At 34.7% G+C, this 72089-nt stretch overlaps 4 protein-coding genes across 5 annotated transcripts; 2 read left to right on the top strand and 2 right to left on the bottom strand.

The window, feature by feature from the left end:
* Positions 1-22069: 22069 nt before the first annotated feature.
* On the bottom strand, positions 22070-24627 carry LOC108325291 (uncharacterized). Its single transcript, XM_017558339.2, has 4 exons — positions 24455-24627; positions 23025-23552; positions 22719-22784; positions 22070-22580 (listed from the first exon to the last, which is right to left on the bottom strand). The coding sequence occupies exons 1-4, from the start codon at positions 24593-24595 to the stop codon at positions 22521-22523; spliced, it is 795 nt and encodes a 264-aa protein (XP_017413828.1). The 5' UTR covers positions 24596-24627; the 3' UTR covers positions 22070-22520.
* Positions 24628-27781: 3154 nt separating this feature from the next.
* LOC108325655 (protein STRUBBELIG-RECEPTOR FAMILY 2) lies at positions 27782-35188 on the top strand. The gene is made up of 15 exons (XM_017558750.2): positions 27782-27875; positions 28632-28758; positions 28850-28921; positions 29012-29077; positions 29417-29488; positions 29995-30066; positions 30222-30287; positions 32081-32146; positions 32245-32573; positions 32890-33161; positions 33243-33508; positions 33606-33753; positions 34300-34439; positions 34522-34678; positions 34916-35188. The coding sequence occupies exons 1-15, from the start codon at positions 27782-27784 to the stop codon at positions 35096-35098; spliced, it is 2130 nt and encodes a 709-aa protein (XP_017414239.1). The 3' UTR covers positions 35099-35188.
* A 1828-nt stretch (positions 35189-37016) lies between these two features.
* On the bottom strand, positions 37017-42058 carry LOC108326559 (CDK5RAP3-like protein). The gene is made up of 10 exons (XM_017560122.2): positions 41875-42058; positions 41650-41784; positions 41434-41528; positions 41087-41181; positions 40874-41009; positions 40508-40657; positions 39883-40401; positions 39447-39655; positions 38686-38818; positions 37017-37624 (listed from the first exon to the last, which is right to left on the bottom strand). The coding sequence occupies exons 1-10, from the start codon at positions 41933-41935 to the stop codon at positions 37493-37495; spliced, it is 1665 nt and encodes a 554-aa protein (XP_017415611.1). The 5' UTR covers positions 41936-42058; the 3' UTR covers positions 37017-37492.
* Positions 42059-49474: 7416 nt separating this feature from the next.
* On the top strand, positions 49475-53207 carry LOC108326449 (FT-interacting protein 3). Of its 2 annotated transcripts, none has more exons than XM_017559962.2 (3): positions 49475-49863; positions 50167-50258; positions 50455-53207. In XM_017559962.2, the coding sequence occupies exon 3, from the start codon at positions 50556-50558 to the stop codon at positions 52878-52880; it is 2325 nt and encodes a 774-aa protein (XP_017415451.1). In that variant the 5' UTR covers positions 49475-49863; positions 50167-50258; positions 50455-50555; the 3' UTR covers positions 52881-53207. The 2 variants fall into 2 exon arrangements, with proteins under 2 accessions (XP_017415451.1, XP_052731167.1); XM_052875207.1 differs by having other exon boundaries at positions 50394-53207.
* Positions 53208-72089: the final 18882 nt, after the last annotated feature.

Below are 72089 nucleotides of genomic sequence, written 5' to 3'. Positions count from 1 at the left end.
GTAAATCCTGAGGACCAAGAAAAGACTGCTTTCACTTGTCCCTTTGGTGTGTTTGCATACCGAAGGATGCCATTTGGTCTATGTAATGCTCCTGCCACATTCCAACGTTGCATGTTAGCCATTTTTGCTGATCTTGTTGAGAATTGCATAGAAGTTTTCATGGATGATTTCTCAGTCTTTGGCAAATCATATGATTTATGCTTGCAGAACCTGGATGCAGTCTTGAAAAGATGCATTGCCATGAACCTTGTGTTGAATTGGGAAAAATGTCATTTTATGGTTCGTGAGGGGATTGTCTTAGGACATAAGATCTCATCCAGGGGGATAGGTGTAGATCAAGCTAAGGTTGATGTGATTGAAAAGCTACCACCTCCTACAAATGTCAAAGGGGTAAGAAGCTTTCTTGGACATGTTGGATTCTACAGAAGATTCATAAAAGATTTTTCCAAGATTGCTAAACCCCTTTGCAATTTGCTTGTGAAAGACACTCAGTTTGAGTTTGATGATGAGTGTCTGAAAGCTTTTGAGATATTGAAAGAGAAGCTAGTCACATCCCCTATTGTAGTTGCACCAAATTGGACTCAAGATTTTGAGTTAATGTGCGATGCTAGTGACTATGCCATTGGGGCTGTATTGGGACAGAGACGTGGCAAAGTTTTTCACGTTATTCATTATGGCAGTAAAGTTCTGAATGGTGCACAATTGAATTATGCCACAACTGAAAAAGAATTTTTGGCAATTGTGTATGCTCTTGAAAAGTTTAGACCTTATTTGATAGGATCTAAAGTTATCATTTACACTGACCATTCAGCCATAAAATACTTACTGGAAAAGTCTGATTCAAAGCCACGTCTCATAAGATGGGTTTTACTGTTACAGGAATTTGATCTTGAGATAAAAGACAAAAAGGGGAGCGAGAATGTCATTGCTGATCATTTGTCTCGCCTCCTTAACACTGAGGTGACTGAGAAAGAAGGAGAAATTAAGGGAGAATTTATTGATGAGCGTCTGATGCTCATACAACAGAGGCCATGGTTTGCAGATATGGCTAATTTTAAGGCTGCAGGAATTCTCCCTGATGACTTGACTTGGCAGCAAAAGAAGAAGTTTCTACATGATTCCAAAGAATATCTTTGGGATGATCCTTATCTCTTCAAGTTGGGTGCTGACCACTTACTGAGGCGGTGTGTCACAGTAGAGGAAGCTGCTGGTATCCTATGGTATTGTCATAATTCGCCATATGGAGGACACTATAATGGAGAAAGGACAACCGCTAAAGTGCTTCAATCTGGGTTCTTTTGGCCAACCTTATTCAAAGACGCACATGTTCATGCAAAAGGTTGTGACAAATGCCAAAGAACTGGAAGCATTTCAAAAAGACATGAGATGCCACTACAGGCTATTTTAGAAGTTGAAGTGTTTGATTGTTGGGGAATGGATTTTATGGGACCATTACCTTCTTCCTACAACAATGAATACATCTTAGTAGCAGTGGATTATGTCAGTAAGTGGGTGGAAGCAGCAGCATGCCAAAAGAATGATGCCAAGACTGTGGTCAAATTTCTCAAAAGACAAATCTTCTCAAGATTTGGAGTGCCTAGGATCCTCATAAGTGATGGAGGATCACATTTATGTAACGCTCAATTGGCTAAGGTCTTGACACACTATGATGTGAGGCACAAGATTGCCTCACCTTATCATCCTCAGACCAATGGCCAAGCTGAAGTTTCTAACAGGGAAATTAAAAGAATCCTTGAAAAGACTGTTTCATCATCAAGAAAGGATTGGGCTGCAAAATTAGATGATGTCCTTTGGGCATATAGGACTGCCTTAAAGACTCCTGTGGGGCTAACACCCTTCCAGTTAGTCTATGGCAAATCATGTCATCTTCCAGTTGAGATGGAACATAAAGCATATTGGGCACTAAAATTCCTTAACTTTGATTCTTCTCTTTGTGCAGGTAAAAGAAAGCTTCAGTTGCAAGAGTTGGAGGAAATGAGGATGACTGCTTATGATTCTTCAAGAAAATATAAAGAAAGGGTCAAGATGTACCATGATAAGAAGCTGATAAAGAGAGACTTCCAACCTGGACAACAGGTATTGTTGTTCAATTCCAGATTCAAACTGTTTCCAGGTAAGTTGAAATCTAAATGGCCTGGTCCTTTTGTGATAAAGGCAGTCAAGCCTTGTGGTGTTATTGAATTGATGGATCCAAATTCTGAGGATTCAAATAGAAGATGGATTGTAAATGGTCAAAGATTGAAACATTATTTGGGTGGAGAGGTTGAACGCCTCACCACAATTATTCATTTATCTGAACCATGAAATGTTTGGGTCAAGCTAGTGACGTTAAAGAAGCGCTTGCTAGGAGGCACCCTAGCACATGTTTGTATATATCTATGTTTTTTGATTTTGTTTGTGTAATTGTTATGTTTGAGAGTGGAGAGGAAGTGTTAAGGAAGCTTGAGGAATAATTTCTGACGCTCTAGTCGCACAGCGCACAGCTGAGGTGCGCTATGCGACTAGATGATTTTATGAAGCAGTGATTTATTCGCATAGCGAATTTCACGCACTATGCGAGAGAGAAAAAGAAATTGTTTTGAGATTATAATTCGCATAGCGCATTACATGCGCTTTGCGATTAAAAAAATTGAATTTTCTCTCTGCAAAAGGATTCGCATAGCGCATTGGATAAGCAAGGCGAATAAAATCACTAGAGCAATTTAGGAGAAAGTGAGCATTAATTCACATAGTGCACACTTTGCGCTATGCTACCAAAAGTTTGAGGGAGAGCTCTGTCAAAATATTCGCAAGGCTAAATTTTGCGCAGAGCGAATTAGATGTGAGAGGGAATTTTTATTTTAATTCGCATAGCGCATAGCTGAAGTGCGCTCTGCGAATGTTGTTCTAACAAAAAAAAATTAAAAAAATTAAAAAAATTTAGTCGCACAGCACACAGCTGCGGTGCGCTATGCGACTGAACACCAAAATTCAAAAAAATAATAAATTATTCAAATGTGCAGAAAACGAGAGAGATTCGCACAGCGTACATCTGAGGTGCGCTATGCGATTAAACTCTCAGTGAATGACATTTATTACGAGCTTATTCGCACAACGCACAGATGTGATGCGCTATGCGAATTTACTCGTTCAGTTTTTTTTTAAATCTTACTCCATTCCCTACTCATTTTCCCACTCTTCATTTTACCCTAGCCACCATTCTTCCTTCCTCTCCGCACAGCGAACGCACCCTCCTTCTCTGCTGAATTCTCCACTTTCTCTCCATTGCCACCATTTCACATTCTTGACTCTGCTTCTGCTTTGCTTCAAGTGCATCTTCACTCTCTGATCTTGGTCACTCTCCACAGGTTTCACTCCTACTCCATTTGCTTCTTTGATTCTTAGTGTTCATGGGACTATAATAGGGTTTCTTGTCTATTTGGCTTGATTTGTTTGAACCAAATCGTGCATATAAATTTTCAAGCCAAAACTGTTGTTGATATATGATAAACATGCATTTGCACTGTCAATTGATCTCTGCTGGATGTCCTCTGCAATGTCTCTCGTTAGGCGACACATTCGCATAGCGAATTATAGGTCTGGTTTTCGGATATGAAATTCGCTTAGCGAGAAATTCGCACAGCGAATTACATGTTTGCTTTCTGATAAGAAATTCGCACAGCGTCTCTTGTCGCATAGCGAATGGTTCCTGAGCGAAGACACCTATTTCTCATTTTCGCACAGCGACTCGTGTCGCATAGCGAATTGATCTTGACAGCAGGCACTGAAAGTGCAAATTCGCATAGCGCACGCTGGCGCATAGCGAATTCCATCTGCCAGCATCTGTGTTTTGAGTCATTCACTTGCTCTGACTCATCTTCCACAATTGTTTGCCCTGTCTATTATTTCTTGCAGATGGCACCTCCCAAGAGCACACAAGAAAAGAAGAGGAAGACCACCCAAGGATCTTCTTCTAGATCCCAACCTGCAGAAGCCCAAGAGGAGAACCTTGTCCTGAACTATGATCAGGACCGTTTTATTTCAGAGGCCAATTCTGATAGGTTCCATCAGAATATTATGAGCATGGCATTATTACCTGAGAGGAGGATTGAATTGAAACCTGGAGAATATGACCATATCCAAGAAGAACTGGAGAAGCGGAAATGGAATTTTGTATTGGCCAATCTCCCTGATGAGATTGATGAAGTATTGGTCAAGGAATTTTATGCAAATGCCTGGGAACCTGACCACTCTCAGCCTCACTCCAGAGTTTCCAAAGTGCGAGGCAAGCTAGTACGCTATGACCGCAGATCATTGAACAGAATTCTGAATACACTGATGTTTCAGCCGTGCCCTCTAGGCGTTTTCATGTCCAGCTATCCTGACCATGACCTTATTGCCTCCACTTTATGCCTCCCAGGATATGGCTATCAGCTTGGAACTAGTGGGACACCAGTGAGAATATTAAGGAAACATTTGAATTCACTGGCCACTATCTAGAGTCTCTTCACGTTCACCAACATCTATCCCAATTCTCATACTTCTGACATCAATCTGGAAAGGTCGTATATGGTATATGGTATTATGATAGGGATTGATATGGATGTGGGAGCTTATATCTCTCAAGAGATGGCATTGATTGCTGATAATGAGACATGTAAGCTTGGATTTCCTGCTCTAGTAACAGCCTTGTGCAAGGCAAGTGGAGTCGCTGGAGTTTCTGATATCACTTTGAAACTTCAACCCCCTCTCAACAAGAAATTCTTTGATAGGAATTGCACCAACAGGGGAGAGTTTTCTGCTATGAATGCCCCTCCTCCCGTTCCCCCTCCACGCAGGAATGTTAGAGCTGCCAGACCACCCATAGCGCCGTCCGTTCCTTCCCCTGATCTTTTCACTCGCTACATGCAGCAGAGTCTGGCTCGCCAGGACGACATCCGTGACTGGTGCACTAGTATGCGGCAGGGTCAGGTGTCCTTACAGGATAGCATGTATAACTTGCCCCTGGGCATCCCTGATTTTCCTCCCGATTCACTGATGACTGGAGCCCAGTTTGCAGCGCAGATTCCATGGCCTGAGGGCAGGCCTGAGTCCAGGTGGGGGAGTGCCTATCCAGGAGCACCAAAGCTAGAGTTAGATGAGCAGGAGGACATGATGGCAGGTGATGGTGATGAGGAGGAAGAGGAGCCAGATCCCAGATGGACACAGCAGAGTTATCATTCACAGGAGAGCCAGTGGAGATCGAGATCTGATGGGTCGTGGTAGAGTGACTCCTGTTGTTTATGTTGATTGTCATTTTGTATTTGAGTTCAGTTGTTCGTATGTGGAACCTTGTTTAGTTGATTTATATTTGTGGTTGTAAAGACAATTGTGTTTTGATTTAATGATTTGGCATTGTCTGATTAAGTTATGTGATTCTTGAGGATGATGACATGTATGTTTGTGGTGGCTGTGCTTAACAAAATTTTTATCTGTGTGTATGAATATGACCAGATCTGTGAGTGTTGAGATATATATATATATATATTGATTGAGAGATATTGAGTTGTCTAGATATGGAATTGGCTTTTGCATGATTTTATTCTACGTATATACACACACTTTTTGGTTAAGGATGAAAAAGGCCCTGTTTATTATTGATTATATAGCTACTTGGCCAGATAGCCTACCTTTAGACACTGTGATACATTTGTAAACCCTTTTGAGCCTTGAAAATTTTGTTTTTCCTTCCACCGTGAGCCTATTAGATGATATCCTACCTTACACCTTAGAAGAGAACATGCATTATGCTTTAAAAGAGGTTAAGGTTGAATTCAAGTTTGTGGGAATCAAAGATAAATAAATAATTTAATAAAAAAAAAAGCTCAAAATGAAAAAGAAGGTTGAGCTGTGAAAGAAAATGGTATGTGATGAATGATATATTTTGGGATTTGAGTACTGGATTGGGAATTGAAGTTGTTCTCTTCTTCATAGGTGTCTTTGAATCCAAGAAAAACCATGATTCTTTTTCTAGCCAAGCCAAGCCTTAACCTGAAAAGACCTTTGGACTTAACCAGTAGTGTCTGAAGTGTGTGAATCAAATGAAATGCAAAAGCTGATGAAGTTCTATGTCAATTCTAGTGTCATGTGAGGACAAACACTTGAGTGTGGAGTAATGATAAATGCTGATCTGGTTGTTCATATTTTATGCACAGATGATTTTGTGAGTGATGCACCATGTCATACTTGTTCAGTTTCTTTCTGTGATTTCCTGAGGGCATGAAATAGTTCAAGTTTGGGGGAGTTGATAAGTGTGAAAAAGAGTTGTTTTTACACTTATAAATGATCTCAATCTTCTAATTATTCATGTTATTACTCAGTGAAATGTTGTAATAGGAAGTAGAATGTTTTTGTAAATTATTGTACAGGAAAGGATGTATAATTGGGAGTCTGTCAGCCAATTCTCGCATAGCGCAAGCCAAAACTCGCACTGCCAGGAAACGGAAATTCGCATAGCGCACCATTACTTGTGCGCTGTGCGAATAACATCAGTTGAGAGGCAGCAGTTACACGAAATTCGCATAGCGCACACACACCTGTGCGCTGAGCGAATTAATGACGTTATGTGGTTTTAAAAGACGTGACAGAAAGGCAGAAACCATCTTCTGACACACGAAAATAGCCAAAAAAATACTGGAGAATTCAGGAGATGATCAGGAGACCTTTCAAGACATCAAGACTTCACTTTCTGCAAGGGATTGCTGTAAAGAGTACGTTTGAGATGTCTAGGATAGGCTAAATTTTCTGTTCATTGGAATTGGTTGTATGACGAAACATTAATGTAAATTTTCTGTGCAATATATGTTTCTGTTCATGTTCTTTTCTTGACTTGCTTTTGATTATACGGAAGTATTATTCTTTATAAAAGTTCTTTTGTACTGGGAAGTATTTTTAGAACCAGAAACGTAAGAAAAGAAACTAAAAGTAACTACGCTAGGAATAGTTATGTGCTTCTGGTCATTCTTAACATCTGAACTTAATGCAAAATTATCTGCTGAATTAATTAAGGAATTAATAATTCAATAGATAATTTTAGAACTTGTTTTAAGGAATATTAAACCAAGATACTCTCGTGTGAATGCTTAAACAGATAATATATGTTGTCCAGGATCTTACTGTAATGTTAGTCAAAGACCAATTCTAGTGATCTTTTATTGCATTTTTCAATCTTAATTGTTTACGTTGTAAATTTCATGCTTAAATCCAAATTGAAATCACAAATATCATCAGTAATTGATCTTGATAAATAATTTTAATTGATTAATGTAACTCAAATTCCCTTGGGAGAACGATACTCTTTTACTTATTCACTGTATTACTTGAAACGATTTGGTATACTTGCCAAAAAGTTATCATATATATCTAAGAAAATGAACCATTAGGAAAAATACATTACTACCCCTACTTAATTTTCTTATACCTGTCCACAAAATTTATTTTGCAGCCATTCAACTATTCTCTATCCAAATTTATTATATTGTCCTTTCCTCTCATTCACATCTCTCACCTTCTTCACTAGCTTTGTGGCCTTTTTTCCATTCCCGCTCAGTTTTTCTTCTATGCTTCTCTGTGGCACCAATATTGTAGATGATAAAGGTTGTGATAGTGTTGATTGGATTTCTCTATAGTGAATATTAATATGTTAAGATTGGTTTTCTTTGTTGGTATAGTTTAGGGTTTTTGTGAGGTTACCATTAAAAGGTTTACAAAATCACGAACTAAGAAAATAAGGTCAGACATTTGTTAACCTTATTTCTTCACCCACTATGAAGGTCTTTTTTCTCCTATTGTGGTTTTTATATTAGCGTTAGTGGTTTATATGTTTTGGTTTGTAGTATTTTTGTAACTGAAGTTTGAATTAATTGTGTTATTTTTTTGTATTTTGGTTCTAATGTTGAATGCTAATGTAAGTGATCACATGAGACAAATGTGTACTTTATTTATAGAACATCATGGAAACCCTTCATCTTCCACATCTTCGATCCCAACCATTAGATCTCTTCAAATCCAATAGTCAAAGGTTACACATTTTTGTCCTACCAATGTCACATTGATTCCTTCATGACAGACAGTCATCTAGTCAAACCTCTTCATCACTACACTTCTCGAGGTTGGGTCTACTATACCATAGGGTCAAATAACTAAAGAAATACATTTTTTTCACACGACGGTTAGGTCGAAGACTGACATCATAGCAACATCACATAAGGCTTCAACATGTAACATGTTAAACCTGTGGAGCTAGTGTATTATACGCGTCTAAGCACACCTCGACCATCCGAGTATAAGCACTATATTTGCTCGAGTACATCTCAGTCTCCTATACTGACATTTACTTGGTCCAAGTGTATTTGGCCAAGAAGGAACTACACCGACCAGACTGCTCATATTGATAAATTATGATTACATTGAGTAAACCGTTAAAGCAAGATAACAGATAATTAAATCATGTGGCTCAGACCCATCCAGATAAAAGTCATAAGCAATACTATAAATAGCACATTCTACCAGATACATTAATTACGTTCATGATTATAACATTTATTCACTTGACACTTGAGTATTAGAGTGTCTTCTACTAACACAACCCCTGTTACAACTTGGAGAGGACGATATCTCAAGAGTTATCAACTTAAGGATTGAAGATTAGAACACAAAAAAAAATGACCAATGAACATCTCATAATTTATTTAACATTATATTCTAAAATACGTATTTTAAAACACTAATGAATTATACACTTTAAAAATATTTGGAATATGTTATGAATTACATAATGTAAAATAATTATATTTGTTGAAAATAAATTTCAAATTATATAGTTTATAATTACAAAATTGTGTTTTAAATTTTCATCTAGAATATGGTTTGGATTATCTAATCTATATATAATTTGAAATAGGTTTATGAATCATGTAACTTAAAATATATTTTGGATGTACTATATAAAGACATATTATATTTATTATACATATTATGGTGTTGAGAGTACAAAGTAAAGTGTGGAGATACAGGAAAAAAAAACTCCATGGACGTATTGTAATGCAATAGATGTAGTAATTTATGTATTATTTTTTAGGAGTGGCAAGGAATGAAAAGGAACATAATAAGGAAAGTGCAGAATAAAACATTGATGGAATCTACAATGTGAAAACTGAAATTCTTTTTATGCAATTCTCAACCATTGATCCTCCTTCAATTCTCTCCCTAAATACTAATCTCTTTCTACATTATTATTGATCAGAATAACTGTATTTCAAAAATATTATAAAACTAAAACATTTATTCGTTTTACATTAATTTTGAAAAAATAATACTTTTTTTAATGGTGTCTTAAGATTTATTTTTTAAACAAAATAGTTTACTTTAATACCTGGTACTAATCTTCTAACCTTTCGTTCTGCAACGTTTTTAGTTTCTTTTTTTTTATCATTTATCTTGTTTGTATTTATTCTTATTTTTCAATTGGGGCAATAACAAACTGTGGCAATTGACTTGGTATTTTATAATTAGAAACCACTGATATTATTATCATTACATTGAAACAAACAAATAAAAAGAAGACCAAAATAAAACGAAAAAAAGGTAGAGTAATGTACCAGCAGGGACCGGACGCCGTACGGAAGGACATCCACGTCATTGGACTGCCAAACTGACCGGCCGCCCACACTACCGTATGAGACCCAGGAAACTACCCTTCTACTTACTATTGGGAAGGATTAGGTATTGAAGGGCGGACGCCCGTGTCCCAGGAAACTACCCTTCTACTTACTATTGGGAAGGGTTAGGTATTGAAGGGCGGACGCCCATACGCCCCGTGATCACTCACTATTGTGAGAGGTTATGTATGGCAGGGCGGACACCCGTGCGCCCATACTCAAGACTCACCCGAAGCCGGCCGCCCAGGCCGTGGACCCGTCAGGACCGGCCGGTCTCGAGGATAATACCCGCGAGGGCGGTCGGCCGTGTTACTAATCATCTTAGTTTAAGGTAAGTAGGGTTTAAAAGCTATTTGGGCTGAATTGGGCTGTGATTAACTTTTCACTAATCCCAAGCCCATAGCGAAAACTATAAATACAGATCCAGGGTGAGTGGTAGATAGGTTGCATTTACTGCACATTCATTACTGTCTGAGAAAAACGCCTTAGCTCTCAACTGACTTTGGCATCGGAGAATCTTTTGCAGGTCTCCCACCGGCGAACTAAGGAGTGAATACGGAGAATCCGACGTACGGAATACGAGAAGAGAGTGACGTGGAGACGTGGGACCAGCACAGCCCCTCACATCCGAAATATTTGGCGCCCACCGTGGGGCCGTGTGATTTTAAATACCCAATGGTGACCACGAGAAATATGAGCACAGACGACCCTATCGAGATGATCAGAGTTCTACAACAGAAGATGGACGAGATGCAACAGCGTCATGAAGATGAGCTGGCGGCGGTAAAGGCCGACTGTGAAGCCCGGATAAGCCGGGAGATTGCCAGGAAGGACGGGGACGAGCGGGCGAAGGAGAAGGGGAAGGCTGCCGCGGACGAACGTTCGGAACAGAATACCGAACGTGATGAGACCTGGAGGCCGACTGACACCGAGGCCGAGGGTAGTAAGGCCAAGTCGGTACACGCGGAGAGCGCGGCCGAGGATAGGCGGATGGTGGTCAAATCAGAGCCCTCCTCCACGCTGTTACTCCCCTTCGCCCAAAACATAATGGACGTTCAAATTTCTGAACAGTTCATTGCACCCCAATTCAAAATGTATGATGGAACCACCGATCCTGAGGGCCACATCAAAACTTTCTCGAACGCGATGGCATTCAGAACGGGCAATGACGCCATCTTGTGCCGGGCGTTCTCGTTGTCTTTGGAAGACGAGGCCCTTGAATGGTTCAACAACCTGCCTCCCAATTCCATAGAAAATTTCGCCGGACTGAAGCAACTATTTATCCGGCAATTCGCGGCTAACAGCACACAGGACTTGACCGTGTTTGAGTTGGTCACCCTGAAGCAGGGAAAGGAAGAAACGTTGAGAGCGTTCATGGACCGGTACCAGAAAACCGTCCGGCGGGTGAAGGCGTTAAGTCCGGAGCTCACCCTCCATTACATCCTACCCGCCCTCAAGCCCGGACCATTCAAAGACAGCGTCTGTCGGCGAGCCCCTAAGACTATGGAGTAGCTGAGGGAACGCGCGGCAGACGAGATAAGGGTTGAGGAGATGAAGTTATCTTACAAGAAGGAAAGTCAGGAGCTGCGGAGCGAGAAGGCGGACGGGGGGAAACCCGGTAATTCGGTAGGAAAATCGGGCGGCAGCAGGCAGAAGGAACCGCGTCGAGGGCCCCGTTTCCAGCAATACACCCCTCTGAACGCCCCCCGAGAAAAAATCCTCCGGGAGGCGCTCAGTGCGGATCTGCTCCCAGAACCTATGAAGCGACCCACACCATCCGGTGCGGATGGAAGTAAACACTGCGCCTACCACAAGAACATGGGTCATACCACCGAGCAGTGTGTGACCCTGAAGGACAAAATTGAAGAGTTGATCCAGGCGGGAAAGCTGAAGAAGTATATAAGGGACGACCGTCCTCAGGCGCCCGCCGAGAGGACTGTTAGACGACCAGCATACAGGTCTGACAGACCGAGGAACGACCAGACCGAACGTCCTCGCTCCGAGCGAAGACGAAGCCGAAGCCGTAGCAGAAGTCGCGAACGTCCGCTACGGGGGCACATCAACACGATATCAAGAGGGTTTGCCGGGGGAGGATCATCATCGTCCGCCCGAAAGCGCCACATACGAGCACTACATTCTGTGCACTCGGTCGATAGGCCCCGGCGCACTATGCCCCACATCACGTTCTCGGATGAGGACTTCCACGCACCCGACCCTGACCAGGACGACCCGATGGTGATAACGGCCGAGATCGCCCGCTACGGTGTCAGCAAGATCTTGGTAGATCAGGAGAGCTCAGTAAATATCCTCTACTGGAAAACTTTCCAGCAGATGGATATCTCGGAGGATCTCATTGTCCCTTACAACGGCCAGATCGTAGGTTTTGCGGGAGAAAGGGTGGACACCCGCGGTTATGTGGAGCTAAGGACGAGGCTAGGAACCGGACGATCCAGCGAAGAAAAGAGAGTCCGATATCTGTTGGTCGAAGCCAACACCTTGTACAATGTGTTGATCGGCCGGCCATGTCTGAACGCTTTCGGGGCGATCGTGTCCACACCCCACCTCACGATGAAGTACCCCTCCGAAAAGGGGACCATATGCACTGTCCGGGCGGATCAGAAGACGGCCCGGGAATGCTATGCAGCCGGTCTGAAGCTGCACACCCACCAAGGGAAGAGGAGGGCGACCGGCTCCGAAGTCGCCATGGCCGACCTCGACCCGAGGACGAACACTGAAGACCGGCTGGAACCTATGGGAGAAACCCAGCCGGTCCTAATAGGGAAGGAGCCCACCCAGACGACCACCATGGCGAGAGGATTGGAACCTGAGATGGAAAAAGAGCTTAGATCGCTCTTATGGAAGAACAGGGACCTGTTCGCATGGACGGCGGCCGACATGCCAAGGATTCACCCATCGGTCATGTCTCACAAGCTTGCACTGTTTAAGGAGGCCCGTTCGGTGTCACAAAAGAAGCGAAGGTTGGGAGACGAGAAAAGAAAAGCTGTCGAAGAGGAGGTAGGGAAACTAAAGGCGGTCGGCTTTATCAGAGAGGTCACCTATACCACTTGGCTAGCCAACGTGGTAATGGTAAAAAAGGCCAGTGGGAAGTGGCGGATGTGCACGAACTACACTGATCTAAACAAAGCCTGCCCGAAAGACTCTCACCCCCTGCCTAGCATTGACGCATTGGTAGACGGCGCGTCCAGACACCAGATACTAAGCTTCCTGGACGCGTATTCTGGGTATAACCAGATACCAATGTATGGGCCGGACCGAGAAAAGACGGCCTTCATGACGGAGCGGGCGAACTTTTGCTACGAGGTGATGCCCTTTGGCCTGAAGAACGCCGGGGCCACTTACCAGCGATTAATGGACCGGATCTTCCAAGAGCAAATTGGCAGATGCATGGACGTCTATGTTGACGACATGGTCGTCCGATCGGCGGACGGTAGTGGCCACATAAAGGACTTGGAGGAAGTTTTTCACCAAGTCAGAAAATTCGGGATGCGCTTGAACCCGGCCAAATGTACGTTTGGGGTAGCCGCCGGGAAATTCTTAGGCTTCATGCTTACGTCTAGGGGAATTGAAGCTAATCCCGACAAGTGCGAAGCGGTATTGCAGATGCAGAGCCCGGCCACACTTAAAGAAGTACAAAGACTCGTTGGGCGGCTCACAACATTGTCCCGATTCATCCCAAAGTTAGCCGAACGAGTCAGACCCGTCCTGCGAAGAATGAAGAAGGGCGCCGGCTCGGTATGGGACGTCGAATGCGAACGAGCGTTCCAGGATGTCAAAACCATCCTGCTCAACCCACCCGTCATGAACCGTCCGGCGCCAGGGGAGGACTTACATATCTTCCTGGGCGTGTCCGAATCGCACATCAGCGCCGTGTTAATGCAGGAACAGCCCCAACCAAAGTTGGTGTACTTCGTCAGCCGCACGCTCCTGGACCGAGAGACTCGCTACCAACAAGTGGAAAAGGTGGCGCTCGCTTTATTAAACGCGTCAAGACGCCTCCGGCCATATTTCCAAAGCCACCAAATCGTCGTCAAAACTGATTTCCCCATTTCAAAAATCCTAAGGAAGCCGGACCTGGCGGGACGCATGGTGGCATGGGCGGTAGAATTGTCCGAGTTCGGCTTGCACTACGAACCGAGAGGACCGGTCAGGGGCCAGCACCTCGCCGACTTCGCAGCCGAGCTACCTCCAACCCGCTAGGACGAGTGGAATTTGTACGTGGATGGGGCGTCCGGCAGATCAGTCTGTGGGGTCGGCATCGTGTTGGAGGGCCCTAAGGGATTCCTGTTGGAGCACTCCCTGATATTTAAGTTCAAGGCCTCCAATAATCAAGCAGAGTACGAAGCCCTGGTGGCCGGCCTAGGGTTGGCAAGGGACATGGGGGCAAAAAGGATCACCTGCCGGACGGACTCCCAACTGGTCGTCAGCCAGATGAATGGTGACTTTCAAGTGAAGGAGGAACACTTGATGTGATACTTCCACTGCGCGTCAGAGCTGGCAAGGGCGTTCGACCAGATCGTCATCCAACATATCCCAAGGGAGGAAAATACTCGGGCGGATATGTTTTCCAAACTCAGCTCAGGAAAAGAAAGGGGACAGCTAACGACTATCGTGCGGCAAGTGTTGTTCCAACCCTCGATTGACTGTTTGGCGGTGTCTACCGAGGAGGAGGATTGGCGATCCGAAATCAGAGAGATTATGTCTCGACAGGACGACGGACGCCCTGTCCAGCCCAGCGAAGCAAAAAGGATCGCACGCTACCTGTTAGTGGGGGATAGTTTGTACAGGAGGGGGTTCTCCACCCCCCTTCTTAAGTGCCTGGGGGAGCAAGAGGCGCGCTATGTGATGGACGAACTCCACAATGGCATATGTGGTTTTCACACGGGTTGGCGGACGCTAAAAGCCCGAGTTACAAGAGCCGGCTACTATTGGCCGACCATGGAAGCTGATACAAAGACGTTCGTCCAAAAATGCATCAGTTGCCAAGCGCACGCCAACAACACTCATCTTCACCCTCACACTCTGCACACGATCGTATCGCCCTGGCCGTTCGCCCAATGGGGGATGGATATTGTAGGACCGTTCCCCATAGGCCGGGCCCAGAAGAAATTCTTGTTGGTAGCCGTGGACTACTTCACTAAGTGGGTAGAGGCCGAACCCCTAGCGACCATAACGGCCGCCCAGGTCCAGAAATTCTGCTGGAAGTTGATATGTCGTTTCGGCCTCCCGCGCACTGTCATCACAGATAACGGTCGGCAGTTCATCGATAGAAAGCTGGCCGAGTTCTTTGAGGGATTGGGGATTAGACATGTCACCAGCTCGGTAGAACACCCTCAGACGAACGGTCAGGTAGAAGCGATGAACAAGACTGTAGTCGCTGAGCTGAAACGGCGGGTAGGAGAACGAAAGGGAGCGTGGGTCGACGAACTACCCGAAGTCCTGTGGGCCTATCGATGCACGCCTCACGGAACAACCGGGGAGACCCCCTTCAACTTGACATACGGCACTGATGCCATGTTGCCGGTTGAGCTGGGAGAGCCATCATTGCGGTGGCAGGTCGAGGACCTGCAGCTGAATAGCCAGGAACTAAGGATCGAGCTGGACTCCTTAGACGAACGTCGAGACCGGGCGGCCTTAAGAGCCGAAGCATGCAAACGCATGGTGGAAAGGAAGTACAACTCCAAGGTGCGGCCTAGAAGCTTCCAGGAAGGCGACTTAGTATGGAGAAAAGCTGGAGAAGCTCGCCGAGTAGCTGCGCATGGCAAGTTGGCAGCAAAATGGGAGGGACCTTTCCGGGTAGTCGAAGCACTCGGAAATGGAGCATACAGACTTCAAAACTCAGACGGACGGCCTATCCCAAACACTTGGAACGCTACACATTTGAAATTTTGTTTCAGTTGAATTATGACTTGTATTTTCATTGTTCAATTATTAATTCAATGACAAGACGCCCGTTTTCTCTCAAGATTAAGTCTCAGATTAAAGCAAAAGTCCAAGTTGATGAACGGAGAGTTCCCCAGGAACCACTGTCAACTCGGCCAGACGGTGAACGGAGAGTTCTTTCCGAAGAACCACTGTCGTCCGCGCCCTAAAAGTCCAAGTTGATGAACGGAGAGTTCCCCAGGAACCACTGTCAACTTGGTCGGACGGTGAACGGAGAGTTCTTTCCGAAGAACCACTATCGTCCGTGCCCTAAAAGTCCAAGTTGATGAACGGAGAGTTCCCTAGGAACCACTGTCAACTTGGCCGGACGGTGAACGGAGAGTTCTTTCCGAAGAACCACTGCCGTTTGTGCCCTAAAAAGTCCAAGTTGATGAACGGAGAGTTCCCCAGGAACCACTATCAACTTGGCCGGACGGTCAGCAAAGATTTCTTTTTTGAAGAGCCACTGACCATCCGCGCCTCAAAAGCCCAAGTCAAATTGGGCGGGCAGTTAACGAAAGGATAACGCGCAGTTTGGTTTAGTTTACCTCAAACAAGAAATATAAACAGCCATCGAAAAAACTTAAAAGAAGCAAAGAAAATAAAGTTGTGTATTGATCGGCAAGGCACCAAAACGTGCCAGCATTTACAAAAGGACCGCCCGGCCAACACCTCGACAACCCAAGATGTTGGGTGGGCGGCCACAAGAATACACGTTACAAAAAGTTAAGAATGAAAGAGAAAATCTAAGTATCCCTAACGACCTCCTCTTCAGCCCGCCCGGCCTCGACGGCTTCCACAGCTCCGGAAGGCCCCTCGACCGCTGGATCTTCGTCGTCCACGGTGTTGAGATCCACGAGGACGCCATCAAAAACGTCCTTCTCAATGTCGAAACCCAGGGCGTACGGTTCCTGAATACCGGCCAGAAGGGACGCTTGCCGGAGGGCTTTGTTGAAACCCTCCTCGTGCTCGAAGACAATGGTCGCCTCGAGCTCGGCGATCTTCTCGTTGGCTTTCGCCAGATCGGCGGACAGAGCCCGGTTCGCCTTCTGGAGTCCAGCCTCAGAGTTCTGCTGGCGAGAAACCTTAGCCTTCAATTGGCTGCACTCCTCCAAGAGCCGTTCGCGATCGCCCCGGGCGACGGCCAGACGATCGTTGGCTTCAGCGGCCTCCCTCTTTGATTTCTCAAGATCGGCCTCCAGCTGCTCGATCCTCTTATCATACTCGTCTTGATTCAGGATCAGCTGCTCCATTGCTGATTGGAGGGAGGACGAGTTCTTCTTCTCCGCCCGCAGCTTGGCACGCACTTCCTCCACCCCCGGGCGGTCGGCGAACTCCTTTAAGTACCACGCAAGGGAGGCCGCCCGGGTTGACATCTCCAGCATGGCGTTGGTGAGTTCCACCTTAGAGAGAGGTTCAATGAGCGCCCGCTGAGAGGAACTCATATGGAATTTTGTCCGGTCGCTCATGCTGAACGCCGGACTAAATATGCCGCCCGGTAGTGGAACCGCGGGGGTCCTCTCCTTATCCTTCTCTTTCTCTTTGCCCTTGCGGGCTCTCTTCGACGCCGACAGCGACGAAGAGCCTTCCTTGTCCTTACAGCCTTCGACCGCAGGATCCTTCCTCTTGCGCACCAAAGGAGCGACAGAAGTAGTGGCCGCCTCGGAAGACGGATCCACATGAACGGCTGCAAGATCAGAAGTTGGGGGTAGGCGGCCGCCCGATTCAACTTGGGGGGCTTGTTGTGCCTGTGTGGAGCGCACTGGGGGTAGGCGGCCGCCCGACGATCTCAAAGGCGGAGGACGGGGTGCGCTCGGCGCGACCTTCGGCCGGGCTGAAGATGAGCTGGCTCCACCTCGCTTTCGGGAAGCCATGTAGTTGGATTGACGGGGAGCAGGAGTCGTCATAAGTTCTGAAAGAAACAAACCAATTCAGAAACGTTAAGATCAGTGTACTAGATACAAACAAACTCAACATAATAATACCATACCGAACGCCTTTTGTCCACAATCCTCAAGACTAAGGCATTCGACCAAGTGACGGGCGGAAATCCGGCGGGGGAGGACATTGATGGTGCGCACGGCCTCCAAGTCGGATGGACTCAACGCTCCCACAGGGAACGCCTTTATTTTCCGGGGCTCCCTCGTCCAGTAAAAAGGGAACAACGGGTTCCCCTCGCCATCGTGGAATTCATGGCGGCCGGCGGCGTCGATGATTATTTTAAAGTAGTGGTGCTTGAAATTCTTGAATGAATCCGAGAAGGGGCGGAAGAGTGTCCTCTCCCGAACGGAAGTGAAGGACACCCAACCGCCAGTGGGAGGCGGACGGACTTCAAAATAGTGAAAGAAGACAGGAATCGTGGGAGTGATGCCCACGGCCAAGCACATAGCCAAGAAAGCTTGCACGGCCGCCCAAGAATTAGGATGCAGTTGTGCGGGAGCCACGTTAACCTCCCGGAGGACGGCCATTTGGAACTTGGTAAAAGGCACCCGGATGAAAAGATGAGTAAAGAAATTCACATACACGTAGAAGAAATCGTCCGGGCTCGACCTCTTCTCATAGAAAACCCTTTCGTTTCTCATACTGACTCCCGCCCGGATCAATCTTGAGTCCTCTATATCCCGGACGATATGTGTACGATTGACCCTCCACTCCAGATCCTTGCGGGAGCCATACGCGGAAGCATACAGGCTGGGGACGTAAGGAGCCCAGTCAGATACCACTATCCCGTAACCGTCCGGCTCGAAAGGAGAACCCTCTACACAGACGCCGCCTTGAAGCAAGAAGAGAGGCACGCCATGGAATATCCAATCGCCCGCCGTGTTCGACGCCTCCGGATCCGGCCCCGAGAACTCGACAGCCTCATCCAGGAAGCGAGAAGAAACCGAACTTGGAGAATCGCCGCCGCTCCTTGCCGACCCCCCCCCCCCCCCCCCCCCGGACTCCGCCCGACGACTGAGAACCAGAAGACTCAGTATGGACAACGGCCATTTATTACCTAAGGGAAAAAGAATTTCAAATCTCAAATGAAACGGAGAGAAGTGAAAATGACACCGTTCCCATCCGCTATTTATAGAAAAATTTAGGTGACCGTTGAGGGCATCCGTGCCGTCCAGATCCAACGCAACCAACGCCCCAGATTTGAAGACGTTTCCCCTTCCGCCAGTGTGGATGCACCACGTGTTTTCCCGCCAAAAGTCCAAACTCAGAAGCCCACCAAATCCGGCCCAACTACGGATCGATAGCCCACGCCGCGCAACACTCGAAGTCCTACGTGCACTAGGGCTTGGGGGGCTTGTGTACCAGCAGGGACCGGACGCCGTACGGAAGGACATCCACGTCATTGGACTGCCAAACTGACCAGCCGCCCACACTACCGTATGAGACCCAGGAAACTACCCTTCTACTTACTATTGGGAAGGATTAGGTATTGAAGGACGGACGCCCGTGTCCCAGGAAACTACCCTTCTACTTACTATTGGGAAGGGTTAGGTATTGAAGGGCGGACGCCCATGCGCCCCGTGATCACTCACTATTGTGAGAGGTTATGTATGGCAGGACGGACACCCGTGCGCCCATACTCAAGACTCACCCGAAGCCGGCCGCCCAGGCCGTGGACCCGTCAGGACCGGCCGGTCTCGAGGATAATACCCGCGAGGGCGGCCGGCCGTGTTACTAATCATCTTAGTTTAAGGTAAGTAGGGTTTAAAAGCTATTTGGGCTGAATTGGGCCGTGATTAACTTTTCACTAATCCCAAGCCCATAGTGAAAACTATAAATACAGATCCAGGGTGAGTGGTAGATAGGTTGCATTTACTGCACATTCATTACTGTCTGAGAAAAACGCCTTAGCTCTCAACTGACTTTGGCATCGGAGAATCTTTTGCAGGTCTCCCACCGGCGAACTAAGGAGTGAATACGGAGAATCCGACGTACGAAATACGAGAAGAGAGTGACGTAGAGACGTGGGACCAGCACAGCCCCTCACATCCGAAACAAGTAACAAATAAAAAATTTATAAATTTATTCATAAAACTTAGTGCAAACCTACTTTCATCATCGGAATTGTTCCAATATGTCCGGAATAGACAATATTCAAATTAATTGGCCATAAATATAATATGGACATTTATTAAACCTTTCAAATAGAAAACATGAATAATATATATATACATACATATATATATATATATATATATATTCAGTCTCCATATTTTTATATTTATTCCCGTTTCATTGGTTTATTTAGTATGTTATTTTAAAATTTATATAATTAACACATGCAATACTTCGTCAGCGAAACGTTCCTCATATTCCCCCACAACTATATTGCAATGGATGATTAAAAAATTGGAAGATTTCTGGCATTAGGGTCGGTCAACAATAGCATGCTAATGCTTTTGCAAACCTATCTTTCCTTTTTATTGTCTTGCAAATCTCACGCACTATAAAACCAAGTTTCTGCACCTCATGCAAATTGCAAACTGCTCCTCTCTAAATATCTCATAACTAGTCATCCCCTCGAAGTTTTTGAACTCATCAACTTTTACGATTTCAATGGGGAATAGAAACTCAGCAACTTCAAAGGCACGTAGTGGCCAGAAAGCAAAGCTTTCTTCAATAGAACCACAACCTCACAACGTTGTTTCATGGCAAAGGAAGCTCTCAACAAAGTCAGAGGTGGTGAATGTTAGAGCGTACCCAACAGAAAAACAAGGTGAGAAACCACTATGTGATGATCACACTTTCTCCAATTACATTCAATGTACTAAGTATAAAATCAGGAGCAACTCAAACACTGGTTGCCGTGAGGACCAGAGAGACCCTGCAGGTGCAGATCATCTGACTAATGGTACCAACAATAACAATGAAAATGAACGAGACCCTTTTTCAGATTATATTCAGAATGCTAGGAAGAAGTTGAGAATGAGAACTTTATCTAGAAATACTAGCTGAAAGAGGGTAGGACCATGAGCATTCAATTTGAACTAAAGCTATGTGGATTATAGCGATGTAACGTTGGTTACCTTTTTTTTTTATCTCATGTATGTTGTGCCCTCAGTCTTTGCTGAGTGGAGTGAGTTAGAATAAAGAGAAACATTCTCTTGTTCTGAATTTATTACTAAAACTGTACAATGGTGTGAGTTATTTAGCAATGAAAGTTTACTTATATTTTAAATAATATATTCTCCGTCAACATGAAATATCAAATAAATCTTTTTATTTGGATAAAATTTATTAACTTAACCTACTTTATGAAGCATACCCATCCAAGCATAAATGTGAGAACTACTAATGAGAAAATGAGTAAGAGAATGTACATCATGCAAATTGGATAAGACACTCCTCTTACGTAGACAAATTATTAGGAAAAACTCTCAAGAAATATCCACAAGTAAACTAACACCTTCACGGGAACATGGCACTTCCAAAACTTATTGACGCTCACATCACAGGCATTCTTCAAGGGAACATTTCTCTTCCTATGTCATCTCCATATCCAGCAACATTCCTTGTCACTCCATTCTCACATACCTGTTAAAGATGCATGTTTATCCTCTGCAATTTAATATAATCTGCAGAAAGTGTATATTAGAGTAGAAACACCAATAAATAATCATTCCAGAACTTAGTTTGCCCCTCCCCAGACTACTCCCATAGAGAACACAAAGGAGCAACACAACTTACAGATTTCATATTACAGAAATCTCTCCTGCACACAAACTCACATTCATCTATCATTTGGAATCACTCTATCCAACAAACCAAATCTATATACCACGAGATTATACCATGCACTGTTTTTCATAGTTAAACATTGTCATATCCACCTGTTCAAAAGGTTTAGATTAAAGATGTCAAAACTTTCAATACTCAGCCGCTGAGGCTTGCTCACACACCTGATACCAACAAACAGAGATACGCAACATAGTGGCCTAGAGAAATACTTAATTCAGCATATAAAACCTCCAAATACTTACCCTTCAAAGGGGCAAGTCTACTCTTAAATGTAGATTTGCTTCCATGTAGCCACTTCTCTTCGATTTATATCAGGCTAAACCAAGAGTTTAGAAGGAATCCCGATAATATTTCAATGAAGAAAAGAAGCTGCCAGCAAAAACTGATCATCCACATAAATACCCATCACATAACGAATGAAATTTTACCTTCAAATTTAAACAAGCTCAAAAATTGAGAACAGCGTTTAACAATCACGAATAATTTATAAAAACATTTCCAATAAGTAAAAAATCACTGGCATAATGTGAGAGATATCTCACCCATTCCTCCAACCTTAAACCAAAAATTTCCATCCCAGATCGTGGCTCATACATTTCTCTGAATTTAAATTTTCTAGCTTTATTTTGTAAGTAATACTAGGTAACCAAAATTAAAAAAAAAAAAAAAGTTCACTATAATAAAGTCCGATTGAATGAATTCATATAATTAATTCTTCAAGAGATGGCTAATTTCTACAGTTAATAACAACCATACATCTGGTTGATACTATGTAACATCCATGTCATGTTCAAGTCAGGTCACAATCTTTATATATGGATTCTAAAATTTAAACTTTTCTGCTTAAACAACTGAAATTTGTTTACATGAACTGAAAAGTTTCACAAATTGTATATCAACCAATCCATTTCCTGAAATATGGCAGGCACTATGTCCTTTGGTGTAGATGAAGATGAGGCAGACTCCTATCTGAGTTCATATGAACATTGACACCAAAAGCATTACAAGTCCATTTATCTACCACCGCCACACCAGATGGAAGCTAATCCAGCTCCATTGAAGTAAGCATTGAAAGCTTGCAGTACTTGCTTGACAACACAACAAATCTGATAATGTCCACTGTTCACATCAGAAATCTTCAATTTAGTGGTCATCTTCATTGGTTCCAGGGCAGTTGTCCAAAAGGGCTTCACTTGATTCGTACTGAACAAATAGGAAGGAAGACATAAAATGCAATCAAAGTTAGCGGCTTTTTATTTCTCAATCATACTGGATATGCTATTTCATCTGATAAAAATATCTTTTACTGATTACTAAGAAATAAATCAAGCGCTTACTTACTTTGCATCCACAGAAGAGGCAATAATTAAATTCATCCCTCAGTTTCATCAAAACATCGTTTAATTCCTGCATCCATTACATCCCGTCACCAACACCATCAAAATTGCAAAAGAAAAAACACATAGACTAAGTTCAACAATAATGAGCTCAAAAAATTAACAAATGAATCACAATAATTTCTGAATGCTGTAAAAAAGAGAGAATGTGTATTCAGTTTCCATACTATTTTGGGCAATAAACATAAATGAAAACCAAAAACTGGGTCAAAAGAAATATAAGTGAAAAAGTTATGGTTAAGTTACGTGCCTCTTCTGTTATTTCTTCCTCTTCTTCTTCAACCTCTGAATCATCATCATTCTTTTCTGGCTCCAAAATTTCCCTATTTTCCAATTGGTCAAGGGCAGCCTTTGCCTTATTATAATTAATTATAATTCTCTTACTCTGCCACTGTGACTTCTGCCTGGACCCAAATTCTTTCATTAGGTCCTCTTCTTTCCTCCTTTTCCTGTTCAACATGATTTCCTCCTTTTTCCTCTTCTCTTTGTGGGGATCTTCTAATCCTACACCAGCTCGTGACCGCCGAATTTCAATCCCCACTGGTTCGGCCCTGCCTGAGCCCTGCTTGCCAAGGGCAGAACCTGGAGTGTAACCCATCTGTTTGAGAAGCTTAAACCCAATGCTGGATTGTGGTATTGGAGCTTCCACTTTTGCTAATGTTTGCTCGTCCTCGTCTTGTTGCTTCCTTTCTCTATCAAGTTTTCGTCGCTCTTGCCAGCTTAGAGTTTTCAACCGGTTCCTTGAAGGGTTGACCGAAGGATCTTTCTTGATGGAAATCTGCATGAAATAAAGTGATTTAGCATCACTTTGTATGGTAACTGTAAAATGAAAGGCTAAGGAAACTTAATCATCTAGCAATAACTCTTTGGAAAGGCAAACAAAATAGCTTCCAGTATTCATGCTTCATTCTTTTAACTGACTACTCAAATTTGGTCCGCCTAAGATACACGCGACAGAAGCAATGACAGTCAAAGCTTAAACTAGACATACGATTATCCCATTGATGAATCTATGAACACCAATTTGATCACTACAGATGTGCATTTACATTAACTTTTAATTCAAATTCTTCAAAAAAACTAACTTAAAAAGTTGAGTGAACCTTTCAAGGTTTAATTTCAAATATTTACTCTAATTTTTGTGAAAACAGAACTTCTGTACACTGCCTAGTGCGGGTATATATGAAGTGGCAGAAAAAACAGAACATGCACACACGCACACATAAACCCAAAGTTTAAAATACCGTCCGCAACCACAATGGTTACTTCATATCAAGGTTTTCTCAATTCTCAAAACCGCAATTGCAGCTACTCTCCAAAATCGAGGATTGAGATAAAATTGCAACCTTGCTACTACAGGTAAGCAAAACTTCTTAATAACCATCTAACACAAATTTATAGAAATTAAGAAAAAAAATCAAATTTTCACCCACGGAAACGAATGTCCAACAAAATAGCTGTGAACGGAAACCAAACTGATAATGTTATGAAACTGTTTGTTAGCAATAAAGCACCAACTTTTCAGAGCTTAAACTTAAATTCCAAGACCAAATTGTAAAACCATGTGAAGTTACTGCAGGGGAATGGGAAAGGGAAATTTAAAGACCTAATTTCATTCATACGCCATGGCAGAATCAAAACGACAACGAAGAAGGGTAAACCGGTGAAGTAACTAGTAACCTTTTTGGATGAAGAAATCTTGGGAGTGTCCAAAGCATCGGAAGGAAGAAACTGAGAAAGGTCACCCATGTAGTCATCTTCTTGCACCTCGTTTCCTTGTGCACCGTTTTCTCTCTCCCTCGTCGCCGGTGATGAATCCATGGCCAACAAAAACTACAATGGGCTTACGAAGACGCGAGCTGATCATGAATGCGCTTCTGAGCCCATCAAGCCCATTAATAATAGTTCAATGGGCGCTTCTTTCTGCACTCACATAGTTTCTTACTGCACCTCTAGATATTTGAAAATTTTAATTTAACCCTTTCTTTTATTTTGAGTTTATAAACACTTTGAGAAAAATACAAAATTTCTATTTTGAATTGTATAATTAAAAATCTAAAATAAAACCTATATATTAAATTCTACAATTCAAAATATAAAATTTGTAATTTATATTGAAAAATCTACAATTTATTTTCTATTTCAAATTATATAATATAAAAATTTACAAAATTTTATTTAGGATTAAGATGATAAATATTCAAAATTTTAATATATTTTAGTTTTTAAATTTAAAAAATAAATTAATATAGTTCTCTCAATCTAATTATTTTCAATTTTATTAATGAGTCAAACATATTTTTAAGATTGGATTAAGAAAATTATATCTATTTAATTTTTAAGTTAAACATTAAAATATATTAAAATTTTGATTAAATACAAATTATAATTTTTTATGAAAGTTTAAAAACTACAAATATACTTAACCTTTTTATTTATTTTTATCATAGAAAATATATTTCAAATGGTATAATCTAAAATAAAAAATAAAAAATCACATTCAAAATTATGCAATTAAAAAAATGTATATTTAATAAGAGAAATGATAAAAAAGTGAAGGAAAAAGAATGTGTGTGAGAAGAGAGAGGAGAGGAGTGTGCCAGGGCTATGCGATAGTGGGAGAGAGGGGTCATGGAGAAGGTTTAAGTGTATGTCTACAATGCACGGGGCCGGCATCAGAGTTGGCATCTACGGTGCATGGAATCGGTAACGGCGGTGTAGTGGTGGAGGAAGAAGAAAGGAGATAGAAACAAAATAATGACATGCAGGAAGAAACTATGGCGGGCACGAAGAAGCGTTCTATTCAACAGATTTTCACGAAATAATAGCCCAATTCAATTGTAATGAAAAATCTTAGAAGTAATCCGGGTAATAATTTTTTACATCTATCGTGTATAGTAATTGATTTTTTTATTTGTAAATTATAACTTAAGATTTGTGAATATTTTAATTTTACATTTTGAATACTGTCTATGAAAGAGGATTTTCTAAAATATAACGTAGTGATAAGCAAGAATAAACTATTAAATATTTCTTTTACTATGTTACATATTAGGGAGACAGTATTTGAAATTGTCTAAATTATCTCTATTATTAATAAATTATTCTCTGGGTCACACTTGCCACAAATAAAATATTGTTTTTTTTATCTAAGTTAATTTTACTTTTGAATTCATGCATGGGAGTTATGTTTTAAATTAATTACTAGAAGGATTAAGTGGTATATTATGGTGAACATTTCATTATGAGAAAGTTGTTAAATGCATGATTGGGTTTGGCGACTTCAGCCATATTAAACTTAAGTAATTATTATTAAGTAAAATCATGTATATGATTGACAATTTCAATCTTGAACATATGATTAATGATTTTAATCTAAGTTTAATTTTATTAAAAATCATGAATGTTAGACTACTTTTCTTAACTAAGATCGTATTTAGAATTAATAACTTTAGAAAATAAATTACACTGAATGATTTGATGACTTCTTCACTTATATTAAATAAAATAAATAATTTAAAATATGAAAAATATATGTGAAAAAGTCATTCAGTCATTACATGATTTTGATGTAATTCTCATACATTATACATGACTTGAGTAAAATTGATTTTAAGTTAAAATTATAAATCATGTTTATACTTTACTTAATAGTGATAATTAATTAAATTTACTGAAGTCGTCAAACTTAAAAATAATTTCAATATTATTGAATAAATCGTACATGTATTTTACAACTTCGTGACGAAATTGTCAGCGCGATGTACAATTAACTCTTCAAGTAATTTATTTAAAATGTAATCAAATGCGTAAATTCGAAAATAATTAACTAGTTATGTAAAAAAAACCAATAAAATTTACCCTAATGCAAATAAAACAACAATACTGAATCAAAATCAATAAATTCCCTAATGTTTTACTCAACACAGATTCTATCTGACACATACTTGTAATAAATTGAATATGAATAATTCTTCTTATTAAACGAGAAACTATTAAAATTAATTAAAAATTTATAAAGTAAATTCTTATTTGAGTGGAAAAAAAATTACACAAAAATCTCTTAAAATTAATCAATTTCTCTTTAGTTATTCGTAGGAAAGTGATAAATATAAATATAAGTATTTCAAAACTTAAAATCTGCAAAAGAATCAATTTTTATTTTACATACATATACATATATATATATATATATATATATATATCACTTTTTTTAAACTAAATTGACATTGGTAAACCAATAAAGTACTTGATACTAATTAAGAAATTACAAAATATCACACAAAAAACATGATAGTGTTATTATGGATTATTTATATTATCGGAGATACTTGTTTGTTCTTTTTTTTTTAAATAATTAATTTTAATAAAATAAATAAAATTTTGTTTTATTTGTATTTTGTTGAATTTTTTTGCGTTTATTTTTTTTAAAAATAAATGTCTATTTAATACAATAGCTATATGTTTATTTGTTTTAATTTTAGTTTTGTTAAATAAATAATATTTAACTTATTCAATTTTATCTATGTTAATAAGGTAACCATTTTTATATAAATTAATAGTAAATTGGTTTACAAATGAATATTAAACATTTTAACTTATGATAGATAAATTATTTTATTATTTTGAAATTTTCATGGTAACATTAGTATCAAAATTAAACTATAATTATTTTGATTTCTTTATTTATTTTTAAATAAAAATGCGAAGGACACGTATACTTACTTGGGCATTGCGCGCCAAAACAAACTAACCACAACGAACTCTTATTCGTGGACCCCACCGGAAACTCTCCCTCTCTCGCAACTGCAACCATCGCAGTGTCACTGCACTGTGCAAACGATTACTGAATCGCTCGAAAGTGAAAACGAAGTATAAGAATTAGGTAATAAACTCGTTCGTTCGTTAATCCATCGATTGTTCAACCTTATGCTGTTTCTTTTTCTCTTCACTTCGTTTAACTCAATTCGATTTCGTGTCTGGGAAGGGAGAAGAAAATAGAAAGACATGGTTTGCAACTACGTCTGCGTGAATCTCGCATTCGTTGTCTTCTCGGCAGCTTTGATTTCTCGCTGTTTCGGATTTACGGATCCCGCTGATGGTGATTTAAATATCTGTTCATATTGTTCTTGATTATTCTTGTACAGTTCTAGACCAATCTTTGACTCACAATTATTAAAATTGATTAAATAGATTTTTTTATGTGCATTTGAGTTGCCTTGGAATCTCATCAGTTTCATGTTCATATTGAAGAAAATTACGTGGTTGGGATTCTAGAGATTATGTAGTTTACTTTTTGCGTTTGTGCAGTATAACAGAGATTATAGAAAGTTAGTGATGTTAGAATGTTAGTTCGGAGTTGTTGATCTGCTTTATAGAGTGTTCGTTGTATGATTTTCATCTTATCAGTTCAATATGAATCCTTTTGAGTTTTACTCTCATTGCTCAAGCTATGGCTCCCGACGTTGTCTCTGCGTTCTGAATGTATATTTTGTGGTTGTATGTTACTCTTCATTGAGATTTCCTGTTGTTTATTGGTTTCGCTCTTTAGTTTTTGTTAAATGATTTTTGTTAGTGTTTACAAAACTGAAGTCTATTTAACCAATTTTGACAGAATAACCAAAACAGTAGAAGAATACTCGTTTTTGTTGAATTCGTATAGAGTTAATTTGAAGGAGACATGACATATTTAGATACAGATAGAAAAATTGAAAATCCATGTACATACTACTTGTGACGGTTGTTATTTACTTGATTATAATCCTCAGTGAAATTGAACTCGTTCTTGTACAGCTCGCACTCTCCATGGGATTCTGCTACTAAACTATATATTTTCCGTAATTCTTTTTATAAACAGTCACAGCTCTCCAGGATCTATACAGGGCCTTAAACAACCCTCTAGCGCTGAAAGGATGGAACGGTAATGATCCTTGTGAGGAATCTTGGACGGGAATAGCATGTTCCGGGTCATCAGTTATACACATGTAATATCCTGACTCTGCTGATTACACTCGTATTCATATTATAATGCCTCTAATAAATAAACCTATTATACCTGCTCTCTTCTTCACGCAGCCAAATTCAACGACTAAACCTTACCGGGCATCTTGGAAGCTTGCTCAATAATCTACAAAACTTAAAGCAACTGTAAGTAATTGTATAGCTTTAAGTTCTTACGGGGATGGTTTTTGTTAAGATCAGCGATTAATTACGTCCAAATTATTCTGGCCTGTGTAGTGATGTCAGTTTTAACAACATACTTGGGGAAATCCCTCAGGGTTTACCTCCAAATGCAACACATATGTAAGAATACTATTCGTTTAGTTTTACCACTTCGTGACAGTTCTTTGCTTTCTGGTTATGTATACACATGTATCTTCGCAGTGAGTTTTACGGACAATTTTTCTCTATTTCAGAAATATGGCTTGCAACTATTTCAGCGAAAATATCCCCCATTCGTTGTCAACAATGACAAAATTAGCACACCTGTGAGTTACATTAGTATTGATTTTAGTCCAGGCTTGATAGAGGACATAATAGAAATACGGAATGCTCTTAACCAGTATATCCCTCGTATCTGTTGATTATGGTAGTGTTGAGTTTTACAAATGACTGTGAATAATCACACTATTTGTCTTGCAGGAATTTAAGCCACAATTTCTTGTATGGACCCATTGGGAACGTGTTTACTGGCTTAGATAATCTCAAAGAAATGTATGTTTTCTTCCCGTCTTTTGCTATCGTAGTTTAATTAAATGAAAGGAATCGATAATCCAATCAGTCTGCTTAAAACCTAAAGCATTTATGTCCATAGATTATTTTTTTCTGTATATATATTACTAATTTTGAATATTATGGATCTAAAGAATAGACGATGAAGCCAACTTAAGCCTCAAATTTTAATGACTTATTTAAACCTCAATTTTAATAACAAATTTAAATCTCAATTTATAATAACTTACAAGGGAAAGAGAAGAGTGTGTAACATATATAGACTAAAATAAAAATAAAGATGTGCCATGCCTTTTAATCGTTCCCCTTTTGTTGAAATGGATAATAAAGAATAAGGTGCTGTTGTTTTTCGCGTTTTAAGGTTAGCTGAAGTAAAGCTTAATGAAATTAGATTAGTCTTAAGAAAGTGAGGCCACAAAATGTAGATGTTTTGACTATTTTGGTTAGACATGAATCTTCAAGTAACAAAGAATAATTTTTACCCCCAGGGACCTTTCATACAATAATTTCACCGGTGATCTGCCAAGTTCATTTGGTTCCTTGACAACCCTGGATAGATTGTAAGTTTCAGCTTTCGTACACCTGTACCATGTTTCCTAAACTTGATTAGTATTATATACTTAGACAGGGCTTTTGTTATAAAGGGTAATTTATTTTCTTTATACATTAGGGTCATGTTGGTTTGATCTGTCACCTAACTGGTGCTTATTTGCAGATTCCTGCAGAACAACAGATTCACCGGATCAGTCACCTACCTGGCTGAGCTTCCACTCATTGATTTGTAGGTTACCTCTAAACATTTTTCACATAGTATGATTATGAAAAGAAAAATGAGAATTATGTATAGAACTTGCAAGGTACAAGAGTTTATAGATATAACCGCTGGCACTGTGAGGGTCCAGCAACCTCTCAATCATTTTATACTTTTCGCCACAACCACAGCTTCCAGTTTCTTTGGGTTAGCTGCAACACCTGCAGAGATGATGTGTCCCAAATATTTCAGACATGGCTGCCTAAAACTACATTTCTTCTGATTTACGCTCAGGTTATGTTGGGCTAAAACATCCAGAACTGCCCTTAAGTGTTGCATATGTTCTTCTTAGTTGATGATAAAAATAAGAATGTCATTAAAGAAAACCAATACAAATTTTCTAAGAAAAGGTTTTAATACCTCGTTCATTAGAGACTGGAATGTGGAATGAGCATTTGATAATCCAAATTACATCACCAAGAATTCATGATGTCTCTGTATGTGTCATCAAAACTATTTTTTCAATATCTTCCTCACATTTTTATTTGATGGTACCCCAATTGAAGAACCAATTTGGAAAAAAGGTGGTTCCTCCAATTTCATCTAACAACTCCTCTATGGATAGAAGAAGGAACTTATTGGTTACTGTAACTTTGTTCAAAACTCTACAATCAACATAGATCATCTCCATCTTTATTTTTAACCAAAATATTAGGACGAGCATATACTCGGACGAATGAGGCCCGCTTCTAACATCTCTTTCATCAATTTTTCGATCTCCGTTTTCTGAGAGTGGGGATATTTGCTATTTGAGAACCCGCCTTTAGAATAATAGCATGATCTTGTGTCCTAGGTGGAGGAAGAGTATCAAAAACCTGTGAATATATCAATCGCTAGGTGTACCCACTCAACCATTCTGGTCTCTTCTAATATTAAAATTTGTTTCCATTTCAAACTGTACACCTCTCCCACCTCCTGAAGTATTCCATTGATGGCTTTCAGAGAAACCGAAGATTTGATTAATTCCGGTTCAGCCTTGAAACATTTATTTTCCCCCGTTGATTTCAAACTGAAGAGTTAAGTGGCAAAGTTTGCTTTGATTTGATCCAGACTAGCCAACCATCCCAAACCCAACACTGCATCCACCGCTCCCAAGCCAAACAAGAAAAAATCTTACCGAACTGTCAAGTCATTCATCTTCAGCACTAATCTCTCACACATACCTTTACTCAATCTTGTGGCCATTAACGACTTCCCCCGAATAAGGTTTTGTGTCAACAACATAGAATTTGCAAAGTAAGAGTTTACAGATACAACCACTGCCACTTTGAGGGTCCAGGGACTTCCCACTAACAATACTATTTTCTTTGTCCCCCAAGACCCGAAAATGTACACACACAATATATATATATATACATATATATATATATATATATACATATATATATATATATATATACATATATATATATATACATATATATATATACATATATATATATATACATATATATATATGTACATATATATATATATACATATATATATATATATATACATATATATATATATGTACATACATATATATATGTACATATATATATATATGTATATATATATATATATATATATATATATGTATATATGTATGTATATATGTATGTATGTATATAACCACTAATGGATTTCTCGGCTGCTAGAACTAAATCAATTAGCTGTATTTCTTTCTTCTTTGTTTCTTCTTTCATAGACCTTCCAAATAGGACGTAGTATCCTAACATATGACTACAGCTCTGTTGTTTTCTAATTTATCTGTTTTGCAGGAACATTCAAGACAATCTGTTTAGCGGCCTTCTTCCACAGCATTTTCAGTCCATACCAAACTTATGGTTTGTAAAACTAAATATCACTAGTTTTAATCACCTTCATTTTTCTTACTGGATAATGGACACATAAATCGGAAAGTAACATTCCACATCTTAATCAGGATTGGAGGGAATAAGTTCCAAACCGTGGACAACTCTCCTCCCTGGGCATTTCCCTTGGACAACGTACCCCTTGAGCACAATACTAGTCGCCCACCCATAACTCAGGCAAATGCCATCGAGAACTACGCTCCTATTAGGGTAAGGAAACAAAAGAAGAAACATATCAGTCCCGGAGGAATAGCTTTTATGGTCGGTACAGGAACTTTATTGGCAACCGGTTTCGCTCTCTTCATTGCGATCCGTTTGAATAAGCTTTATACAAAGAGACTGGAGAACTATGAAAGCGACCACAGTGCATTGCCTTCTTGTCCAATCAGTGCGACCAAAGGTATCTTATACAGAGCATGAGCATATAGATGGTGAGGCACACCCAGTCATAGCTGAATAACGTCAACATGATCTCAAAGTAACATTGCTCATTCGAGACAGATTTAACACTAAAATAATTGAATATACAATAAGATTGGCGGAAAGTGAGTGAGTGTAAAGTTAGAGATACTAAACATGTATTGCCAAATTTCACTCAATTTCTTTCACTTTCAGGAGTCTTTCCCTTTCATATGTCAGGGTGTCATTCCATTATTAGTTCTGTAAATCCGTTTCCATCTTTGATCGTGCTTTTCTTTTTCTCTCCACTTTTACAGAAGATTCTACTACGGCAATAGACGAGAGCCTTCAAATCCCACCTTATAATGCTGCATCCATTTTGGGTCCAAGGCGATTAACTTCCCAACCCCATAAAAGAACTGGGGAAATATCAAGAAAAAGCTTTTCCGGAAGAGACAGATTCAATGGAAGGATAAAGGTTTATACAGTAGCGGAGGTTCAGTTGGTTACAAACAGTTTCCATGAAGACAACCTTCTGGGAGAAGGATCGCTTGGTCCTGTTTATAGAGCTGAATTTCCAAATAACAAGGTACCTTGTAAACATTAAATAATGTTTATTTCAAAACCGTTATCTCAATTTCTTATGTAATTTCTTTCTTCTTTTTAAAAGGTTTTAGCTGTGAAGAATATCAACATGGCGGGCATGTCTTTCAGTGAAGAGGAAAAGTTCTTAGATGTTGTGAGCACGGCTTCCCGTTTGAAGCACCCTAACATTGTTTCACTTAAAGGCTACTGTTTGGAGCATGGACAACATCTTCTTGTCTTTGAGTATGTCAGAAATTTAACTCTAGATGATGCTCTTCATAGTACAGCATACAAACCTTTATCGTGGGGCACACGTCTCCGGATCGCTCTAGGTGTTGGTCAGGCCCTGGAGTAAGTTCCATGTTGCTATACTCAGGATTGTTTCTCGTTAAATATGAAGTGCAATCATGTCTCAACTCTCAACCGTGACACACACTTATGTTTACAGCTATTTGCACTCGACGTTCTCCCCTCCTGTCGCCCATGGCAAATTAAAGGCTACCAATGTTCTACTGGACGAAAACCTCATGCCTTGTCTAACTGACTGTGGCTTGGCTATTCTGAGACCACTGACAAGCAATAAAGCCAAAAACCGGGTATGTTTCTGCAACAATCAGCATCATATTTAAATAGGCTACTTATTGCTGTCAAGGTTCTAGTGGCTGAAGTTATATTATACACCCTCGATAAGGCAATTGTAGTCACATCCACCGTATTGTCTGCAAAATAAAGGAACCTTAATTTTGCACCTGAAGTATCTAAAAGATAGCTCGTGATGGCTACAGTTGCATTTACTCAAACCTCATAGTTGGTTGTAGCTTTTGAATGATTTCTCATGAAAATAAATTACCCAACTTAAAAACTGGTTTGCCGAAATAGAAAAATTAAATAAATATTTTTCCAGAAGTTAAATAAAAAATTTTAAAGTCTATGCATGTGACTTTTCATAGATAACTTACAAATCAACTAAAATTTTATTTTTGTTGTTGTTCAAAGAGGTAAAATATTGATTTTGCAATTTCTAGGTATGGCTTAAATATGCTTGAATTTATAAAGTAACAATTGCAAGATGAACTAGAAACTTGATATTAATTTTAGCATGCCATAGATTCACTGATTAGTTTATTGACTGAAGAAAACAGGCTTCCGAGATTGATATTAGAGATACAGGATACAGTTCACCTGACCATGGCCAACCAGGAGTTGGCAGCACGAAGAGCGACATCTTTGCCTTTGGCGTGTTGCTTCTTGAACTATTAACAGGAAGAAAACCTTTCGATGGGTATACGCTTCGCTATAACCTTATTCCATTTCATTTATTTAAGGTTTGTTGAATAATAACCTTTGTTTTCCATGCAACACAGTTCCAGGCCAAGGGAAGAGCACTATCTGGCAAAGTGGGCTTCATCAAGGCTTCATGATAGTGACAGTTTGGAACAGATGGTGGATCCAGCAATCAAACGGACATTTTCATCCAAGGCTCTTTCTCGTTATGCTGATATCATCTCCCTCTGCCTTCAGGTATTACCGTATTAGCATTTATATATGCAAAAATTTTGACAATCATTAATTTCTATACAACTAACATGATAACTGTCTTCAGTGGTTGGAGGTGGTTGTAGAGGATAATGGATTGTCAATTAATCATGACTCTATAGATATAGTAGATATAGAGTTTTAGCCAAAAGTATAAGTTAAACTTGAATTTACTCATGATCGTGTGTTGTATGCAATAAAACTTACGCCCCTCTCATGCAGCCCGTGAAGCAATTTCGACCTCCAATGTCTGAAATCGTGGACAATCTTGTATCATTTTCTCAAAAGCTTGTTTCAGAGAGTGGTGAAGCAGATGAAACTGAACTTGATCCACTTGACATGTCTTTTCACACAACTATCTCCCGGTTTAACGGTTCACCTGCTCTGAGCTATGTATCCGCCTGATGTGCTAACTGGTTCACATTTTAAACGTTCTAGAAATTTAACTCGTTTTCTGCTCTCTTCTTTTTATCGCCTTTGGCTTATAAGGCGCAAAGTTTTAATACCTTCTACGTGACAAAAAAACTCAATGGATGAATTAGCTGGAATTCCGCCAATGAAAAGGATTAGCTTGAATTTCCCCTCTGAAAAGGTTTAAGAGTTGTTTTAGTCTGTTTGAACCATTTTCTTAATTAGTGTAACTAGCTGGTCGAACAGGCTATTTTTTTTTATCAATTATCTATTATTAGGTTATTTTTTATGTAAAATTTTAGAAGATAACAAAATATCACTAAAATATAAAAAACAAGGACTGCTACTTCTGATTGTAATTAAAATAATAGCAGTTTCAGACTCTATGCTCAAACTTGAAGCAGATTTTCAATTGTTCTTTTGAAGAATAAATTAGCAAGTCAAGATGGATTATATTTTGAATGTTGACTTTCGTTAAAGACACATTCGCTTTGGTATTTGAATCTCCATATTCACTACATGAATATATATTTTCATAATTAAAAAGACTACCTCATGTTAGATGTAATCTTATTTGATTTTACATTTCCAAACACTTCATAAATCCATCAAGTCAAAATGTCACCTAAATTTTATATTTTTCAACAAAATTATGGATTTTATTTCTGTAAATACTAGCTCCCATTAATTTTAGGGTGAATATAATTTGAAACTCTATGGATGATAAGTTGTAAAGGGTAGGAAGGTTGGAGAAAAAAATATAATTTTAAACTGTATGACTATAATTATTTGAAACTCTATGGCTGATAAGTTATATAACTTTATTTGATTATTTCTTATAATATTCTAAATCACTATAAACAGTCATTTCTTTAGGGTTTAAAATCTTGAAAAATTAATTTTTTTTATATTTGAATAGGGAAATCTATTAGAATAGCTTTTTAAGAAAATTCAAAATGTTTTATGATAAAACATGTTGGTTAAATTAAAATTTTAAAAAGAAATTAAATTTTTATAATTTGAAAGATTATTTAAAATAATAAATTTATATTTTATAAAAAAGGATATAAAAACTTCAAAGTATTTATACACTTAAAAGAATTTCACTCTTTTTTTTTCTCTTCTTTCCCTTGTCTTATTTCTCTCTTTCTAACTCTCCTTTTATATTTTTTTCATTATTTTCTTTTTCTTCCTCAAAATTGGTCATTGATCTACCAAGATATGATTATGGACCAATAATGAACTAATGGATCACTAATTAAAATGACCCAATACCCTATTTAATTTATAATTTCATACTATATTTGGAGCATAAAAATAAACTGTCAAATAGTTTCTTAAAGAATAATCCCGTGTAGTGGTTACATACTATTCCATTTGCCAAAACGACATGGGTTTGAACTTCTTCAGTCACTCAAGTGTGTGAAAAAAATAATTTCATATTTTTATATTTTTATTTCCTATAAATTCTTATGGAAAAATCCGTTTAAACCTACTAAACTTTCACTAATAGTGATAGAAAATGGTAGGTTATAACATCTTTCCAGTATATCCTTAACTTATTTATGCATAAACAAATTTATGTAAACCTTTTCATATAACTTCTTTAAATTTTTAATTTTACTTTATAATATATTAATTTTTATTATAAAATATATATTTTTCTTCTTATCTTTCTCACTAGAAAGTAAATTTTTCTTCATCCAATGCTTTATTTTATTTCAGGTGCATTTCATTTCAATCAGAAACACACCCTTTTTGAAACAACTTTATCCATTATTGAGGCATGGCCAACCATGCAAATATAGAGGTCGTGCCGGTTAATTATATGCATGCGTACTGCGCAATCAACTCAAACTCAAGCATGATAGGAATCAAAAATGGTCAGAATCCAAAATAATGCAAGTTAGAATGGACAAATTGAATAATTGCATAAATCAAAGTAACAAAGTGGCGTCACGCAACATATACCCTTTAGTCTGTCGACTTGTGCTAGTTGCTTTAACTTCTTCAGTTTCCGCATATTCCTCGCAGTCAAAATAGTCCTTGTCTTCAATGACATGTCTCGACATGAACTGATATTTCGCAATATTATTCACTAATGATTTTGATATTTGATAGTAGTGAATCAGATATTTCGCATCATTATGCAAACTTTTAGTGGTCACCTACATTACTAACAACTCGGTCATATCCATACTTGAATTCAAAAGTAATGCTAGTAATTAACCACAAAAGCTGCCTTCACTGGTATCTTCTGCTTGTAAAATCAATATGGCACAACTGCAGAAAAAGAAAAAAAAAACTAAAAGAAATTTTTCTAAAGTTATTTTGGCCCGCCACTGTCCACCTATAAGCTTGATCATCATGAAAGTAAATTCCTCTTCCTCATGCTCCAACGCCACTAGTCAAAATGGCGTTGATCTCTCCAATTATATTAACTGGCCTTCCATCAAACATCGATGAAAGTGTACTCTCACATAGTTTTTTCAACTCCTTTGTTTTTGCCACAGCCGCATCCTGAAATTCACTTAACAGTTAATTTGACTCATGTACAAGACCGGTAAACATGTAAAGTTGAGTTGTCACATACAGGAACACAGATTTTGGTCGCACGAGCATCAAATAACTAAGAATAAGACAATGGAGAGAAAGATGAGTTTTAATCTGTGTTGCTTATTAAAAATGTAAAAAAATTGGAGACTGAAGCTATTTGCAGATCTCTATCTCCAAGTAGAAGAAAAACTAAAAGTGAAAAATGGAAATTTGACCCTGTTCTGTTCTTGTAGCAAACCATCACGTAATTGTCTTATCAAAAAATAAGTGCAAATCAGTCATGCAACAAGATCATTTTGCCGATAATGAACCCACTCTTATCTCCGTATGTGCTATCTGCCATGCAACATTTAGTACTTGTTCCCTTTTTATAAAAAATTGAATCTCACTCTAGAAAGAAAATCCCAACAGAGAACTTGCATAATTTTATAGTGTTTTCTGCTTGTGCGGGTGCGAGAGGGAGGGCGCGGGGGGACGAGGTGGGGGAGTGTGGGGACAAGAAAAAATTCTCTCGGGAAGTTCATAAGATAAAATTGATTCTTTCTTTAAAACCGACTTCACTAAGCACATAATGTAAACTAATAGTAGATGAGAATCCTGCCAGAGGACAGAAGCCGTGGTCTGATTTCTCTATTCTTTTTATATTATTTTATCTTTTACTGGGACCTGAATGTTTCAAAGTTTTTTGACACGGCATATTCAAATATTATAACCTAAAAGGAAATTATTTTATACACATCTCGGAGATTAAAAAAAATATTAGAATAGTGAATTGACTACCCTTAACACAACCAGGTAGCTAAAATAGATATATGAACTTGTTACTATTTACCACAATAAAGTGTACGTGGTAATAAGCTAGTGTAGGGATTAAATTTCACTTCTTCTGCAACAAAAACAACAGGAACACAAGGGATAGAGAGAGAGAGAGAGAAGGTAGTTATTATACTACAAATTTGAAAATCAGTTGAACACTACAAACTCTACCCCCTCATAAATAACAAGCACACATAGGTAGAACTTACTTGCTTGGACCATGAAGAAGATAGAGAATTTTGCAGTTCCATCCGTTTAGCAGCCAAGTCCTTCAACCCTTCTCTCAACTTGACTTCATGATGTTTCTTTTCCTCTAATGAATTGACTAGTCTGTCTAGAAATCTAAAATTTGGCCGAACACCACAATCAATTAACATAGATCATATACAACAGGATACTACTAAAGAAACAGCAAAAATAAAGCATGTGACGTACTAAATTCTGTTAGTATACTTAATGTGGTTTGTTGAGTAACTTTCAAAATTTAACAAGCATGCTTACAAGCATAAAACAACAAAAAAAAGGGCAAGTTCTTCACCCTATACATTTTATCAATTTGAAAAATGTAGAAAAGAGAAAATCATGCATTAAAATGCCATCCCGTTAGTCTTTCAAGTTACATAGTAATACAGAAATAGACCAAATGAAATTCACCAAAAAATCATCATCTTAGTACACTACACAATAAATCAATGATTGAAGCTTTGATCACTGTCTTTTGTTATGCAAGCAAAACATTCCAGACTTCAAAACAAATTATATTCAGTCCAACTATGGCCGAACTTGAACAATTATGTCTGGCAGTTGTTTTCGGTACATAACTTATATACATTAGTTGATATTTTCAAAGACTAATTTCAACCCATCCAATAACCATAGCAACCCAAATGTGAGACGACATCTGATACATCAGGATACTTAGTGAATTAGTATATATACGAAACTTTAAGCATAAAATATAAAGAAGTACCTTTTGGAGTTGAGAATCATAATCAAATCCCTCGTTTTCCTATTTGTCAGCAATGAAATTGCCAAACAAATATCACTTTGCATAGTTTCTATTGCATCAGAAGCGTACTGTTGTAGCACAAAGGGGGCAACTGCCTGAACTTGATTTTGCAGGGACAAAGTTTCGTCATTCCTCAATTCAGCCAATCGTTGATTTAAAAAGGATTTCACCTAATGTCATACACAATAATTACAAATTTTAAATTTAATCAGAAAAAAAGAATGACATCATATGATAAATTCATACAGTATACGTAACTGCTTACTTGTAAGAAAAATACCATAAAAACAAATTTTGCTAGAATTGTTGTTCTTTCTCTATATGATAATTGAAATTATATTATCAAATCGAGAACTTATCCAAGTAAAGACAGTAAACTAGCATAGATGTTATATACCTCATATAGATCATCCAGAATCTTATTTCTGTACTCCGTATCTAAAAGTTGGCTCCTTTCTTCCTTGTTTTCTGTCAATTTTGATAGGGCATCTGGAAGAGAAGTCTGGGTCTCCAACACTACAGTTGGGGCACTATCATCATCAATGACATCAACCTGAGGAGTATCCACACTAATATCCCAAGATATATCTGCATGTGAGCCCAGTTCTTGGTTTGATACTGTTGGATCAGATCCGATATCAGAGGCATTAATGATTTCATACGGACCCAATCCATTACCATTATCCTCAGTTTCTTCAACAATTCCAATGTCCCAATCAATTTGTGAACTCTCCACAGAAATATCCCAGTCAATGTCAGGCACAGCAATTGCAGCATTGCTTGTTGCAGGATTCAATTCATTTTTACTTGCATGAACATTCACGTCACTGATAATGTCAGAGTCAACAGCAACATTTAAAGATGGGGGGTTTTCACGCATATTCTTCAAGTTTTGTATTACATCTCCCAAAGATCTCTGCAGTATCAATTTTCATCTTAAATAATGTGTATACTGAAACATGTCAAAAAGAGTTTATTCATGAGAACTATAAAAATGAATAAGAATTTTAATATTTTCTTACATCCTTTTCAGTGTGAGCATCCCTGACAAAATTGGTATAATATTCAATTGCCCGGGACATGTTGTCATTGTTCACAACATCTAGAATCTTGCGAAACGTGCTTGGAAGTAATTGTGCTGTCTCGAGAAGTTCTACTCGGACATTTTTCCCCTGCAAAAACAATATAACCATACACCATAAAAATAAGATGCGTTCAACACACCACAACAATAACAACAAAATTTTTATCCCACTTTGTGTGGTTGGCTATATGAATCAAAAGGAGCAACGTCGTGTTTTCTCAGGAATATAAATCAGCATAAAATTCCTTTTCAAACTGCTACCGAAATTGTTTCTACACAACATAAACACCCACAAAAGTCAAACCTGTAATCCAAGCTCCTGGCAAGCTTCAGCGTACTTGGCCACTGAGAGCGCAGCACTTCTTTTAATATCAGCTTCCTTGCGATCTAGCTCTAACAGTTGCTGCTGAATCTTCTGAACCTGTTTCCTCTGATAAGGGCTTCACAATGAAACAAAAACTAAGCAACAAAAATAAAACCCGGAAGACATGAAAAACCCAAAGATGACTATGCTCACATTTCATAGCTCACATTTTGAATGAGAATCTGCGCAGCCTCACCAAGGAAAACATGATCCTTCTCAAACGACCGCACGATTGCTTCCCAAGCACCCTACCCAAATAAGAATAGCCACAATTAGCGACAAAAGGACTACCTACACAGTCTGTTTTTTTGTTATGAAGTCCACCGGAGGTAAACGTGCATGAGCCAAATAGAATATAACATAGTTGCATAACAAAAACTCGAACCCATGACCACCAGTGAAATTTCAAGAACTCCATCCTAATTGATCTACAAGTTCGATAATATTAATATACATAATGTGAATGATTATAGTGCACATTTCTGTTAAGTGTATCTCACCGGAGCACCAGATAAGCGACCAAATATGTTCCTGCTTTCAGAAGTAGACTTCAAGAGAATATCATATATCTGTTTGGCCTCCAAATATCCAATCCCTGAAAATAACATCGCCACTTTGCTCATAACAACTAGCTAATTTAACTTAGCCACCACCATTTAAACACTCGTAATTTACAATCAGCAAACGAATCCCATTAACACACATAAATTTCGAACCTTCGGAGTCTAGGGTTTGGAAGAAGGGATCAGAGTCTTTGGGGAGGGAAGAAAATTCCTTGGAAATTTGGAGTCTGATCGCCGCCACGCGCTTTCGCCAATCCGCGGGCACTCGCTTGCGATCCACCAGCCACTCTGCAAAGGTCAAAAATTCGAATTCAGAAAGCGAGAAAATTAAAATTAACAAAAAAATGGGGAAAAGAAAAGGACGAAAGAAATTGAAACCTCCGAGACGAGAGAAAGTGATGTCGATGGGGAGATTGCGAACGTCATCGGAAGATTGCATTGCGAATGAACAAATCGCAACTCGACGACGTTAAGGTTTGGAATTTGCAGCTCGCTATAGTCTACGCCTTTCAACACACCACTCCCACCTTCAACTCTTTTCTTACATATTTCATTGTTAATGAGTAATTAACATAAAATTTTATATCCGAAGTTGTTTCAAATATTACGAGAACTGTCGCATCTTTTCCACTAATATTTTATTTAAAAAATAATATACATATTATTGTAAATCATTTTTAAATTATTATTTGGTTACAACTTTTAACCAATTAATTAAAATAGCAGTGTAATTACAACTTATTGGAAGTTAATAAAATAATGAAATTTGTTAATGAACAAGACATAAGGTAAATCTATTTTAATATATATAAATATGTGTTTTACATGAAAGTAGAAAGGAATTCTAAGTGTTCATTTTTATTAAATATTATTATTTAAAGTCACTTACTTTTGGAATATTTTTCACATACAATCATGAATGCTTCAAGTAAGAGATATCGACCCCAAAACACAATATATTAATTTTTATAATATTTCGTAAGAAACTTTTGTTTCATTCTCGTAAAAGGCTATACTAATACCATGCACGTGAATCAAATCTAACTTTTTTTTTCAATTTAAAAGTTCTAAAAAACATTGTATAATGTAGTTGTCAAATTGCTTTTAAATTTCTTCATCTAATCATGTCACATCGTTTATCATACTTTTAAAGTCTAATAATACAAAGTTAATATACGTGTTAGTGTGATTTAAAACTCTTATTTCGAAAATACATAAGAAAGCCGAGAAGTTATTGTTCATTAAAAACAATTAAGATATTTAATTAAGTCTTTTATCAATAGAGTAATAAATTGAATAAAATAAGTAAACTTTAGAATAAAAAAGACAAGCAGGAATAATTTATATAAACACTACTATCAACCGATGTCTTATGTTAAATAATTCAAATTTCTTAAAGTTTTCGTTGGTGAAATTACTAAAGTGATTTTTTTAATAAAAATATTATTATTTTGAATTTCTCAAGACACTTGCTAACATGACCTGTACAGCATTATATTTTAAAGAAAGCAAATTTAAAAAGGACAAAAACTTAAATATAGTGTTGTAAGTATTTTTTTTTTCTAATGATAATTAAATTTTCATCTCAGACGATGATATCTGATTAAATATTTTAGGCTAAATACATTTTGTTTTGTCCTCTAAAACGTCTTCTAAGAAAGACCTTAAAATAAATTTAGGGACTAATAAAAATAGTTTAGGAACTTAAATAAATTTTATAATTTTTTTAAAATAAATTTGAATCACTAATATTTTAGAGGTATAATACCTATTTTGGTCCTTCTATTAGTTAGTTTTGTTCAAAGTGGTTTTCCTATTTTTGAGTTGTTCAAAGTGATTATTTTTTGTAAAAATGATTTAATTTGGTCCACGACATTTAAAACGCTGTTGACATAATGTCCTCCTTAGCCAATATTCAATGAGTTGTCCATGTGTCTTAATACGTGACAAGATCAGCCCAATTGACATGACAAAATGTTAAAAGTCATTGGCCTTAATTAAATCATCTCTATTATAATTAAATTTACTTTACCTTAATTAAACTCCTAATTCACATTCATTAATCCCTAATTAGAAACTTCTTTCCCTACCTGTTTTTTGGTTCTTGGACAGACTCATCCTTAGGGTGTTCCTATGGGTTTTGTAGGGCTTTCTTCTTCTCATTTGTCTTGGTCCGAACTTACGAATCCTAGTGGCATGAGGAGGATTAAAGTGTTGCATTAGACGTTTTGGGTGAGACTCGCCCTCGCGCAAGGACCGGTGGCTAGGTAGGAGTTTTCATATTATCCTTTTCTTATTAAGGGTTATGATTGGCTGGAAGGGCAGTCTCCCTTCTTCTTTGTTATAAGTTGTTTTCATAGGGAAGGAGAGGCGTTTTCCCAGGGGTAGGCGCAACGTTTTGCAATGTGAGTATCTTGTCCTCCAACATCTTCATAGCGATAGGGGCTAGAATGAGATTAGCTATTCGAATCAGGGTTGAATTTGGGGTTTATGTTCTTGATTCTTCTCTAAAGGTTTTGATCTTGCGATTTAGGACTAGGGTTTTGATTTGGGATTCTGGAATTTTTTTCGTTTAGAGGGTAATGGTTACGGTTTGTGGTTTTTCGGTTGAGGTTTAATTTGGGGGTTTTGGTGGTGGATTGGGTGCGAGCAGTGATGGCTGGCGAAAAATGTGTTTAGCAAGAAGAATATAAGAATCTATTAAGAATAAAATAAAAAGAAAAATATAAAAAGTGAAATAAAAACTTTTAACATTGTCATGTCATGTGGCCACATATTGCAAAACTGGACAACTCATTGAATGTTGGCTAAGGTAGACATTACGCTATTAGCATTTTAAACGCCATTAGCAAAATAGACCAAATTGAACCATTTTTACAAAAGAATTGACCACTTTGAACAACTCAAAATAGGAGGACCACTTTGAACAAAACTAACTAATAAGATAACCAAAATATGTATTAAACCTATTTTAAAACTGAATCACAAGTAAAGATATTAAATCAACTTTATACGATAGTGAATTTCCAAAACATAGATATGAGTGGGGTTCTCATGAAAATTGATAAAATTTAAACAACAATTAGAATTTTTTTTAAAGATGTTTATGTAAGTTCTAAACCACACAAAGAATTAAAAGCTTTGAGAAAAGCATAATCTTTCTATTCTTAAAATATGCATGGCCAAATATACATATTTCTTTAATATTGTGTAAGTTAAATGTTTTTCTAAAATATGATTGAGCCACGTTTACGGTTTCTTGGGCCAAATGAGGAACTTTAGGGTGTTTCTCTTTGCACCTCCAAATGTTTCTTCTTGTATCTCCAATTTCCAAAAATAGTTCTCAGTAAACAAGGTTATGTTTCTCTTCATGAAAAACAGGTACATGAAACCTATACTCTAATTCGTAGACTTCAAAATTTTGAAATTCGTTGAAGGTCTTTATGGATTTCGAAATCTGCTGAAGACTTGGACGATTTTTAAAATTTTTTTAGACCTTCAACGAATTTCGAAATTTGTTCAAGCCTTCAACAAATCATTTAACAGATTTCAAAATTTGTTGAAAACTTCTAAAAATCCTTCAATGAATTTCAAAATTCATTGAAACACAAAAGATGGGATGTAGGGTTTTTTAAATTGCAAAGAGAAAAACTTTAAAAAAAGTTACTTTAAATTAATTTTTTTAAAGAGAATAGTTTTGGGATTTTAAAAAAAATTAGAAGTATAGAGAGAAATAGATGGAGGTGCATGGAGAAATGTCCGAAACTTTATTGGATGGGTTGTAGGCCGAAACTCTCTAATCGAGTAACTTAGTAGCATTAGTGCGAGGGTGTTTCATCCTGCACCTCCAAGGATTTCATCCTGCACCTCAAAATTTCTAAAATACCCCTATTTAATAGGTGATTTAAAAGTTTAATTTTTTATTATTGAGAATTTCTACGCGCAAGCATTGACTCCACCTCCATTTTTATCCAATTACCAAACATGCATTCCTGTTGCAGTTGTGCATCCCTTCACTGCACCCTTGCATCCCTGCACCTCATTTCATCTTTATAAAAAAAAACCCTACACCCCATGCATCTTTGAACTAAAGCTCTTTCATAATATTTTTCCTTTTGAGTTTTTTTACCTCATATTTTTATTTAATTATTTTATTAGTTTTTAACTATTTTTAAAATTATCTTAATAATTAAAACCAGACTTTGAAAAAATAATTATTTGTTTTCTGTTTTAATTATTTGAAATATTCTGTTTTAATATTTGTTTTATAGTTATTTCTTTTATATTAAAAGAATAAAAATCAAATAATCAAATTATTAAAAACCAATTAAAAATAAAAAATATAATCAGATATACATGAATTGCATTTCATATCTAAAACAAAACTTCGGATGTGGATATCCGAACCTATATATATCGGATATGCATATCCGATGAACACTGTAATTGTTTTTTAATCTAAATTACTTTTATTAATTTAATAAATTTATAAAAATTAATTTCTATTAATTAAAAATTATATTACTACTTATAAACTAATAAAAAATCATACATAATTTTAAAAATAATTATAAATTAATAAAATAATTGAAACACTAATATAATTAAAGTTTTATATATAACATATTAAATATGTATCGTTGATATCCGGAATTTTCACCATCGGATATACACATCCGATTTCTAAAAATTCGAATTTTCATATCCGATATGATATTAAGTTTATTTTTTTTCAAAATCAATTTTATTAATTTTAATAAATTCATAAAAATTAATTTATATTAATTAAAAATTATATAATTACATTATAAATTCGTAGAAAACCATACATAATTTTAAAAATAATTAGAAACTAATAAAATAATTAAATAAAAATATGAGATAAAAAACTCAAGAGGAAAAATATTATGAAAGACCTGTAGTTCAAAGGTGAAGGAGGTGTATGATTTTTTTATAAAGATGAAATGAGGTGCAGGAATGCAACAGTGTAGGAGTGAAGGGATGTACAGGTACAACAAGAATGCTGGTGATTGCATAAAAATGGATGTGGAGTCAATGCTGCGCATAGAAATTCTTAATAATAAAAAATTAAATTTTTAAATCACTTATTAATTAGGGGTGTTTTAGGAAATTTGAAGTGCTTGAAAGTGTAGGATGAAACACTCTTAATGCGATGATATGAGTTATTCTTTTGTGATTTATACGAAAGAAGCTAGAATTGTGTTCCATAAGCAAATGTCTTATTGTGCCTCTTTCACTGCTAGATTATCCAAATCAACAAAGTGTTCAAGACAACATATACAAGATATTATTAGTAGTTACAAATGTCCAATACTACGAAACAAAAGCAAATTTTGTACATCTTCGCTCATCAGTGCTACTTATGATATAACATATATGCATAAATACATAAACAAAGGAAAAAAAAACTACTTAAGCCAACCATATAACACTTCTCTCTCACAGACGCTCTTGCATTTTTCTTTCATTTCTTCACATAGGGCTAGAAAGTATACACTATTGCAACACTGAGATCTTTTTAAGAAAATTCAACCCCAAAATCAAAAAAATCTATCCATAAGTGATAAAATTAAATGCACCATGATCTCTTTTCAATTTTATCCGTAACAATTTTTTATTGACTGTGCTCCAACAAGTCATCATATTTTCATCCTATTAGAAACTAAATACTTGTTATTAATTAAGATCCTTTTAGTTAAGCTTGATAAGATCATAATCTTATGACGACGAACTTATCCTGTTGTAGAAATTAAAGGTGTACAACTCTTTCAAGTCAACAATACCCTCCTTCTCAATATTTCCTCCCTTCCCATATTCTCCTCTAACCCTATTGCCAAACACATACCAAGCTGTGATTAGGGTTTTAGTGGCAAAATGAGAGAAATCAATGGAATTATAGAAGTTACATGACAATGAATAAAATATGGTTCAATTAAATATAAAATTACTTTCTTCTTAGGAAGAAAACAAATAACGCACACACTTGAAGATTCTCATGAAATTGTTTGAGGAATTATCACAATTTGTCATTAGTGGTGATTTAATCATATTAGAATTCAAATTATATTTATATTTACTTTTATCATTCACATTACATGGTATACATTATCTATCATGAAATAACAAGATATATCCTTGAAAGAATATTAAATATACATATTACAATATTAATGAAAATTTAATTGGATTGGATGATTTGTCATACAAGAAAAGAACCATATTGTTAGAAAACGTGTAACTACTATTATCCAATCATATAATTTAATTTGATGAAGAAAAATGACTTAATAACTTCAATATATGATACACACCTAAAGTTTAACATTGAGTTTTCATTAGCTAAGTTGGAGAATGTTAATTTATTTTTAAATGAATAATAAATCATATAATTTATATAATAACATTAATGTAATAATATCTAATATTTAGATTATAAATATATTAAATTTGTGAGAATTATTTTAGGCATACTAAAATCAATTATCTCCTCACTTCATCAAAGACAAGTCTTTCAATAGATAATTCAAAATTTTAATTATTTAGAGAAAATATTTAAATGTTGAGAGAGTTAACATAAGATAAAAAAAATTGTTTTTATTTTATTTTTATAATCTCTTCATACACAGGGAAAGAAGTTGTTAGAAGCAATTTCATATCATCATTAAAATCAACACAGGAATATATCAATTATTTATGAAAAGAAGATTATTAAAGTACTTCAAAATACATCTGGATAAAATCTTTAATCTTTATTCACAAAAAATCATAAAAAAAATATAAAACACAATATAAAATATATCATGGGTTAACTATCTTTTTATACCTACACTATTAAATGATTTTGGTCCTTCTTTAAAAGTTTGTTTTAGGTAAATCTTTATCCTTTCGAAATTTATAGAATTAGTTTCTATTTATTAACGATGTTAGTGCTTTCTTTAAAGAGTCCACGTTTGCCATGTTAAATAAAACACTATCACAGTTAGCTATTCAAGATTAATTCTATGAATTTTAAAGGATATAGACCTAATTAAAACAAACATAAAGAAAAACTAAAATTAAAATCAATTAATAGTTTAATTAAAACAAACATAAAGAAAAACTAAAATTAAAATCAGTTTAAGGACTAAAAACATGCTTAATTCATATATTATCTACTATCTCACCGTGTAATTTTCTTATATGTTAAACTAAAAACAAGAAGTAAATATGAAAGTTATTTATTAGTGAAAACATGCTTAAATAGATTGCTAAAAACAATCTTTTTGCTAAATATTTTAGATACTTTTAGTGTTCTCTGTCGTTTTCTTATATATTGAGATTGGCAGAGTTATTCTATGTAAGAAGCTATTTGGTATCTGGATCAATTCGATTGAATTTTTAGGATTACGAATTTATATTAAATTAACTTTTTAATAAGAAAATATTTTCATTTTAAATAAATGATATAAATATAGTAAATCTTTAACTTAAAAAAAGTAAGTGACATATATAAATTTAATAATAATTATTATAATCAACAATAATTTTATATAGTTTATTATTAAATTTAACAAAATAGTGTTATATCAAAAATAAAATTTAAGATTTAAAATTTAAAATTTAAAATTTAAAATTTAAAATTTAAAATATATTAACAAATTTATAAATATTCAAATATAAATTTAGATTAAATTAAATATGGATAAAATTTCATCCCATTATCTAAATATATAAGAAATATCATTTTACTCAATTTTATTTATTAAAGCCGATTATCAAATTAGATCATATATTTATTTAAACTTATTCAAATTTGGTCTGGGTCTTATTATTTTCCATAGTTAAATGAAAAGAAAATAGAATTAAAAAGAAAAGACATAGGTTGGTGTGTGACACGTGTAAGCGTTTGAGTGGGTAGAGGCTGAGCATCCCCTATGCAGCAGTAGCAGCATCACTACACACGCAGAGATATACAGCACTGTAACAAAACCAGCAATGGACCTTCTCTCTTTCTTTCTTACACAACCAGATAAATCAACACACTCTCAAAGAAAGAGAAACTCAGAAACACCATTTCTCTCTCTCACTTTTTCTTCTTCCTCTTCTCACTCTTGCCTCCATTCTTTTCTTTTTTCCTTTTTATTTCCCAAAAAACGACCTCGTTTCACAACTCTCTCCGCTTCTTCAATCGTTCCACATTAAAAAAGAAAGTTAAAGCCAAAAAAAACAACAACTTTATTTCCCTTTCTTCTTCTTCTTCTTTATTTCTCTTTTCGTTTTTCTCGTTTCAGTGCTTCTCCGATTTTCGCATGCACCGTCGCTTTCGGGATTTCTTCTGTGGGGGTGTGCCGGCGACGACGACCTATGGTATCAGAAATGCATTTTCTTATTTTACTTTTTTAAGAAGTGATAATGTCTGGGAAAATGTGAGAACTCAGAAGACAAATCAACGGTTCATCTAAGCGTTTTTTGTTGGTGGTGTTGTTCATTTTCAAAGCAGTCAACTCTCTCTCTCTCTCTAGTTAAAGAAGTGGTTGTTGTTTTTACTTGGGCGTTTCAAAATGCTGAAAGTACAAGACTTGAAATGTTGTTTTTTCTTTCATGTTGTGCTGCATTACACAACTGCATTTTTGTTTTATTTTTTTTTATGATTTTTGTTTATGCTTGCAGGTTAAACAATCGGATCTAACTTCTTCTGGGAAAGTGGTTGGTGTTTTTCCGATGTTGGACTCGCAGAACACTTTGTGAAATCTGAGATCTAGGTTTGACATTGCCGTTTTTTTTTTTTTTCAGTTTTGTAGTTTATATACTAGTGGTGCACGTTATTTGAGTTTCAGCTGCTGTTACCTCGATTATATCTTCTTTTGATGTGTTTTTGAAATTTCCCGAACTTTTAGGTGCCTCGTTTGGGTATAGCGTGTTGTAACGGCTACTTGACTTCGTTTTCCTGTTTTTTAGGCTCTTGGGAACGATTAGGTATAATCCGAGTAGTTGAAGGCTTTGGATATTTGGGTTAGAAATTTGAATTTGGGTTTCTGGTTCTCTGAAGCGAGGAAAAAATGCAGAGGCCTCCACCTGAAGATTTTCTGTTGAAGGAGACCAAACCCCATCTTGGAGGGGGAAAGGTCTCTGGTGATAAACTTACCAGTACCTATGATCTGGTTGAGCAAATGCAGTACCTTTATGTGAGGGTTGTGAAGGCCAAGGACTTGCCTGCCAAAGATGTCACTGGGAGTTGTGATCCTTATACTGAAGTCAAGCTTGGGAACTACAAGGGTACTACCAGGCATTTCGAGAAGAAAACCAATCCTGAGTGGAACCAGGTTTTTGCCTTCTCGAAGGACCGGCTTCAAGCGTCTGTGCTGGAGGTTACCGTGAAGGATAAGGATGTTGTGAAGGATGACTTCATCGGACGTGTCTGGTTTGACCTGAATGAGGTCCCCAAAAGGGTGCCTCCAGATAGTCCTTTGGCGCCCCAATGGTATAGATTAGAAGATAGAAAGGGTGACAAGGTGAAGGGAGAGCTGATGTTGGCTGTTTGGATGGGTACCCAGGCTGATGAAGCTTTTCCCGAAGCTTGGCACTCGGATGCTGCTACGGTTGGTGGAAGTGATGCTCTTGCCAACATTAGATCGAAAGTTTATCTGTCTCCTAAGCTTTGGTATTTGAGGGTTAATGTGATTGAGGCACAGGACTTACAGCCAACTGATAAGGGTAGGTACCCTGAGGTTTTCGTGAAGGCTATTCTGGGGAATCAGGCCTTGAGGACCAGAATCTCTCATAGTAGGAGTATTAATCCAATGTGGAATGAGGATTTGATGTTTGTGGCAGCCGAACAGTTTGAGGAACCGCTGATATTGAGTGTGGAGGATAGAGTTGCCCCTAACAAGGATGAAGTGTTGGGGAGGTGTGCTATTCCTCTGCAGTATGTGGAAAAGAGACTAGACCACAAACCAGTGAATACAAGGTGGTTCAATCTGGAAAGGCATATTGTTGTTGAGGGGGAGAAGAAGAAGGATACCAAATTTTCAAGCAGGATTCACATGAGGGTTTGTCTTGAAGGTGGCTATCATGTTTTAGACGAATCTACTCACTACAGCAGTGATCTTCGCCCAACAGCAAAACAGCTGTGGAAGTCTGGCATTGGTGTTCTTGAACTGGGGATATTGAATGCTCATGGGTTGATGCCGATGAAAACGAAGGATGGGAGAGGGACAACAGATGCTTATTGTGTAGCAAAATATGGCCAGAAGTGGGTCAGGACAAGGACAATCATTGACAGTTTTGCTCCAAGATGGAATGAACAATATACTTGGGAGGTTTTTGATCCTTGCACTGTCATTACAATTGGTGTATTTGATAACTGTCATCTGCATGGTGGAGACAAGGCTGGTGGAGCAAAAGATTCGAAGATTGGAAAGGTGAGGATTCGTCTTTCCACCCTTGAGACTGATCGGGTCTATACACATTCCTATCCACTTCTTGTTCTTCACCCGAGCGGGGTGAAGAAGATGGGTGAGATTCACTTGGCTGTGAGGTTCACTTGTTCATCTCTGCTCAATATGATGCACATGTATTCACAACCCTTGTTGCCAAAAATGCACTATATACACCCGCTGACTGTCAGCCAGCTCGACAGTCTGAGGCATCAAGCTACTCAGATTGTTTCAATGAGACTGAGTCGTGCCGAGCCACCGCTGAGAAAAGAAGTAGTGGAATATATGCTGGATGTGGGTTCCCACATGTGGAGTATGAGAAGAAGCAAAGCCAACTTCTTCAGGATTATGGGGGTTTTGGGTGGTCTAATTGCTGTAGGAAAATGGTTTGATCAGATATGCAATTGGAGAAGTCCAGTCACTACAATTCTGATCCATATCTTGTTCATAATACTAGTTATGTATCCAGAGCTTATCTTGCCTACAATTTTCCTTTACCTCTTCTTGATTGGAATCTGGTACTACAGATGGAGGCCAAGGCAACCTCCTCACATGGACACTCGTCTCTCTCATGCAGACTCGGCACATCCTGATGAACTTGATGAAGAGTTTGACACATTCCCTACCTCCCGGCCAAATGACATTGTGAGGATGCGATATGATCGACTTAGAAGCATTGCTGGGAGGATTCAAACTGTGGTTGGGGACTTGGCCACTCAGGGTGAAAGGCTGCAATCTTTGCTAAGCTGGCGTGATCCCAGAGCTACATCACTGTTTGTGCTTTTCTGTCTGGTTGCTGCTGTAGTTCTGTACGTCACTCCGTTCCAAGTTGTGGCCCTCTTGACAGGAATCTATGTGTTGAGACATCCAAGGTTTCGCCATAAGCTTCCGTCGGTGCCACTTAATTTCTTCAGGAGGCTGCCTGCAAGAACTGATTGCATGCTCTGAAGCCTGGACAGTGCAGAATGGAGCTTGCCTTCTCCTGAAGGCAGTAGATTTTGTGCATTTATTGTTAGTTATCATGTCAAAGGATTTTCTGTTTTCACTTTTGAACTTCATAGTAGTCTTTTTGTAATTTTGTAGGTTTGAGTTGAAATTCACTTCAACTTAATTACTTTCATGCATGATTAGATGTAGTAGTGTTTCTCAATGGGGGGAGTTAATTAGTTTGTATTGTGATGGCAGTGGAGGTAATTTGTGTTTTTCTCCCCTCCATTATTTTTTAAGATGCTGTTTGGTGCGTTTCTTTTAAAATAGGTTTTAATGCTCTCCAAATTTCTAGTTTTCTTTACATTTTGTTATATCATAACATCTGTTTATAATATGACGTGAACCAATGGAATTTTTGTGCTGTGATTGCATAACATGCATGTTCAATTAATTTAATAAGAAGCTTCACGAATGCATGTGGTTTAGTATATTACTGTTTTGTCTGGATAGTGTTACACTTAATTAAGTACCAGTGTGTTTTGCTTTTAAATTGTTGCTTGGGTTCAGAGTTTGAGGGTCAGAACAATGGTCTGTACAGACAAAGATCCCTTAACAAAAAGTGTTACTATTGCTTTTTTAATGACACATTGCATGATAAAATAATCTGATTCTGTCACAATGTCGTTCTGATGTTCATTTTCTATTCTCTCTGTCTGAGTGAAGTGAAAATGCCAGATATTAAAAAACTGTTAAATAGTTGTTGTTTTTACTTTTATTAATGTTTTTCTAATCTTATAAAATGAATATTTTAATAGTTGTTTTTAAATATCTTTGGTTTGGTATATGCATGAAGCAACTATCTATAATGATAACAAACAATTTTCTCAATTACAAGCAAAGTGGATTTATTAATGTGGCAGCAGTGACAGTATAATATCCAGAGTATCCATAGCATAACCAATTGACCATGACAACCTTGGACTGTTAGAACAGAGCATCATTATTCATAATATCTCATGAAGAGCTGCAATACTATGTATGAATGGACCCATGCTTTAATAAAAGTTTGTGGCTTTTATGATAAAGTAAAATTTATGGCTAGTGTAAGTTATGATTGATTAAAACTTTTATACAAATCTTATGACCAAACTTTTTAGTCAATGATGACATAATGTATTAATTAAATTATGAATTCTGAGAAAATATTATGAAAAAAATAAGAGTGTAAATATAACAAAAATATATCTAACAGAATTTTAAGGCAGTGTAATATTAAATATTGTATTTATCAAATAAATATATACAACTCAAACAATGTGATCAAATGTTAAATTCAATAAATATATACATTAAAAAAATAATCACGAGTAAATAACTGAAATTAACTGCACAATAATATTAAATGTTGTATTTATTAGTTTAAAATACAATAAATTCAAACATTAGAATTAAAGGTTACATTAATGTCTCTTAGAAAATCATATATTAGAAGTTATATTGTTTTAAAAATAGTAAAACTTAATTATTTTAATATTAAATATTTTTTATATAAATAATTTTATTATAAAGAAATTTTATTATTTTAAAATAAAATACCTCTATAAATATTTTTTAGAATTATTTGACTTTTTTTTTGTAAATTTTTTTTCTTATCTCTATTTATCTTATTAAAGAATTGAGATATAAGTTGTGGATAACTCTCCAATTTGGATCAATCAATTTTTTGTTTGTATAATTAAAATTTTAATTTTTCTTAATCTTTTTCTATTATCTGTTATTTTTTCATTTGAACACATTTTTTTAGTCATTTATACCGTTTTTGTGATATTTTTTTATATATAAATGAAGCATAGTAATGTTTAAAGAACGATAAAAGAATATCAATTTCAACAACTTATTAGGTCAAAGTTTACCTAAAATTATAAAATACATTTATTATCAATTGATATAATTTTGAGTATTATCATAGTGGTGTTGAACGTCAATTAAATTTTTATTTTATATTAAATATATAAACTGGAATTTTAACTATCTGTTTATTTATTTAAAACTTTAGTATTTTTCTAAACTATTTCCTTCTGCATTCTTTATAATTTATTTTTTTTAATTTTTCTGGACCAGTTTTACATATTTTGTAAGCGAAATACTGACCTACCAGAGTTTTAAGTGAGAACAAATCTCATAAGAATTAAAGCAAAACCAAAGTGCTTAATAATGAATAATTTTAGAATTGAAGAATAGAATAAGAAATGTTATTATTAGTAGTGGTGGCTTAACAGTAAAGATGTCAAAATCAAAAAATGGAGATTGAAATAAAATAAAAAAATAATTGATAATGGTGAAATGAAAGAATAGAGTTGAGTTGGTGTAGCAGTAGAAAATAATTGCATATTGAATGGTTGGAAGACACAAGTGGGTATCTATCTCCCTCTCTCTTTCTACTTTACAGCCTGTAATATTTCATCTTTCTTTCTGTCCTTTTTTCTTTCTCCTACCAAAATAACCATCACAAAAAATAAGTCTCCATCTTCATTAATATTAAATAAATATTTTAAATCAATATTTTTTAATATGCCTTATAAATATTTAATTATTTATTTTTTGATGAGTGAATATGAATGTTATAGTATTCAACTTATGGATTCATGTTATTTGTTAATAATTGGTAATAAATTTGATTTAATATTGTTTAAAAAAAATTAAGTGATTAAAATAAAATTATTTATAAAAACAATATTAGTTTTGCTTAGAATTTTTTTTATATATCTTTAATTTTTATTTAGACTTATCAAATAGAAGTTATTTAAAAAAATCTTATTAAAAATTATATTTTAATGTAACTTATTTCAGTGATGCAATTTGGACGTCGAATATCAAACTTTTGGTTTTGAGAGTTAAGAGTATTTTAATCATCTTATTAAAAAATGTAATATTTTTTGTGGTGATTTTTTTGTTGAAAGATAATTGATGCTCAATTATGTTTAGTTTTCAAGAATACAATCCAATCTTCTATAAAAGAAATGTTTTGTGCCTACAAAGAAATCCTAGTGTTGATAAAGGGTGGTGGTTTGTGTGAGCTAAAGGGCAATTTTTCTTAGCACCTAAGTTAGGAAGATTTGTTGTTTAATGAAAAAAATGAAGAGAAGTTGACAATGCTACTTTTGTTTTCATCAAATAAAGTTTGTCTCTTCATCTTCCTTTCGATACTCATTCTGTCCCACTACCAAAAGGACATATCCACCATCATTTTTTATTTTTATCTATTTTTCATAAAATTTAACTATTTTCACTTATTATTTTTAATAATTTACTATTGGCTTTTTTGGTTGCAAATATACTTTTAAAGACAATTAAAGAAAAATTTTAAAAAAAATTCAAAAAATGAACATAAAAAATAAAAAAACGATAGTAATAATAATAATAATAATAAAATAATAGTAATAAAAAAATATTAATGTCAGACCTCATTAAAAACGCACTCAAAATCATTCTGAGCGAAAGTCAGGTGTCAAGCGAAGGAAATCTAGAAATCAAAAAGTGGGAGACAGGTGTGGGCAGCGAAGTGGTCGTTCGTCCTTGACGATGGTAGCAAAGCTTAGTTTTTCAAAACTCACGCCACTCTCTACATGCAACCTCTCTTCCAAACTCCAAAACTTCATTTTTCTCCTCCTTATCTCCAAAAGCTTTTCATTCTCTCTACAAAACACTCACTTTCTCTTCTCCGATCACCACTCAGGCACCGCTGGAGCACTCCCGGCGTCAAGAGCTTCCAGTTGAACCGATCAGTTTTTGGTTCTGAAACTGGTAAGTCACTTTCCCTTTAGAACGTTCGTTCTTCTTACACATGCGAACCCAGATTCTTGGTTGCATGAATAGGTCACTTTGTTCTGAGTATTTATGTTTTTCCTGTTTGGTTTAGTTTGTAAGGGGTGATCGTCGAACTCTAAGATTTCAGTAGCAAGGAGATATATTTCTGCATTGTTGAACGTTCGGTCACGCTTAGAGATGCATTTTTGAACGTTCGGTCACGCTTAGAGGTAAAGGAAGCTTATATAATTTAATTGTATGTTCGTTTTTACGTTCGTTGCTAATGAATGCATGTTTGTTGAGTGGCTGAATGTATATGAAGTATGATTGTTGATATGTTTTGACTATATGAAGTATGATTATTTACTATGATATGGATGTTTGAGTTTATGAAAATATATGTTGAGAGATGAATTGATATAAAGAATTCTAGTATGAAATTTCCCTATGAAAGTGTACGTTCGTCACTGAATGGTCCTTGACCGTTCGATTTTTCTAGTGAACTTGGTTGGAATTGGATTCTTTCATTTGGGAAGAATCCTAGTTGAGGACGAGCATCTTCGTTTTGTAATACTGTGCATGAGCGTTCGGCCAAGCATAGTTGTTCTTTAGTATTCGGTTATAAACTTAAGCATATCTATATGTATTTGTATATTTTCGTTTGTTCTTAAACACTACTCAAAATGGTATCTTATTATATTTATCAAGCCTTTCTCCTATAAGTTTAGTAGTGCTCGGTCTTACACCAAGCGCTCATACTGAGTAGTGCTCGGTCTTCCACCAAGCGCTCGTGCTGAGTAAGTATATATATATATATATGTATATATATATATGTATATATATATATATATATATATATATATATATATATATATATATATATATATATATATATATATATATATATATATATGTATATATTCAAACTCAATAGGGTTCGCCCTTTTCGGTGCTCGGTCTTCGACTGACATTCTGATTGTTCTTGATGTTTAACTCATTCAAAAGCTAAGTATATTTATTGACATTCGGTTTATTCACCTGATTCAATTATTTACCCTTATTTGAGGTTTTCACAGTGTCTGTCTTAAATTGGTTTCAGCCTAGAGTCTTGGTATTCGGCCTAGGTCTATCAGCGTTCGGTCTAACTCGGGAGTAAGTTCATTCAATTGGCTCACCTAGTAAATAAACGTTTGATTCCTAATCGTTCTTGAGAACTATTATGTTAATCACTCCCTTTCTTAAAACCAATGATTCCATCGCTCAGTTTTGATCCGTTTGGAACTTGAGACCTTTGGTCTCACTCCAAGCGTTCAGTCTAGTTCAGGGTTGATGTTTAACGTTCGGTCTAGTTTAGGGTTGATGTTTAACGTTCGGTCTAGTTCAGGGTTGATGTTTAACGTTCGGTATTTGGTATCCTTAGGGATCTTTGTACGAAGGGTTCAATTAAGATTATTAATAATGAAAGATGAATTGAATATGATATGGATGAAATGTTTTGGATTATGGACGAGCGTTCCGGGGAGGAATAACTCATGAATGTATATTGGAAAGTGGTAAAGTATGAATGTGGGCATGCTAAGCTGGCGGTTCATCCTGATATTCCGTGATTACTCGTTTCTCACGTAGAGAAGGGTAAGTCATGCGTGGGAATGACAGGAGGTCCTAGTCCTTATGGTTAATTTGGACAAATAGGACTAACCTCGGGTGACAGCTGTTGAGGGTATCCCAGTTACTACATCACCCGGGTGCACGAACGTCGTAGCTACACATAATTCATACAGTCCGGACAGACAGTCTAGTATTAGGCTTTGCATGAACGAGTTATGAATTATCTTGTTTGGTTGATTGTGTGAAATATATTTTTATACATGAATTGAATTACATAAGCTTACCCTATGTTTCCTGTCTTGTCTGTTTTGTACGTTCAGTTATCTTTCCGTTGCAATGATCATCCGTGTGGATGTGAGCAGAAGGAGACGAGCTGCTGGAAGAAGCGCTGGAAGAAGAAAATTTAGTTGAGGTAGAAATTAAGACCGAACAGTAGAACCGTTCGGTCAGTATTATTAGTTTAGTTTTAAGATGATCGTTCGATCATCTTTTCCCTCTTATTTTGTAGGACCGTTCGGTATAGCCTTTTGTAAACCGTTCGGTCGGGTTTGCTTATGTTGTTCGGTTTTAGTTTTCTTGTTTCTCTGTAAGGCCGTTCGACTACAAACGTACGTTCTTTATTTTGTAAGACTGATCTGTAATATTAATTGATGTGATTATTCTATTATATAGTTTTTACACTATATTAACAATAATAACAGTAATAATTATAAGAGTAATAATAGTACAAACACTAATAATAATAATAATAATAATAATGTAAAAAATAATAATAACAATAATATTAATAATAATAAATAACATTTATAATAATAATAAGATATCTTAACCTGTAAATCCCGTTAACATATTTATTAAATTTAGTTTTTTATGTTAAAAATTAATACATAATTTGTTTAAAATAATATTTTAATATAATGTAATATATGTTAATATTTTAATATTTTAAAATATATTTTATTAAACTAAAATAGGTAAAAGATATTTAAAAAAATCAAAAAATAAAATAAAAAATAAAAAAGTAAAAAAAATGATAAAATGAGTGTTGGATTTGGAAATCCTCTGGATTTCAAATCCAATAAAAAATATTCAATAAAAACTAAAATTAAATTTCAAAATCTAAGATATATGTTTATCTAGTTTCAAAATGGCTTGAGTACTTTTACTGGATTTCAAACTCAAAAAATTTCTTTAATTAAAATTTGAAATTTAATAAGTTCTTTAACAAAATTTTAAAATTAAGATTTTAAATAAAAAATTATTGGATTTTAAAATCTAATTTAAGAATTCAATAAATTTCAAAACTCGATTAATAATTCATCAGAATTTCAAAATCATATTAAAATCTCCAAATTTTGAAATTTAATAAACATTTCTTTCAAATTTCAAAATTTAGTAATCATCTCTTCCGAATTTTAAAATTTCATTCTCATTTAACAATTTTTTCAAAAATCGGTACATACCTTAAAATCCGGCACATTTTTTATTTTATTTTATTTTTTTAAGTTTTTCTTTTTGATTTTGTTTTATTTTTTTAAGTTTTTCTTTTTTAATTTTATTTTAATTGTGTTTTACTTGTTTTACTTTAATAAGTTTTGGTTTAAAATATTAGTATATATTAAATTATATGAAGATATTAGATTAAATAATACTAAGATCTATCAGATAATAATAATAATAACAGTAATACTAATAATATTAATAATAATAATAATAATAGTAATCATAATAATAACATATGTAAACGCATTTTTATGATTAACATATATTTTTAAAACTTTATTTTTTAAGTTAAAATTTAGTAAATATTTAATTTACTGTAATATTTTAATATAATTTAATATAGGTTAATATATATTAAACTAAACAAGTAAAAACCATTTAAAAAAATTAAAAAAAAATTTAAAAATAAGAATAAAAAGAAAAAAATAATAGTAATAAGAATAATCGTAATAATAATAATAAAATAATATAAATAATAATAAAATTAATCGTAATAATAAATAATAATAATATTAATAATAAGATATGTTAATCGGATTTTAAAATCCGGTAACATATTTTATTAAATTTTGTTTCTTAAGTTAATTTAATAAATATTTAGTTTAATATAATCTAAGATATGTCAATATTTTAATATTTTAAAATATATTTTAATAAACTAAAACAAGTAAATACATTTACAAAATTGAAAAAAAAAATTTATAAACTAAAGAAGATTAAACCACAGTCCCTAAGTTTATTGGGTTTTGTCAAATATTTAGTTTAATATAATCTAAGATATGTTAATATTTTAATATTTTAAAATATATTTTAATAAACTAAAACAAGTAAAATACATTTACAAAAATGAAAAACAAAAAATTTATAAAATAAAGAAGGTTAAACCACTTCTGCAGGACCTCAATTTATTGGGTTTTCTCGAATAAGTTTTTTTCTTATTTTTTTTTCAATTGGATCTCTACAAATGAAAAATTGACTCCCAAAAGTTAACTTTATCATAAGTTGTCAGTTTGACGTGTAATATTTTAAATGTGGTTATTATGTTAGATTACATGATATATACACAATATGTTACGTTGAATATATAATTAAAAAATATATTCCGTAATTTATTGTCGCAGGATGCCGTTTCTTGCACAGCATAGCAGTGCCACCAACAACCGCAATCGCCACCAACGTGCAACCAAACTGTGGCCACCACCATCGTACAAGCTCAAAACGTGCAACCATGGCAACCTTCTTCATCATCCTTCTTCACGCCATGAAACATGCACACAGTAAAGCCCAGAAATTGCAAACCTTAGTCGCACAAAACCCAGAATCGCGAATCCCTCAAACGGTAATCTCAAGCACCGTTGCGACACTACTTCATCCCCATCAACACAGAACCCTAAATCGCGTTCGAGCTCTCCAATTGAATCTGAATCGCAAACCCTAGTTGCGCAAAACCTAGAATCACAAACTCCTTGTGCCGTCACGAGACCACGCCGTGAGAGCTTTAGCGCATTCTTTTCTCCTTCCTCGAGCAATTGTGAGAATCAGCGCATCTTTCATCTTTGCAAGTCTCCTTCTTCACAAATCCACCAACCTACAAACCTAGAGACATCACAAAACACAGAAACAAAAACTCATTACGAGTTCATCTCTCTCGCGCAAACAGAAAAACATGAGAAAATCCCAATCTCGAAGGGAGGCCCAGGGAGACATTGGACTCCACTCCAATCTCAAACTCTATGAATCTGTGATTTATTGCGTCTTTAATCTCGAATCCAATTTGATTTTGATAAACCCTAATTTGGCGGTGCTTAATTTCATATTTGATAAACCCTAATTTCTTGATGAACCCTGAGCATCAATTGCTAGGGTTGAAGATGATGAAAGGTAAGGTTGAAGATAGAGCTGTCAAAACGGGTAACCCGACTCGACCCGACCCGACCCACCACGGGTTGGCCACTTAGTGAGCCAACCCAACCCGGCTCATTTATTAGCGAGCCAAAAAAATTCGAACCCGACCCGACCCACCACGGGTTGGTGGGTTAAACGGGTTGGCTCATTAGCTCACTTAGTTAACTTTTTTTTCACCCTCTTCTTCTTAGATAATTATAATTGGACTAATTGATGTAAAAGAAAATGAAACAAAAGAAATATATTGTTATATATATTCTAAGCTATCAAGCATAAAATTTTGCCAAATTTAGTTTAATGAGATATAGATAACCGTTTGACAAAGAAACTACATATAGCCGTTAACAAAAATATATAGCACAAGATAAAATTGTCATGCTTGTAGATAGGTCTAAAAACAAGATAAAACAAATTATATATTACTGAATTATCCAATCTATAATATTATCCATCTATTAAATTGGAGTCCTGAATGGATAAATGCACAGTATTATGCTCTCTTGAAGCATCTTCTTCTTTATCTCCATCTATAATATTATCCAATTTATAATCTTAGGGTTTTATTTGCAGATGGAAACTTTTGAAAAGAAAAGACAGCAGCGCGAAAGACTTTATTGCTAAGTAAAGGTTGTGCATTTTGAATAATTAATTAATTAATTTGATTTCAATAAAAAGAAATAGAATTTAAATAATTAATTTAATTTAATTAAAAAAAATAGGTGGGTTGGTGAGCCAACCCGACCCACCACGGGTTCAACCCGTGTGAGCCGGGTCAAAATTGGCTCGTATAAAAAAAAATTTTGAATTTTTTTCCAACCCAACCTGGCTCAAACCCGTGGTGGGCCGGGTTGGCTCACGGGTTTCAACCCATTTTGACGGCACTAGTTGAAGATGATGAACCCTAATTTGGGTTTCAATTCTCAAAAACTTTTTTTTTAATTATATATTTCAAGTTAACCCAATTTAACGACATAAAGTCAATTGTTTCAAATTTTCACTTTTAGGGACCGCTGGAAAAAAAATTTAAGAAAGGCACCTATTTGAAAAAGCCCAACAGAGACAACGTCCAATAAAACAAATGTTAAAAAGGTTATAAAGTGAGTGTTGGATTTGGAAATTTGATAGAAGTGTTAGGAGATTTTGGAATTTGGAAAATTTAATATCGAATTTCAAAATCTGGAATACGTGTATCAAATTTTGAAACATAGTGAGTTTTGTTCTGGGATTTTGAAATCTAATGAATTTTTTAATATTATTTTGAAATTAAATGAATTTTTTAATTGAATTTTGAAATCTGTTAATTTCAAAATTTGATGAGTTTTTAAATTAAATTTCAAAATTTTACGAATTTTTTAAATTTAATTTTGAAATCTAGTAATTTTTTAATTTTTAAAACTGAATTTCAAAATTTGATTTAGTGAAAAAAATGCAACAAGAAAAAGTGGGTGGGAGGTGGGTGGAGTAACTATAAGTGAGAGAAAAGAAATTTTACCCTTGTGAAAAGGGTACTTTAGACATTAAGGAGTTAGCCCTCTTTATTAGTGGACCTAACCCAATCCACTTTGACGTATTTGGACTCAAATGTTTTTTTTGTCATCGTATTTCATTGCCGTTAACTCCTATTTCATTTTCCTTTTCCTCAACTTATGGTTAAACCCATTAAAATTTTCATAATGCAAAAACTTTTCTGTACGTGAATCATGAATATTGTACACGTCAAACAATTTAGTGATATTTATTATATATTAATTAAAAAAATCGTATCCCTAAATTTAGAAGAAATTAGTCTCTAAAAACACTTAAATTTTCCTACAGAGAAGTGTCTTGCATTGTGTCTATATTTAACGTTTATCCGTAGTTTGAATAAGATTATTTTTCCATCCTAAAAGAAACTATTTGTGAGTGTGTATAAATAGTTTTCACGATGCACTATTCTAACCCTCAAAAACAAGAACAAAATTAAAAAAAAAAATTAAAACAAGAACGAGTTATTTTGAGTTGCATACAAGTAAGAGAACACGAATTAATTGTGTTAAAAACCTAAATTATAAGTGCAAACATAATTAATATGATATAGCTCTAACAAGAATAATCGGATGCATGGAATGATGGAAACCTATATTAGTCAAAGCCTGAAAACAGAACAGTTCCAAATAAAGCATCATGAAGTGCAATTTTTAAATGAAGATGAGGATGTTAGAAAAATGGGACAATAAGGTATTGTTGCAATGTTTTTCCCAAGTTGTTTCTTTATCTTTATCTTTGTACTTTGATTCGAGAGCTGTTTAAAAACATATTCATGGAATTCTTCAAACATCTTCCAAATGGTTCTCTACACGTTTCCTGAAAGTGTGTAAAGTCTTCACAAGTTTTTTTAGAACTACGTATCATTCACGCAAGAACATTCATCAAATTGCCAATACTAAAAGTTTTATCTCCATATAAATACTATATTTCCCAAACTAAACCAAAATTCTATAAAATGAGAAGACTATAGAAAATCCATTTACCCATTTTTAATTGGTAAGTTTTTTTCTTGTAACTATCTTTTCATCTAATTGTCTATATTCTAATTTATTCATTTGTGTTTCTTACAATCGAGATACAACGAGTTGAATCTCCTTCTCATGTTTGTCAAATTTTTTAGGTAGTGTTTTGCTCGTTGAATATGAACATTCAAATGAAAAGGACTTTCCGATAATCAAAGTTATATAATAACAAGTATGAGTAGAAAGAATGATAAGTTAAGTATTTATATACTTCTGAATCTTCACTGATAAATTTAAACAATAAAAAAAGTTGGTTGCATTGTTCACATTATTAAAAGTAATTAATTAGTTATCAGTTATAAGTACTATTATTGAGTTGTAGAATGATTGGTAATCTAAATATATTGTAGGAGAGTAAATACTATTTGTAGCCCTGTTATTATAGATACTTTTAAATACTTTTCATACTTAATTTAAACATTTAAATATGGGATTATATACCAATACTTGTTTTGAGGGTCTTTTAAGTTTTATCTGTATGTATCTTTGGATTAAATATAAGAAATAGTTATTTATTTTAAAGAATATTTATTAAGCATCAATTAATATGTAATTAAGAAGGGCTAATTAATTTCATAAAGAATACAAATGAGAAATGTAAGTTTTGATATAAAATTGAGTTTTCTCTTTATGAGTATTTTGAGTTAGAATTCAAATTTTGATGTTATCAACCCATAACTTATTATTCATTTTCTTATCTTTCTTTTATTTGATATCAATATCTTTTTTCAAACCGAAGATCAAAACGATCTCCTTTCGATTTTTCATCAATTTGTATAAGATCTTTTATTCTAGATATTCAATGAGTTTTTTTTTTTCTTTTTTTATATCATTTTAATTTTTATTTGTATTTTTATACTTATGACGTATACTAGTGTTAAAAGTGTCCATCAATTTAATGTCGATCACAAATTGCTTGTCTATGAGTTTGTTTTTCATGGAAAGAAAACTGAAAGAAAATTTTGAAGAAAAAGAAAATAAAAGAAAGAACAAATATATAGAGATAAAGAGAAAATGTTTGATTAACATTGGAAAAGACATGTTTAAATTGTGATGAAAGAGAGACATGGAGAAAAAGAAAAACATAGAAATAAAAATATAAATTAAAGAGAAAGAGTTGAGAAAGAAAAATATTAAAAAAAAGAGTTGAAGGAGAAAGAAAGTGAAGGGAAGGAATTGAACCCAAAACCGACTCAAGGACGATGCACGTAAAATACTCATTTTAAGCCTAAAAAAGGCTTTAAAAAAATTTCTGTTAATACTAATATTCTTTCATTAAATTATCCTCATCAATATGTTTTTCTATTATTTGTGTTGATGTTGTTTTTATTCTATTTGTTGAATTTGTATCAGGATTACAAATGTTGGGTACTTTTCGATTTGAGTTTCGAGAGTTTTTTTTTGTATATATTTTGATGAAAAATACAATTTTTTGCTTATTGAATTGTAAAACTGTTAATTTGATAAAATAAGCAATGAATAGAAGTTGAAATTGAAGAACGGTAAAAATTAAATGAAATTAATTATTATAATTTAATAAATATTTTTGTATAAAAGTACCTCGAAAAATAAATTTTAAATTCAAGTTCTTATTATTAAGTTTGTTTTACATCTTCAAACCTTGAATCGCCTTTAGTTGGAAGATAAGAAAATCCAAGAAAAAGTATTTAGAGAAAAAGAAATTAAAGAAAATGTGTTGAATGAAAAAATATTGAAAAAAAAAATATTTAGAAGAAACTGAAAAAAAGAAATAACATGAAGTAGAAAAAAAGAAAATGGCTTTTTTATATAGATTTTATTATTTTGTCAATTTAACAATTTGAAAAAGAACTTTTAATGATATATTGCAACAATTTATTATTTAGTTTCAACACGAATTTTTGTTCTAAATTGAAAAATTGATAAAAGAATAATATTTGATGTATTATTATCTTTCTCTCCGAAGAAAAAAAAACATACTTGAAAAAGAAGAAGGACATAATGTGCTTTTAAGAGATATTTTGTTTTTCGTTATAATTTATATATTTTAATTAAATATAAGAAATAATAATTTATATAATAAAAATTAAATATAATATTAGTGGATATTAAAGATTATTTATAAAAAATGAATGTAAATTATTGTCTAATTTTATAAAAAAAAATATACTTTGTAATACAAATGAGAAATATGAATTTAAAAAAATAATAATTAAAATATACAAATTAAAAAAAGACCTCTCGTAATCTTATAGTATACCCAATAATGCATGAGTCAGTAGGTTAAACTTCTATGTGAAATTATCGGATTCTCAAATGGGAAAATAAGTTCTGATTATTTTATATTTTGTTTTTTCTTTCTATCATTCTTAATTATATTTATGAAATGCCTTGTCACCTGTTAGAAAACAAGTATTCAATGGTGGATAACATGTAATCACACTCTTCTAACACTACTTTATTTCTATATAATTAATGTACACATTATTATACAATTTATAGTTTTAAATATAATATTTGTTGGATAAAAAAAATTAAATGTATCTTTCGATCAAAAAAATTTGAAAACTAAAGTAAACATGTGACTATTTATCTAAAAGTGTATAATTTATTTTTTTAATTTAGCATGACTTGAATAAAGGTTTATTTTATTCCTTTAATAACTCTCAAAATCCAACATGTTTTATTTTTATATTTAGTTTTTGTTTGAGTGAAGACATCTCATAAGAAGTCAATGCAATTCCAAAAAATTAATCAAACGGTTTTCACTGCCAACTTTATTTTACAGTCAAACTTTGGAAAATTTCCTGACCGTTTGCTGTGACTACTCTTCACTAATATATCAGCCATTTTTCTTGTTAGGTTTTTAAAAATATTTTTTAATTTGCGTCAAATTGTAACGATTTTTATTTTCTATTTTTCAAGAAAAAAAATTATTTCTGTTTCGTCATATAAAGATTAAAATAATTATTGTTAACCCTTAAATATATGTGAATTGTATACTATAATATAGTCTTGTTGTTTAATATATAAACAGTTAATTAATGTTATATATTAGAGATTTTAAAGGAATAAAAAAAAATTCATATGAAACAAATTAAACTTACTTATCTTTTAAGGAACATATATATAAGTTGAATTTTAATTTTTTTATTTGCATTATTTAAAAATTTCCATGCTTCTTATGTTTATTGTCTCGCTCCGCACCCCAAACTTGATTATAGACTTGTAGATTTAATTCTTTTGATTTTTCTTTTAAATAAAACAATCAACTTATTGTTTGCTAGTGAGAAATGTCACCAATTGATTACATTTATTGCATTGTTTTTTTTTTTCAAAGATTGTTTAACTCAATTTAGTAATCAAGACTTTATAAATAAACAAATTTCACCTGAAATAAAAACTCCCTCTTTTTCCATCCTAAAATCTCACATTTGTAAAATCTTTGAAAATAATCAACATTTCAATAGATTTAAAAATTTAAACTTTTAAGATTATTTTGTATCCTAAATCTATCTTGTAACATTCAAATATATGTTTGATTAAAAAAATAAACTCAACAGTTCCTTTTATCTTATTATCACTATTTATGTTAAATTTCATCATTTACTAGTTTAAGTGCAGCAATAGTAGGACTAAATTAAAAATGTTTAAAATAGTTGAACAAAATCTTAAATCTAAAAAATAATAATCAATCTCACGGCTTCATAATGTTTGAAGCTAGTCTAAATAAATGAAATATCAAAGTGGATAACAACGCTTGAGAGATATTTTAATGAAAAATTGTTTAGTATTATTTTTTTTCTTTCAAATTTTTTAAAAAATATTTAATGTGGTCCTTTAATATTTTTTTCGTCTAGAAGTAATTTTTTTTTTAAAGTTTCATTTTTATTAGATTGGTACTGATACCACTTAAAAGGTAATAATATGACAATATAAATGATTTGTGACGTTGTATAAATCTAATTACTTTAGTTCACGTTAGATAAGCTTAATCATTTTGATGTTATGTTATTATTCTTTAAATTATATCAACGCCAATTTAACAAGATAAATTATATGAATAATTTATTTAAAACAAATAAAAAGAGAAAAATAGAAAGAAAGCAGATTTGATAAATGAGCAATCTAGACCCAGTCATGGTTGAGGTTCCAGGCAGGCCAAGACAGTCTTCAATTACACATAAAACTGAAAGCTTTGGGAAAAGCCTCCAAACCAAGGTCATGAAGATTTTCTATATTTGGAAAGTGAAAAAAAGGATAAATAATTTCATTAACATGAAAAATGGGATGACCCATGATTTCCTGAAATTAGGGAACTAACGAATGGAAGATAGAGCATGGTGCCATGCCAAACTTAGCAATAGCCGCTTTTCTCCATCTTCTATTTTTCCCCATTCCCAACCCTAAAAATCATAACTTTATTAATCCAATTGCTTGCCTCAGATTCAGAGCACCTTCTAAATTCATTTTTCCTACATCAAACAACCTTTCTCTGGTTGTCGCCTATTTATCATTAAATGCCTCTCTATCCTTTCCTTGGAAGCAAGTGAACAACAACATTTACATGAACAACAACCTCCATTTATGTCCCTTGCTTTAATTACTCAAGTCATTTCTCAAGACAAAACATGGCTTCTTAGGGTAAAATAATACGATAAGGTACCAAATATTGGAGATTGAATACATGGTAATAATGCAAAGAATTTTGAATGAAATTGATCCTTTTTTTTCTTGTTACCTTTCCCATAAGCAGGTATTTGGCCAATAGCCTTCCCAAGAGGCATGGGCATTAGAACATAACTTGGTGGAGTTTTGTAATAATTAAGGCACACCTAAGATGAAATGCAATAAAACCATTGTTGTAGGTAATGTCTAAGAAAAGTTAACTTTGGAATGAACAAGCTTTGAAGGCTATCCTAGAACATGGCCTTGCCACATATTGGTTGCGTAAACTGTTTATGCCGGAACCATATGCTCAAATAGAATTCTGAAATTGAAATTTGACTTCACTAATCTTCTTCTCCTTTCTAACAACCATAGCTTACATAGGTTTTGAGTTTCACTATGCTATATATGTCAATGAGTTTAGGTTTAGGTGTTCTTGTCATATGGGCAATCGCTTTGCCTACACCTATAATTGGAGGAAGTTGAGATTACAATGTTCATTGCAAAATTTGGCATCAATTTATTTATAGATGGTTAAACTTTATTTTGAAGTGAACATCACGAATTCCTAGTATTGTATATTACACAGACCATGCTTCTTTGCTTTTCCATTCTTAAATCATTAAATTTTAATAATGTTATTTCATCCTATATATTATAATTTATTCATATATTTATAAGTAAGTCTAAAAGAATCTTATTGAAAAAGTTATTGATAAGTTTTGATAAAGATAAACTTAATTTAATTTTACCAAATTAACTAATTAATAAGATAGAGTTTATATTTTATTTATATATTATAATTTAATCATATATTTATGTAACAAAATTTTTAATATGAAAGAGAGAAACTTACTTAAAAGGAAATGACAGGAATGACATTTTTTATAATAACTCTATCAAAGTTTAAAAAAAAGAAAGTTAAATATGTTGTTTTAAGATTATGAATTTAAGATTATGTAAATCTCTTTTTTATTAAGTTTGTCTCATTTGGATGGATCATTTCTTGAAAAATTCATTAATAATATAAGAATTTATGGTTAATTTTAATGATTGATTTAAACCATTTCATTACTTTCAGATTTTAGATTGGAGATACGGATCTTCTTTGTAAATTTTTTTATAGAAACACCTATCATGAATGTATTGTTTTTGAAATTTGAAAAAATATTTATTTATAGTCAAAGATCTCCTTGGCCTTGAGTCTATACTCATATTATTCAAAAATCCCACCACATTAATAGTCAATTAACCATGAATATTTCACTTGCATTCTATAGTCTTCTTATCATTTGGTTTTTAAAAAACTCAAAATTCTTATTTCTTCCAAAATAGTATATTCCTTCATCCATTGCAACTTGAAAAGTTTGTTGAACAGAATTTGGAATTTTGAATGAAATAATAAATTATCCTAAGTCTTAATATGATCAATGTTCTGTGCACAATTACACACGTTCCAAATTAACAAAGCGAATTCAAATGATTCAATTGTGACTAAAACGAATTGAGTTTAATAAGTTATTTGCATATCAAGGTCTTAATTAAATATTCGAATTAAAATTTGACTCGGAATCATGTACAATAGAAAAGTTAAACATTATTAGCTTTCTAGGTGGATTTTGATTTCAGGTTTTAATACTATCACTAAGAATCAAATAATAAAAATATACAAAATTTTCGAATGTAACACAATTGAATTTACAAAAAGTAATCAACATAAAATTTAATAAACATTATAAATAAGAGCAAATTTAGATGAAGATCTTTGGTCAAATTGGACGTATATTTTTGGCTTTATGTATAAATGTTGCATATAATGATCCATGGGATTGGGTGACCTAATTTATCTTCCATTATTATAATATACTAATTAAGAAGAACCCCAACTGCTTCATCAAACATCAAAACCAACACAAACACAAAATGGGGACTTAGTATTCAATTATATAAAGAGAATCATTTTTCATTATTACTCTTTAATTTTCTTTTTTAAATTTAGTGGTCAAATATACGTTATTTGTTAACATTGTTATATTAATTAAAAGAAAATAAAGAATAAAGACAATAAATAATTATATATTTATATATAATGAATATAAAGAGCAATTAAATTACTTTAAAAGTATAGTACGAGAGTTTTTATCATAACAATCAGATTTGGCTATGTACTTTTTAATATACCTTTTTGTTATCGATTAAAATTTATAAAATTTTGCAAACTCATTACGAGTGAGTCTCTTCATTTTATAGATTTTAATAAATTTTAATTAAAGATAAAATGTATGTTAACAAATTTGTTACTCTTGTGCTCATTTGTGTAAGGTAAACCGTATGAGTTTAATATCAAGTTTGAAATTTTCCTTCAAATTATAGATTACACATCGATGGGTTGCTATCTCACATAAAAAAAATATTCATAAATTTAAAAGTCGAGTGATGAATGAAATTTGAAATTATTGATATTCTCTCAATAATTATATTAATATTTCTTACACATTTTTTTTTATGATATGTTTTCTACAATTCATTTTTTATTGCCATTTCTACACACTACAACTTGCCATCCGAACGTAATTATAGTGGACCAAGCTTATAATTTTTTAATTTAAAAAATATTTTTTGTTTTAGTTTTAAGAGACACAATAAGATTTGCTTAAAATTTAAAAGAGTAAAAAAAACTTTGATCATATATATATATATATATAAATACCCACTACACATGGATCCAATAGTTGGTAAATTCATTACTTGAATCACCTTAGAATCCCTTCTCTCATAGTTATATAACTATACAATTATTTTTGGATTTGTTCATGTATACCTAAACCAGTTTATTTAAACATGAAATATTTGTCTCTTTCGGACTAAGGGTAGTGATTGGGTTCACAAATAACAAACTTTGAATAAAGAATTAAAAAAGCTTTGTCATTATATAAGTTGTGAGTATGCAATGCTATAATATTTGTTTATCGATGGAGTTTAACATTGTCTTCTAAACGGAAAAAGTTCCATGATAATGACACTCTAACCATTTTTACAAGTTGATTTAAAAAATAAAATAACAATATAAAAGTAATTTTTCTTCTTTACTTAGCTAATGTTTATTAATAATGGCAATAATCAGGTTGAGAAATTATGTTTTCTGAAAAATACTCAAATTTAGTATCAATATATATGCAAAGAAAAAAAAGTTACTCATTTTTTTTAA

Source organism: Vigna angularis, chromosome 3 (assembly GCF_016808095.1).
Source record: "Vigna angularis cultivar LongXiaoDou No.4 chromosome 3, ASM1680809v1, whole genome shotgun sequence".
Classification (NCBI taxonomy): Eukaryota; Viridiplantae; Streptophyta; class Magnoliopsida; order Fabales; family Fabaceae; genus Vigna; species Vigna angularis.
This window is presented reverse-complemented; position numbering and strand designations above follow the sequence as displayed.

Coding starts and splice junctions, on each gene's coding strand:
- LOC108325291 (XM_017558339.2), bottom strand. CDS start 24,595: ATGGATTCATCACCGGCGACGAGGGAGAGAGAAAACGGTGCACAAGGA. Junction 23,553..24,454: donor AGATTTCTTCATCCAAAAAG/GTTACTAGTTAC, acceptor TATTTCATGCAG/ATTTCCATCAAGAAAGATCC. Junction 22,581..22,718: donor GCCTCTTCTGTGGATGCAAA/GTAAGTAAGCGC, acceptor CTATTTGTTCAG/TACGAATCAAGTGAAGCCCT.
- LOC108325655 (XM_017558750.2), top strand. CDS start 27,782: ATGGTTTGCAACTACGTCTGCGTGAATCTCGCATTCGTTGTCTTCTCG. Junction 32,574..32,889: donor TCCAATCAGTGCGACCAAAG/GTATCTTATACA, acceptor CCACTTTTACAG/AAGATTCTACTACGGCAATA. Junction 33,754..34,299: donor GCAATAAAGCCAAAAACCGG/GTATGTTTCTGC, acceptor TGAAGAAAACAG/GCTTCCGAGATTGATATTAG.
- LOC108326559 (XM_017560122.2), bottom strand. CDS start 41,935: ATGCAATCTTCCGATGACGTTCGCAATCTCCCCATCGACATCACTTTC. Junction 41,785..41,874: donor CACTTTCTCTCGTCTCGGAG/GTTTCAATTTCT, acceptor TGACCTTTGCAG/AGTGGCTGGTGGATCGCAAG. Junction 41,529..41,649: donor CCAAACCCTAGACTCCGAAG/GTTCGAAATTTA, acceptor TGTTATTTTCAG/GGATTGGATATTTGGAGGCC.
- LOC108326449 (XM_017559962.2), top strand. CDS start 50,556: ATGCAGAGGCCTCCACCTGAAGATTTTCTGTTGAAGGAGACCAAACCC.